The following is a 64,607-nucleotide window of genomic DNA, read 5'->3' as shown; positions in this document are numbered from 1 at the left end:
ATCGTGGAGACAAAAAGGATTTGCCCCAAATTAATGTGTAAAATCACTTTGCACCCTTTTGCTCATCCATCTGTAGCATGTGTAACTTTCCCAGTGAGCTTCTGGATTCTGTTAGAAATCACAATGTACTCTTAACCCTTCTGCTGTGTTACTAAAATGGACAGGGTCCCGCAGCACTCTCCTGCTCTGTTACTGTTACAAATATTATTATTGTTTCAGATTGAAGAAAAATATGAAGAGTGGAGAAATGAATTAAATCCCAGATCAGAACCACATTCAGATTGAGTCCAATTTTATTCTGAATTATTTAACAGAAGCTAGAATTACATTCTCTACACGAAATGGCTAATTGGTCCTTTCCTCCATATGTCTGGCCTCTCCTTCTCTGTCACCATTACTTCCAAATAACCAAATGTTAATCCACTTTTTTGCAGAAGTTCACATTTTTGTGTTTAATTCCCTCACTGCACGCTGTCTTTGTGTTAAACACCAGCTAGTACCAGTCTCACTCAGTTTGTATCTTTAACTATAGTGCAACTGTGATTTAACAAGTACACGAAATAAACCCTTTCCGTATCTCTCACCAGAACAAGCTCCACCTTGCCCCTCAGTAAGATGGATGCCTTACTGGTGGCCATTTAGCTTCAGGCTTAGAACGGCCATTTTGATTAAAATTCATCGCCGCCTTGCCCCTCAGTCAGATGGCTGCCTTATTGATGGCCATTCAGTTTCAGGATCAGCGCGGCCATTTTCTTTAAGCTTCATGGCGACGAATTTGTTCAATATGACCATCTTGCACCCCCAGTAAGTTGGCCGCCTTACCCCTCAGTAAAATTGCCGCCTTAATCATGTCCATTTTGTTTCACGTTCACGGCGTTGAAATTATTGTTCATCGATTCATGGTTTCATTATGGGTACAATGCAAGAGGGAGTCCATTCAGCCCACCATGCTTTTGCGAGCTCTTTGAAAGCGCTATCCAATTAGTCCCATTTCCCGTTCTGCTTTTCCCCCACAGCCCTTTTGGAGGCTTTGTAATAGTAGGTGTATAATGGAAATACATATATATGTGTATGTGCAAATTTAGTTGCAAATGATTGTCTCTCAATCTTTTACTCTTTAGATTCTTCTCCTTTATAAACTGGGCTTTGCTTGTGCGTACATGAATGTTGCTGAGAGATTGTCCCTGTAACTGAGTGAGGGATCATGCTGTGTATTAGTTTTTTTTAAAAACACTTTTTTGCTTTGGCTCTTTTATACGTCATGAATTTGTTTGAACTCTTTGGCAGATTGGAAAAAGCCACTAACTGTAAGTTGACCACAAACTGCAGGCTTTTTGTCTATTGCTAATTAAAACAAGAGAAAAGAACAAAGGTAAAGTTCGTTCACCTTTGCAAACTGCAACATAAAGGGTGAATTAGCAAAAAATGACCAGGGTTTTGTCGCCTGCTCCAGGAACAGAAGAGAAAATGAGCACAGGGGTAATGTGGACCATGCAGAAAACACTAACCAGGGCAGACAGACAGACCAGAACCTTTTAGGGGAGAGGTGAGAGGGAGTGGGTGAGTGAGGGAGTGAATTTCAAAGCAGTAGAGAAAACCCTGAGAGAGAGACAAGCAACTTGTGCTCTTCAGCCTGCCCTGAGTGTCTTTCTGTCTCTCTCTCTCCCAACTTTTCTCTCTTTTCTTTAGATTCTCTGATTTGTAACTGGGGAGTTTCTTTGTCAGTGGTGTTTGGTGAGAGATTGCCTGCCTATGCAATGGAGTGAGTGAGTGAGTGAGTGAGTGTGAATGTGTGTGAGTGAGTGAATGTGAGGGAGCTCTGGGCTCTTGCTGTGCCTTTTCAATCACTTGCTTTGTTTTCAATTAATTCCTGTTCAGCACCTCTCTCTCCCTCAGAGGATTTTTTTTTGTGGAAATGCTGTAACATGAAGATGTGGAAAGAGAATTTTTGGGAGGAGGAGGAATCCTTGGACATGAAGCTTTCTCTCCACAGGGAACTGACCGAGGCCTTCATCCCAGGCTGCACTCAATGTGGCTCACGTGAGTTTTGCCTGGGTCACTGTGGGATCGGTGGGAGCACTGTGGGATCACGGGTTCCTGTGGGATCACTGGGATCCTGCAGGTTCACTGGGGCACTGGCGGCCATTTTGTTTAAGATGGCTGCCTTACTGGCCGCCATTTTGTTTCAGCTTCATGGGGTGACAGGAGAAACAACTTTACCCATTCTATGTAATATAGAAATATTATACATATATCTACGTTATTTTATATACACATGAAGTCTCTCAAACTTTTAAACCAATGAAGTTTGGATACTGGGACCTCTGGGTGCACTATGGAATCACTGAGTACACTGTGGGAACACTGGGTGCTCTGTGGGATCACTGGGATCTCTTTGGGAGCACTGTGGCATTATCACTGGGTGTGCAGTAGGATCACTGGGTCACTCTGCGATCACTATGGGATCACTGGGTTCTCTGCGGATTACTCGGACAATGAGGATCACTGGGACGCTGTGCAAGACTGGGGCAGTAACACTGGGTGTACTGTGGGGTCACTGGGTCACTCTGCGATCACTGTGCAATCACTGGGTGCACTGTAGATCACTGGGACACTGTGGATCAATGGGGCACTATCACTGGGTGCACAGTGGGATCAATAATCACTGTGGGGACTCTATGGGATATTTATTTACCCAGTTGGGCCGAATGACCTCTGTTTCTCTGCTGTAAATTCGATGTAATTCTGTGTAGTATACAAATATATATAATGTTGTTATGATGTTGTGGGAAAACAGGGAATCCCGAAGAGACTTCCTTACACAGATGGGCCGAATGGCCTCTTTCTGTGCCGTGCTGTATTCAATGCTGTATATGTATGCATATATATATTTTATATACACAAGCAAATGTTGTAAAATACAAATAGAAGTCGGGCTGAATTGCCTCTGTACTATACTGTGTTGTACTGTACATTCAATTTAAAATATATGCAACTGTATAATTATATTATATACTATATCATACCATATATTCAAGAATTGTTGTTGTTGTCAAATAAGAAATTCAGGGGAACTTCTTTACCCAGAGGGGCTGAATGGCCTGTTTCTGTGCCGTGCTGTATTATATATAAAATATATATAAAGATCTGTACGGGGTTAAATTCGATAACCCCCGAATACGGGCGCAGGGGGCGATTAAACCCCACATGATTAACCTGCACCCGGTCATTGAGATGCAGACAGTCCGTGAGATTGGTGCTGCCTGGTGATTTCCCTGATTCCTGCGAGCAGTCAGGCCTGGCTGCGCTGTTGAGCGGCTTCTCACCAGCAGGGGGGGCGATATTGCGTGAGTGGTTCGCACCTCTGAAAGGCAGCTTGCTCCTCTGAAAGTCAAACATTTGATTGAGATGCAAGCCTCCGGGGTCATCTCTTTTCGTACAGTTTTGATTGGCAGCTTCTAAACTCGATCCAAACTCGCCCAAGTGACTCTTAATTCTGTCCCGGATTCTCGACTTTAAAAATTTCCCCAACCACTGAGGTGGAACTGACTGGTCTAGAGTTGTTGGGTTCATCCTTACACCCTTTTTTGAACAAGGATGTAACATTTGCTATCTCCAGTCCTTTGGCACCACCCCCGTATCTATGGGTGTTGGAAGATTATGGCCAGTCCCTCTGCAATTTCCACCCTTACTTCCCTCAGCAACGTAGGATGCATCCCATCCGGACCGGGTGACTTATCTACTTTAAGTACAGCTGGCCTTTCAAGTATTTCTTCTTTATTAATTTTTAGCCCATCCAATATCTCAACTATATCTTCCTTTACTGAGGTTGTGGCAGCATCTTCTTCCTTGGTAAAGACAGCTTCAAAGTACTCCTTTAATACCTCGGCCATCCCCTCTGCCTCCATGAGTACATCTCCTTTATGGTCACTAATCGGTGCCAACCCTCCTCTTACTACCCGTTTACTCTTTACATGCCTGTCGAAGACTTTTGGATTCCCTTTTATTTTGCCTGTCAGTCTATTCTCCTAATCTATCTTTGCCCCTCTTATTTTATTTTTCACTCCCCCTCTGAACTTTCGATATTCGGCCTGGTTCTCACTTTGGTTATCAACCTGACATCTGCCATATACCCCTTTTTACCATTTCATCTTACTCTCTATCTCCTTTGTCATCCAGGGAGCTCTGGATTTAGTTGCCCTACTTTTTGGCATCGTGGGAATGTACCTAGACTATACCCGAACCAACTCCTCCATAAAGCCTGCCCACTGTTCAATCACAGTTTTGCCTGTCAAACTTTGATTCCAATTTACCTGGGCCAGATCTGTTCTCATCCCTTTGAAATTGGCCGTCCTTCAATTGATTACTTTTACTTTAGAATGGTCCATGACCTTTTCCATAGCAATTCTAAACCTTATGATACGATGATCGCTGTTCCCTAAATCCTCCCCCACTGCAACATGCTGCAGTTGGCCCGCCTCATTCCCAAGAACCAAGCCCAGCAATGCCTCCTTCTTCTTAGGGGCGGAACGGGGGGGGGGGGGGGGGACAGCGGGAGGGGGGGGGGGGGTGCAGCTGAACGTACTAGTTACGAAAGTTATCCTGAACACATTACAAAAATTCGTCCCCCTCTGTGCCCCTTATATTGTTATCATTATCCTAGTCTACATTAGGATAGTTGAAGTCCCCAGTTATCACTACTCTATAGCTTTTGCACCTTTCTGTAATTTCCGTGCAAATTTGCTCCTTTTTATCCTTCCCACCAGTTGGTGGCCTATAGAATACAGCCAGTAATGTAATGGCACCTCTTTTATTTCTTAACTCTAACCAAATAGATTTGGTCCTTGACCCCTCCAGGAGATTCTCTCTCTCCAGCTCTGCAATATTCTACTTAATCAATACTGCTACTCCCCTCCTTCATTTCCCTCCCTATCTTTCCTGAACACCTTGCATCCTGGATCACTTGCTCCTCCTCTCCCCCTTGTTCCTGTATGCACCTCGAGTGGCTGATGCTCTTGTGGTGGACGATGGCAAACAGTTGACAATTGGGACATGTGAGGATTGCAGAGCAATGGTATTGGCTGGGAACTGCCTCAAGCAAGGAAGCTGAATGGATTATTTATCACCATCCAGTAATATGAAGGTAAACAGTTTGTTTCTTTTCGATGTGATGACCCAGTAACTTGAATCTGATCACGTTCTGGATCACATTCTTCTCCTCTCCTCCTTCGACCTGGATGACGTTTTCCTCACTTAGATATTTAGAAAACCATAATATGATGAGGCAAAGTCAAAACCGTTTTATGAAAACGAAACCGTGTTTGACAAATCTACCAGAGATTTTTGAGGAAGTAACTAACAGGGTAGAATGAAGGGGATCCAGTGGATGTGGTATATTTTGATTTTCAATAGGCATTCGATAAGGTGACACATTAATGGTTGTTACACAAGATAAGGGCTTATGTGGTAGAGCCTAATATATTAGCATGGATAGAGGATTTGTTAACAGACAGAAAGCGGAGAGGAGAGATAAACGGTCATTTTCAGGCAGGTTGTTACTAGTGCGGTGCCGCAAGGATCAGTTCTTGGGCTTCAGCTAATTACAATCTATATCAATGACTTAGATGAAGGGACCGAGTGTAATGTATCCGAGTTTGCTGATGATACAAAGTAGATGGGAAAATAAACTGTGAGGACGCAAAGAGTCTGCAAAGGGATATAGACAGGTTAAGTGAGTGGGCAAGAAGGTGTCAGATGGAGTATAATATGGTGAAATGTGAGGTTATTCACTTTGGTAGGATGAATAGAAAAACAGATTATTATTCAAATGGTTAGAAACTATTAAATGTTGGTGTTCAAAAGGATTTGGGTGTCCTTGTGCACGAAACACAGAAAGTTAACAAGCAGGTACAGCAAGCAATTAGGAAGGGAAATGGTATGTTGGCCTTTTTTGCAAGGCTGTTGGAGTTAAAGAGTAATAAACTCTTGCTGTAATTGTACAGATCTTTGTGAGACCGCATTTGGAGTAATGTGTGCAGTTTTGGTCTCCTTACTTAAGGAAGGGTATACTTGCCTTAGAGGCGGTGCCACGATGGTTCACTGGAGTAATTCCAATGAAGAAAGGGTTGTCCTGTGAGGAGAGATTGAGTAGAATGGGCCTATGCTCTCTGGACTTTTGAAAATGAAAGGTGTTCACATTGAAACATATAAGATTCTGAGAAGGCTTGAAAGAGTAGATGCTGAGATGTTTCGCATGGCTGGAGAGTCTAGAACTAGAGGGAAATAGTCTCAGGATAAGGGGTCGGCCATTTAAGACTGAGAGTAGGAGGAGTTTCTTCACGCAGAGGGTCGTGAATATTTGGAATTCTCTAACCCATAGGGCTGTGGATACTGAGTCATTGGATATATTCAAAACAGAGATTGGTAGATATTTGGACTCGAGGGGAATCAAGGGATGTGGGGTTCGAGCAGGAAAGTGGAGTTGAGATTGAAGATCAGCCATGATCTTATTCAATGGCGGAGCAGGCTCGAGGGACCGTATGGCCTACTCCTGCTCCTATCTCTTACGTTCGTTTGTTCTTTAGTTTGATGGGAGTGATTAGTGACAGGTTTGGGCACTTCCGGTTTTCGTTCAACGCGTGACGTCCCATGCGCCGGGCCATTCGATGACATCACTCTCAGCGCATGTTAAAAAGCTACGGCTCCCTGAGCGACACCGCCTCCAATGACGTCACTCTCACGCGTTCTCGTTGAATGAAATGCGCTCTCACTAAACCAACCTTACAGCTCAAATTATGTAAAATAGTCAATGCTGAAGATTTATCAAATTCAGCCTCAGAAAAATGGTTATAGCTCCCCGCATGATCTTGCAGAGCCCGTTCATGGGGCAACATATTTGAAGGAGCCCACAAGTCAATTGCCGGGTTGGCCTGGCTTGGAGAGTTTTCAGAAAAAAAGCGAGGTGGGAGGCTGCTCAATGTGGAGGCCTCACTCCCCCAGCAGACAGGAGTTTGGTGGGAGTTTTTACAGATCATGCTGATAACATTCGACAAGGTTCCATATAAGGGACTGTTAAATGATGGCACATGGAATTGGAGGCATCCTATTGGATTGAATGGGGAATTGATTAGTAGGTCGGAGACAGAGAATAGGAATAATGGATATATACTCAAATTGGCAGGATGTGACGAGTGGTGCCCCCCACTGAGCTGTAATGCGACCACGGCTTTTCACTATATTTATAAATGACTTGGATGAAGGAATCGCTGTATATCTAAGTTTGCTGATGACACTAAGTTAGGTGGCACAGTAAATAGTGTAGATGGGAGCAGAAAGTTGCAAAGGGCCATAGATAGATTAAGTGAGTGGGCAAAACTGTGGCAGATAGAGTTCAATGTGGGAAAGTGTGAGGTTATCCCCTATGGACCTAAGGAAGATAGATCAGAAAATGTTCCAAATGGTGAGAAGATCGGAACTGTGGATGAGCAGGGAGATTTACGGTCCAAGTGCAGAAATCACTAAAAGCGAGTGGACAGTTACAAAAAATGATTTGAAAGGATATTGGAATAACGGCCTTTATCTCTGTGGCTGGAATATAAAGAGATAGAAGTTATGTTACAGCTTGACAGAGCTCTGGTTAAGCACCATCTGGAGTACTGCGTTCAGTTCTGGGCATCGCACCTCAGGAAGGATATATTGGTCTTGGAGGGGGTGAAGCACAGATTCACCAGAATGATACCTGGACTAAAAGGTTTAAATTGTAAGGACAGGTTGCATAGACTCGTCTTGTATTCACGTGAGTGTAGGAGATTAAGGGGTGATCTAATTGAGGTGTTTAAGATGATTAAAGGATTTGATTGGGGTAGAGAGAGAGCCCAGAACAAGGGGCCATGACCTTAAAATTAGAGCTGAACCGGTCAGGGATGATGTCAGGAAGCACTTCTTCACACAAAGAGTAGAGGGAATCGAGGAAAGCTGTTGAGGCTGGGGGTCAATTGATAATTTCAACACTGAGAACGATAGAGTTTTGTTAGGCAAGGTGATTAAAGGGCCTGGAACCAAGGCAGGTAGATAGAATTAAGATACAGATCAGCCATGGTCAACAACAACACCTTGCATTTATATCGCGCCTTGAACGTAGTAAAAGGTCCAAAGGTGCTTCATAGGAGCGATTATCAAACAATAGTTGACATAGAGCCACATAAGGAGATATTAGGGCAGCTGACCAAAAGCTTGTTCAAAGAGGTAGATTCTAAGGAGCGTCTTAAAGGAGGAGAGAGGCGGCGAAGTTTAGCGAGGGAATTGCAGTTTAGGGCCTAGGCAGCTAAAGGCACGGCCTCCAATGGTGGAGTGATTAAAACCAGGGATGCACAAGAGGCCAGAATTGGAGGAGCGCCGAGATCTCTGAGGGTTGCAGGGCTGGAGGAAGTTACAGAGATAGAGAGGGGCGAGGGCATAGAGGGATTTGCAAAGAAGGAGCCAATGTAAGTTAGTGAGCACAGGGGTGCTGGGTGAAAGGGACTTGGTGCGAGTTAGGATACGGGCAGCAGGGTTTTGGATGAGGTAAAGTATATTGAGGGTGGAAGCTAGGAGACCGGCAAGGAGGGCATTGGAATAGTCAAATCTAGAGGTAACAAGGGCATGGATGAGGGTTTAAGGAGCTGGTGAGCTGAGGTAGGAGCGGAGACGGGCGATGTTACGGAGGTGGAAACAGGCCGTCTTGGTGATGGAGCAGAAATGTGGTCAGAAACTCATCTCAGGTCGCCGAGGTTGTGAGCAGACCGGTTCATCCTCAGACAGTGGCCAGGGAGAGGGATGGAGTCGGTGGCTAGGGAATGGAGTTTGCAGCGGGGACCAAACACAATGGCTTTGGTCTTCGGAGGAAACTTTTGCTCATCCAGTCCTGGATGTCAGACAAGCAATGTGATAAATGAGAGACAGTGGAGGGGACGAGGGAGGTGGGTGTGAGGTAGAGCTGGGTGTCGTCAGTGTACATGTGGAATCTGACATTGTGGTATCGGATGATGTCGCCGAGGGGCAGCGTGTAGATGAGAAAAAGGAGGGGGTCAAGGATGGATCCTTCGGGGACTCCAGAGATAACGGTGCCGGAGTGGGAAGAGAAGCCATTGCAGGTGATAGTCTGGCTATAATTTGATAGATAAGAATGGGACCAGGAGAGAGCAGTCCCACCCAGCTGGACGATGGAGGAGAGGCGTTGGAGGAGGATGGTGTGGTCAACCGTGTCAAAGGCTGCAGACAGGTCTAGAAGGGTGAGGAGAGATAGTTTACCATCGTCACCGTCACATAGGATGTCATTTGTGACTTTGATAAGGGCCGTTTCAGTACTGCGGCAGGGGAGGAAACCTGATTGGAGGGATTCAAACATGAGGTTGCGGGAAAGATAGGCACGGATTTGAGAGGCTACAACACGTTCAAGGACTTTGGAGAGGAAACCGAGTTTGGAGATGGGACGGTAATTTGCAAGGACAGAGGGTCAAGGTTGGGTTTTTTGAGGAGGATTTGATGACGGCGGATTTGAAGGGGAGGAGGACAGTACCTGAAGAGAGGGAACCGTAAACAATATCAGCTAAAATGGGGCCCAGGAAGGGAAGTTGGGTGGTGAGCAGTTTATTGGGAATCGAGTCGAGGGAGCAGGAGGTGGGTCTTATGTTCAAGACGAGCTTGGAAAGGCTGTGAGGGGAGACAGGAGAGAAACAAGAGTAAGATGTGAATTCAGGGCTATGGCATGGGGGAGTCGTAAGGGAAGTTTGGCTTGGTGGGCTAGAGGAAGGGAGGCAGCTGAACGGATGGTCTCAATCCTCGCACTTTTCGTTGGAGGTGAGGGTGGAGGTGGCTGAGGAGAGGGGTTTCTGAAGATGGTTTGTCTTGGAGAAGAGAAGACGGGGATTATCTTTGCATTCCAGGAATAGGAATAGTGAGCAGTTTTGGCAGAGGAGAGTAGGACCCGATAGTGCCCGAAAGAAGGCCCAAAATAAAGAGATATTCGGAGGGATGACAAAAGCTTGGAGCAAGAGATGGGTTTCATGGGAGGTCTGAAAGAAGGAAGTAACTTGCATTTATATAGCGTCTTTCAAGACCTCAGGACATCCCAAAACAGTCAATGAAGTACACTGTGAAGTATAGTCACTGTGGTAATGTAGGAAACGCGACAGCCAATTTGCACATAGCAAGATCCCACACACTTCACTGAGATAAATGACCAGAAAATCAATTTCAGTAATGTTAGTTGAGGGACAATCATTGGCCAGGACAACAGGGAGAACTCCCCTGCAATTTTTTGAATATTGCTGGGGGATTTTTACATCTACCTGAGAGGGCAGATGGGCCCTCGGTTTAACATATCCAAAAAAAGTCAGCACCTCTGACACTACTGTGCTCCTTCAGGACTGACCCTCCAACAGCACAGCGCTCCCTCATTACTGCCCGTCTGACATTGCAACACGCCCTCATTATTGGCCCTCCGAAAGCACTGCACTCTCTCAAAACTGACCCTCTGACAGTGCAGCACACCCTCACTATTGCCCCTCCGACAGTACTGCGCTCTCTCAGTACTGCACTGCAACATCAGCCTGTATTATGTTTTCAAGTTTCTGGAGTGAGACTTGAAATCACAACATTCATATTCTCAGAGGCGAGACTACTACCACTGAGCAACGGCTGACACTTGAAAGAGGAAGAGGGAGATGGATGGGCTTAGGCAGGGCATTCAGGTGTGCGGATATGGCTGAAAGCACGAATGCCTAAAGTTGGGCAAATGGACTACGCATGCACAAGCGACCAGAGGTGGAAGAGAAGAGTGTTTAGGAGCGGCTATGGGACTGGAGGAGGTTACAGAGATAAGGAGGGGTGAGGCCCTGATGGATTTAATTTTAAGGAAGAATAAAAATAAACTACACAATTATGAGACCGGAATCCAGAGCAGGTCAGCAAGGACTTCAGTAATTGGTGAGCGACTCACCATTCAAAAAACCAGGGGTGGGGATGGAATCCGTGGCAAGCATGTGGAGATTGTGGGACCAAAGGTCATGAGTTCACAATTTTTAACTTGACGAAATTGTGCTCATCTCAAAAAGAATGTGGGTCTGACAACAAAAAGATATTGGAAGGATCAAGAGAGGCGGTGGTTTTATCAGCGTCCATCTGAAAGCTGCTCCATGTCATAGAGTCATAGAGTCATAGAGTTATACAGCCCGGATAGAGGCCCTTCGGCCCATCGTGTCCGCGCCGGCCATCAAGCCCTGTCTAATCTAATCCCATATTCCAGCATTTGGTCCGTAGCCTTGTATGCTATGGCATTTCAAGTGCTCATCCAAATGCTTCTTGAATGTTGTGAGGGTTCCTGCCTCCACAACCCTTTCAGGCAGTGAGTTCCAGACTCCAACCACACTCTGGGTGAAAAAGTTATTTCTCAAATCCCCTCTAAACCTTCCGCCTTTTACCTTGAATCTATGTCCCCTTGTTATAGAACCCTCAACGAAGGGAAAAAGCTCCTTAGTATCCATCCTATCTGTGCCCCTCATAATTTTGTACACCTCAATCATGTCCCCCCTCAGCCTCCTCTGCTCCAAGGAAAACAAACCCAATCTTCCCAGTCTCTCTTCATAGCTGAAGCGCTCCAGCCCTGGTAACATCCTGGTGAATCTCCTCTGCACCCTCTCCAAAGCGATCACATCCTTCCTGCAGTGTGGCGACCAGAACTGCACACAGTACTCCAGCTGTGGCCTAACCAGTGTTTTATACAGCTCCATCATAACCTCCTTGCTCTTATATTCTATGCCTCGGCGAATAAAGGCAAGTACCCCATATGCCTTCTTTACCACCTTATCTACCTGTTCCGCAGCCTTCAGGGATCTGTGAACTTGCACACCAAGATCCCTCTGACCCCCTGTCTTGCCTAGGGTCCGCCCATTCATTGTGTATTCCCTTGCCTTGTTAGTCCCTCCAAAGTGCATCACCTCGCACTTTTCCGGGTTAAATTCCATTTGCCACTGTTCCGCCCATCTGACCAACCCAACTATATCGTCCTGCAGACTGAGGCTATCCTCCTCGCTATTTACCACCCTACCAATTTTTGTATCATCAGCGAACTTACTGATCATACCTTTTACATTCATATCCAAGTCGTTAATGTAGACCACAAACAGCAAGGGACCCAGTACCGATCCCTGTGGTACCCCACTGGCCACAGGCTTCCAGTCACAAAAACAACCTTCGACCATCACCCTCTGCCTTCTGCCACTAAGCCAGTTTTGTATCCAAAGTGCCAAGGCATGCCTGGATTCTATGGGCTCGTACCTTCTTGGCCAGTCTCCTGTGCGGGACTTTATCGAAGGCCTTACTGAAATCCATGTATACCACATCCACTGCGTTACCCTCATCCACACGCCTAGTCACCCCCTCAAAAAATTCAATCAAATTAGTCAGACATGATCTTCCCTTGACAAAGCCATGTTGACTATCCCTGATTAATCCTTGCTTCTCCAAGTGGAGACTAATTTTGTCCTTCAGAATTTGTTCCAATAATTTTCCTACCACTGATGTTAGGCTCACTGGCCTGCAGTTCCCCGGTTTTTCCCTACTCCCCTTAGAGTCATAGAGTTATACAGCACGGAGAGAGGCCCTTCGACCCATCGTGTCCGCGCCGGCCATCAGCCCTGTCTACTCTAATCGCATATTCCAGCATTTGGTCCGTAGCCTTGTATGCTATGGCATTTCAAGTGCTCATCCAAATGCTTCTTGAATGTTGTGAGGGTTCCTGCCTCCACAACCCTTTCAGGCAGTGAGTTCCAGACTCCAACCACCCTCTGGGTGAAAAAGTTCTTTCTCAAATCCCCTCTAAACCTCCCGCCTTTTACCTTGAATCTATGTCCCCTTGTTATAGAACCCTCAACGAAGGGAAAAAGCTCCTTAGTATCCATCCTATCTGTGCCCCTCATAATTTTGTACACCTCAATCATGTCCCCCCTCAGCCTCCTCTTCTCCAAGGAAAACAAACCCAATCTTCCCAGTCTCTCTTCATAGCTGAAGCGCTCCAGCCCTGGTAACATCCTGGTGAATCTCCTCTGCACCCTCTCCAAAGCGATCACATCCTTCCTGTAGTGTGGCGACCAGAACTGCACACAGTACTCCAGCTGTGGCCTAACCAGTGTTTTATACAGCTCCATCATAACCTCCTTGCTCTTATATTCTATGCCTCGACTAATAAAGGCAAGTATCCCATATGCCTTCTTTACCACCTTATCTACCTGTTCCGCCGCCTTCAGGGATCTGTGAACTTGCACACCAAGATCCCTCTGACCCTCTGTCTTTCCTAGGGTCCTCCCATTCATTGTGTATTCCCTTGCCTTGTTAGTCCCTCCAAAGTGCATCACCTCGCACTTTTCCGGGTTAAATTCCATTTGCCACTGTTCCGCCCATCTGACCAACCAATTGAATAATGGTACTACATTAGCGGTTCTCCAGTCCTTTTGCACATCCCCTGTGGCCAGAGAGGTTCTGAATATATGTGTTAGAGCCCCCGCAATCTCCTCCTTTGCCTCACACAGCAGCCTGGGATACATTTCGTCCGGGCCTGGGGATTTATCCATTTTTAGGCCTGCTAAAACCGCCAATACCTCCTCCCGCTCGATGTTAATATGTTCGAGTATATCACAGTCCCCCTGCCGTATTTCTATGTCTACATCGTCCTTCTCCATAGTTAAAACAGATGCAAAAATTTCATTTAGAACCCCTCCTACATCTGCCGGCTCCACACACAGATTGCCATTTTTGTCCCTAATGGGCCCTATTTTTTCCCTAGTCATCCTCTTACCCTTAATATACTTATAAAACATCTTAGGATTTTCCTTTATTTTGCTCGCCAGTGTTATTTCATGGCCCCTCCTTGATCTCCTAATTTCTTTTTTAAGTATCCCCCTGCAATTTTTGTACTCCTCTAGGGCTTCCTCCGTCTTTAGCCTTTTGTATCTGCCAAAAGCCCTCCTTTTTTACCTAATCCATTCTCGTATATCCCCTGACATCCAAGGTTCCCTGGAGTTCTTGGAACCACCCTTGACCTATACGGGAACATGTTGCCATTGTATGGTCTCAATCTCCCTTCTGAAAGACTCCCATTGCTCCGATGCGGATTTTCCTACAAGCAGCTGATCCCAGTCCATTTTGGCCAGATCCTGCCTTATCCTATTAAAATCTGCCTTCCCCCAATTTAGAACCTTTATTTCCGGCCCCTCCCTGTCCTTTTCCATGACCACCTTAAATCTCACCGAATTATGGTCACTGTCACCAAAGTGCTCACCGACGAGCACTTCTTCCACTTGGCCGGCCACATTCCCTCGAATTCGATCCAGTACCGCCCCCTCTCTTGTAGGACTTTCTACATGCTGGCTCAAAAAGCTCTCCTGGATGCACGTTAAGAATTTTGTACCCTCTATGCCTTTTACACTCTGAGTATCCCAGTTAATATGGGGAAGTTGAAATCCCCCACTATTATTACCCTATTATTTGCACAATTTTCTGAGATTTGCCTACATATCTGTTCCTCTATCTCCCCCTGACTGTTTGGGGGCCTATAGTACACTCCCATCAAAGTGCTTGCCCCCGTTTTGTTTTTAAGCTCCACCCATATGTCCTCATTACAGGAACCTGCTAATATATCATCCCTCCTTATGGCAGTAATTGATTCTTTAATTAATATTGCGACCCCCCCTCCTCTTATACCTCCCACTCTGTCTCGCCTGAAGATTCTGTACCCCGGAATATTGAGCTGCCAATCTTGCCCATCCCTCAACCATGTCTCTGTGACAGCAACAATATCATACTCCCATGTGTTTATCAACACCTTCAGTTCATCCACCTTATTCGCAAGACTCCTTGCATTAAAATAGATGCCATCCAGCCTTGCCCTTACATATTTGCCCTGTCTTCCAAGCTGACTTGTTTCTTTCTCTATATTTCGCTGCACATCTCCCCCTATTGTAGCTCCACTCTGTATCCCATCCCCCTGCCAAGTTAGTTTAACCCCCCCCCCCCCCAACAGTGCTAGCAAACCTCCCCGCAAGGATATTTGTCACGTTCTGGTTCAGGTGCAACCTGTCCGACTTGTCCAAGTCCCACCTTCTCCAGAAGCAGGCCCAGTGATCCAGGAAACTGAAACCCTCCCTCCTGCACCAACTCTTTAGCCACGCATTCATCTGTTCTATCCTCCTATTTCTATACTCACTAGCCCGTGGCACTGGGAGTAATCCAGAGATTACAACCTTTGAGGTCCTGCTCTTTAATCTGCTACCTAGCTCCCTAAATTCTTGATGCAGGACCTCATCTCCCTTCCTACCTATGTCGTTGGTCCCAATGTGGACCACGACCTCTGCCTGCTCACCCTCCCCCTTGAGAATGCCCTGTAGCCGCTCAGTGACATCCATGACCCTGGCACCAGGGAGGCAACAAACCATCCTGGAGTCACGTTTACGGCCACAGAAACGCCTGTCTGTTCCCCTTACGATAGAATTCCCGACCACTATAGCTCTTCCACTATTTTTTCTCCCAGCCTGTGCAGCAGAGCTACCCCTGGTGCCAGGAAGTTGGCTGCTGCTGCCTTCCCCTGATAAGTCATCCCCATCAACAATATCCAAAGCGGTTTATTTGTTTGAGAGGGGGACGGCCACAGGGGACCCCTGCACTGCCTGCCTGCTCCTCTTACTCTGCCTGGTGGTCACCCAATTACTTCCTGCCTGTACAACCTTTACCTGCGGTGTGACCATCTCACGAAACGTGCTAAGCACGACGTTCTCAGCATCGGGAATGCTCCATAATGAATCCATCCGCAGCTCCAGTGCCGCAATGCGGTTTGTCAGTAGCTGCAGCTGGATACATTTCCCACATACATGGTCGTCAGGGACACCGGAAGGGTCCCTGATTTCCCACATAGAGCAGGAAGAGCATAACACGGTGCTGGGCTGTCCTGACATGACTTACCCTTTAACTGATTAATTCAAATTAAATGAATCCCACCAATTTCACTTCAATTAAAAGGTATACTCAAGTGCACTTGCTGAACAGCAGTCCCCCACTACACAACAGAGACCCGAGAATCCACAAACTCTAACCTTGGACAAATTCAGTCTGTGGACTATGTCACCAAAGGGCAGCATGTAGATGAGGAAGAGGAGGGAGTCAAGGATTGAACCGTTACAAACATCAGAGATATCGGTGATAGGGTGGGAAGAGAAGCTTCTCCTGGCTATGATCAGATAGGTGAGTGGAACCAAGTGAGGGCAGTCCCACCAAAAGAGGCCAGTGTCTGATGAATGAAGAGGTGACGGGTGGGTTGTCTGTAGGTATAGAGATGGGGAGGGGTGGGCCATGGAGGGATTTAAACCCAAGGATGAGAATTTTAAGTTTAAGGGATATGGAACTGGGAGCCAGTGAGGGTCAGTGAGGCCGAGCAGGACCTGGTGCTGGTTGGACACGGACAACAGAGCCTTGGACGAGCTCACGTTTATGGAAGGTGGAGGTTGGTGGCCGGCCAGGAGTGCATTAGAGGAATGGAGTCTGGAGGGGACAGAGGAATTGATTAGGGTTTCAATGAAAATGGGCTGAGGAAGGAATGGAGGCGGTGAGGGAATCATGGGGCCTTTGTGATGGAGGTCAAATCGGGTCATGAGTTCAGCTCGGTTTTACACGGGACCAATTTTCCTGGAGCCGTTAACCAATGTAGGATAACCGGGGGAAAATCTGCAGTAAAATAGCGGAGAGAGGAATGTCAATGGGACACGTTCAGTGTCCGTCCCCTAATATCACCCACATTCATTTCTAGGCTGCAATCCTCAACCTGCCCTTTAACTGTCCTCGTGTCAGAGACTCACAATTCATATTTTAACTGGGAAACTGCAGGAACAGAGTCAAACGGGTCTGCCTGTATCCCTGGATTCAGTCTGCACTGCGGAGAATCGGTAACATTTATAAATGAATCACCAGGAGTGAACATGGTCAATACAATTATATAAAAACTATAAATGTAGCCGCTCATTATTGTTGGATCAGTCCTGTATGAGAACAGATATAAACTTTATTCCAGAGAGAGGTCTGATTATGATAATGACCTGGACTTTGAGATGTTTGTGTTTTATTCACCACATTATTTACATCGGAGTCAAAGCTGCTGATGTAATGTGTTTGTTAAACTGACTGTTACTAATAGCAATGGTCAGGAGTATAACCGTGTCAGTGGAGACTTCTCCACTGTATAAATCAGGGCTTGTTGGAATGGATCAGCTCAGAGTGCCTGCTGAAGTTGTGGTTTCCAGGCCAACAGAAGTCAGTGCTTCTCACAGAAATGGAATATCCAGTAATCTATCAGATAGAACGCATTTATCATCCTGTTCTTGCAGCAATTGGAGTTCCAGGTAAGCCGTTCTTCCAACTGATAATGGTCTAAATCACTGTTAACTCTGTTGCTGTACTTGGCATATTTTCTCCCTGCATATTTTACACAGTCGACTGTCCTGTTATATTGTTTGAATGATGGAATGTATTAAGTCTCTTTCGATCTTGTAGCGGCTGCAATATATTCGTAAAGTTTTTTGTGTATCCAACCCCGGCATTGTTACTGGAATGATTCTTGTACTGAATGTATTAGAATCAGGTGCTTGGGCTAATAGCTGATGTCAGACAATCAGGAGCTGTTAATAGTTCCATCGTGTGGAACTAACCTGTCCTGGAATCTGTTTTCATCAATGTGTTTTCAGTGATTGATAATGAGACAGCTCAAGGTCTCAGTGTTACATGGAGGGACCGCAGTGTCCTCCCTCCCCAATACCGAACTGAGGTTTCTGCTGATTCTTTTACATCTCCTCCTCTGCTTCACTGTGGATGAATTCACTGACTTTCACTGGACTTCACTGTAAAATGAAATGTTTTGATGTTTTGTTGTCTCAATTTGCACTGTCTCTGTTGGACTCAGCAGCCCTTCTATTTATATGTGGATTATAAGTGACATTTTGGCGTTTTGTTAATTGAACAATCCCGCCATCTATCCCGTTACTTTATAATTGCAGGAGAAGGAATCTCAATTATTTAGTGATCTGTCTGGAAGAGGCATTTGATTCTGTTTGTTCCATGATTTGTAGATGAAGTGAGCAGTATAGGTGAACAGGTGGAGAATCGGATGATCTGTAGAAACATCAAACTATTGCACAGAGGCTTCATTATTTAACAAACTGACACTGAGAATAGGATCGGTGGAACACGGGGCTGGTGAACAGAATGCAGGCTCAGGATGATAGGATTTAATCGGATATGAAAATGGACTTGAGAAAGAGAGTAGAGTGAGTGATAGAGAGGGCGACTGAGAGGGAAAGCGAGAGGCTGTGGTGTGAATAATTCGTCAGAATGAACTGCTGAAACTTCCAGTACAATTAAACATAGAAAATGTGATTTGAAGGTGTTATTATGATGTGGTCAGATTGGGTGAGTTTTTATTGTGGGACTCGCTCCTCATGTTTATATCCCTGTCAGGTCCTTAGTCTGTTTTTGTGAATGTTCCTTGTTTTCCAACTTAACAGTAAACATAATTAAAAATTTACTTCAAGAATAGAATCAGAAATTTCTTGATCATAATGAATTATTCGGATTCTGTATTTTCAAAGCTCGGCTGAATTCAATAACAACGTGGTTGATTTTATTAATAATTTTCAATTTAAGTTTAATTGAATGTGCAAATTAAATTTATTGAACACATTTTATACCCAACATAGTTTCCGTGACAACAATAACCATAGAAATGAACTGTTGAATATTTTATTTGCATTGTGTTAGTGGGACCTACAGATTAGATTTCCTCTAACACTCCGCTGCAGTCTCTCCCTGTGAATCCCAGCCTCTCCTCACTCTGCATTGAATCCTCTGCCTCCTCGTCGGTTCCTTCAGTTTGTCCGTTTTCCCAAATCATCTGCTCCTCACTCGCCTCCAGCTCCTCAATGTTCATGTACACTACTCTTTTCCCTGACTCCGTCACAATCTCACTCACTGTCGGCTCGCTTAACCCAAAGCAACACACAAGCTGCACCTCCCCCTGTCCTCTCACCTTCCCGACCTTTCGCTCTCTTTCCCCGTTCATCTGGAGGCCAAACGCGGCTTTAATCTGTTGGATTCCAGGTGTGTAAAACCCTTTCTCCCTCCCTGACAGGCACCGAGCCCTCACTCAGCCCTTCCAGTGGATCCGGTGCTCACTTTATTCACTTTCTGTATCCATCTCCCAATTCATTATTGATCATCGTGTTTAAAAACATCTCTCTGCTCAAAAGCGATGCCCAGGTCGACGAATCACTTTCCACCCTTCGATGCAGCAACAAAGCTGGAAATTTTACCCCAGTTCCTGTCAAACTGTTGCTTTGGCTCCAGGGCTGATCAGTAATTTCTCTGCTTCATTTTCTCTCTCTTACAGTTAACTTGGTGGCGATTGTGATCCTGTCCCGAGGAAAGTGCGGTCTCTCCAAATGTATCAGTCGCTATCTGATGGGAATGGCAGTGGCCGATCTCATGGTCGTTATCATTCGTGTGATTTTGGTGGTAATTAATTCGATTTATAGCCCATGGCCATTCCTGCACATTACTCCTGTGTGTAGTTCTATTATCTTCTTGAGTGCTGCAGCCATCGTGGTTTCTGTCTGGTTCACGGTCGCTTTCACCTTTGATCGATTTGTGGCCATTTGTTGTGAGAAGCTGAAAACTAAATATTGCACCGAGAGAACGGCGGCTGTGGTTCTGGGAACAGTGAGTGTGCTGGGCTGTTTGGTGACTGTCCCCTGGAGCTTTACATATGAACCTTACGTTATAATTGATAATGTTCCCTGGGGTTGTGAGACTATACCGAGCTTCCGTTCATCCCCCGCATGGGCCGCATTTGACATGTTTGATCTGATTTTAACACCATTTATCCCTGATTTTACTGCTCAATGTTGTGACGGTCAGGCGCATTTTAGCGTCCAGTCGAGTCCGCAGGGGACTCCGGGGCCGCAGCAATGGAGAGAATCAGAGTGATCCAGAGATGGAGAACCGAAAGAAATCCATCATTTTACTCTTAAGTATATCGGGCAGTTTTATACTGTTGCTTATGACAAAGGTTGTCTTTTCCATTTACGTGCGAATCGCAGACATTCGGTTTTATTACTCCTACACTGACCCTGTTTATCTCACAGATCATACAGCAAAGATGCTGCAGCTCCTCAGTTCCTGTACAAACACGTGTATTTATTTCCTGACCCAGACTAAATTCAGAGAGGAGCTGAAGAACGCGGTGAAATACCCACTTAATCTAATTGTTAAATTAGTGAAATCATAGAAAGAGGTGAAGGGTTTCAAGCACTAGAACTAAATCTTATTTCATACTCTATCCCCTACACTTCCCAGGGGATGCAAAATACATTTTATATTAGCACAGAGCCCTGAAATGATCTTAAATCTGATTCTGATGTTATATTTTATTGATTATCTAACCTATTGAGGCAGGGTTTATTCTGCAGACGACAGATGAATTGTTGCTCAAAATGGCGGCACTGAAGAGCTCAGCTGGACTTCATCGAAATTGCAATCAAAATAGCTGCTGTGAGCCTGATGAGAATGGGCGCACTCCACATAAATGGAAAGGGGGAGAGAGAGGTGGAGAGGTGGAGAGAGAGATAAAGAGGGAGAGAGAGACAGGGAGAGTGTGGGAGATTGAGTGAGGGAGAGGGAATGTGAGGTAGGGAGGGAGACACCACGCACACCCACAGATATCCAGAGAGTTAGAGAGTGAGGGAGAGCGAGATAGTGATACAGCGAGCGAGAGTGATACAGAGGGCGAGAGAGAGTGACACAGAGAGAGAAAGATAGAGAGAGAGAGAGACCGAGAGAGAAAAACAAAGAAAGAGAGAGAGAGAGACTGACAGTGATAGAGAGCGAGATAGAGAGAGAGAGAGGGAGAGAGAGAGAGAAACAGAGAGAGAGAGGCAGGGAAAGAGAGGAACAGAGTGAGAGTGGGAGAGAGAGAGACAGAGGGACAAAATAAATATATTGACGATAAAGCGCAGAAAATTAAGAGGATTCACATATAAGGGAGAGAGTGTGTGTGAGAGAGCTAGAAACAGAGGGGCAGAAACACAGTTACGCGGAGAAGGAGAGAAACAACAAGAGTTTTTAAGGCAGGGGAGAAAAAGAAAGAAAGAAAGCGTGCAAGAAAGCATATATATGTGTGTATATATATATATATATATATATATATATATAATGAGAAAGAGCAAGCAGACATGGATGGAACGAGAGAGGGAGACTGACAATGAATTACAAAGTGATGGAAGTAGAAGTGGAAATAACAAGATAGAAAAACACAGAAAATAAATGGAAACAAACGATATAAACAGAGAACAGAGACAATGAAAGACGGACAAACATATAACATGACAGGAGGGTAGAGACAGGAGTGAGAATAGAACACAGAAAGCATTAAATAACCAAACAAACTGTGTAATCAGCCTGGAGTGTGTCAGAGTGCTGACCAGCAGAACAGCAGCAGATGAAGCAGGTCAGAGAGTTCATGTTTGTTCTGTGGTAACACTCTTGTGGATTTAATTTAGACAATTCCGCAGGAGATGCCTGGAGGCTGCACAATAATGTCCCTCAGTCTTGTGCACCTGACCCTGACCATTACTTACTGCAGCGATTCCCAGCTGCTCTGTGCTGCAAACATTCATCTGATAAACGAAAGCCGGAGACTAAATCGGCTTCAGCATGTCTGAAGGAAATAGATGATTAAAAGGAGGAAGAACTATTAAAAGGATTGTTAATGACATATTTTAAATGATCACAAGTCAGAGGGTAGATCACCATAGCAACAAGAACGATTCCAGGAGGGCTAGAGGTAGTTTAAACTCCTGCCGACTTAACTTGGTGACGTTGTGGACACTGAGAGAAAACAAGTGAAGTGTCAATCAATCGTGGGTTGTGTTTGTAGGAACCTGTTGTTCAGAAGCTACCGTCCCAGAGCTGTTTTTGTCTCGAGAAAAGGTCTTTAAAATCTGGGCAGAAGTTGAGTTGGGAGAGACACAGATCCACCATAACTGCTCCAACCTCACCTTTTGCTTCCTGGCAGCACCACCTAACTTGGAATCTTCATGACTGCACGCTACCTCCCAGCTTGATGCCTCGATACTGGTTTACAGATTGCCTGTTAAGCAGATGACTTGGATACAAGAGAAAGTCACGCTACACTACAACATTATCCACAAAAATACCTGGAATCTTCCCGGCAAGACTGTGCAAACCATAAGGATGTACCTTTCGTTATGGGCTTAGTCTAAGATAGACATTGGATTTCTAAACGGTTATACATTTTAGGAATTCAGAATGTGTTGTTTTATTGTGGTTAACGCAATTCCAAATCGGGCATAAACCCAAGGTGTTGTTTAAATTGTAATGTCAATTTTTCCAGTATTAATAATAATAAATTATTTTTTCCTTTATAACGCCATAGTTTGTGCCTGAAGTTTCTTTAGGAAAAAGAGCTCATCAAGTTCAATGTAAAATTAGACCTCGTGAAAAGAAAAGGCCATTGCCCCAAATTAAAGTGTAAAATCACTTTGCACATTTTTGCCTCTCCATCTGGACCATGTGTAACTTTCCCAGTGAGCTACTGGATTCTGTAATAAATCACAATGTACTCTTACCCCTTCTGCTGTCTTACTAAACTGGGCAGGGTCCCTCAGCACTCTCCTGCTCTGTTACTGTTACAAATACTGTTATTGTTTCAGATTAAAGAAAAATATGAATAATGGAGAAATAACCAAAATCCCAGATCAGAACAACATTCCGATTGAGTCCAATTTTACTCTGATTTATTCAACAGAAGCTAGAATTACATTCTCTACACAAAATGACTAATTGGACCTTTCCTCCGAATGTCTGGTCTCTCCTTCCCCTTAAACATTACGACCAAATAATCAAATGTTAATCCTTTTTTCTTGCAGAAGTTCACATTTTGGTGTTTAATTCCTTCACTGCACCGCTGTCTTTGTGTTAAACACCAGCTAGTGAAATTTTCACACAGTTTGTATCTTTAACTATCGTGCAACGGTAATTTAACAGTAACAGCAAATGAACCCTCTCCGTCTCTTTCACCATAACAAGCTTCTCCTTGCCCCTCACCCTTACTGGTGCCCATTTTGCTTCGGGTTCAATGCGGCTATTTTGATTAAACTTCATGGCCGCCATTTTGTTTAAGATGCCCGCCTTGCCCTTCAGTAAGATGACGACCTTACTGGCGGCCATTTCGTTTCCGCTTCAGGGCAGCCATTTTGTTTAAGCTTCAGGGCAGCCATTTTGTTTAAGCTTCAGGGCAGCCATTTTGTTTAACATGGCCACCTTGACCCCAAGTGTGATATCCAGTTTGCCCCTCAGTAAGATGGCTGCCGCAGAGTCGGCTATTTAGTTTCCTGTCCCAGACTTTGAAGTTGTTGTTCATGGTATCATAGTGGGTACAACACAGGAGGAGGCCATTCGGCCCACCGTGCCTGCGCTGGCTCTTTGAAAGGGCGATCCTGTTTCCCTCTCAGCTCTCTCCCCACAACCCTTATCTGGGCCATGTAGTGGTTGTAATGTGCAAATATTTATATATATTTCTACACAAGTTGTTGTTGTAGTAATTGCTGTAATATATAAATACAACTTGTTATGTCTATAAAGATTGCCTCTCAATCTTTACATTTATCTCCTTTATAAACTGGGCTTTGTTTCTGTGTAAATGAATGTTGCTGAGAGATTGTCCCTGCAACTGAGTGAGGGATCTTGCTGTGTATTTGTTTTTTTTAAGTGCTTTGCTTTAGCTCTTTTAAATGACATGAATTTATTTGAAATCTTTGGCTGATTGGAAAAAGCCACAAACTGTAAGTTGACCACAAACTACAGGCTTTTTATCCACTGCTAATTAAAACAAGAGTAAAGAGCAAAGGTAAAGTTCGTTCACCTTTTTGTCCCCTGTTCCAGGAACTGAAGAGAAAACGAACTCGGGGCAGTTTGGATCCTGCAGCAAACATTGACCAGGACAGAGAGTCAGACCGGCACCTTTTAGGGGGAATGAGTGAGTGGCAAAGCAGGAGAGAAAACCCTGAAAACTTGTATTAGAGAAAGAGTGAAACAACATGCGCTCTTCAGTCTGTCCCGAGTCTCTCTCTCTCTCTCTCTCCCAACTTTCCTCTCTTCCCTTTAGATTCTCTGCTTTGTAACTGGGGATTTTATCAATGGTGTTTGCTGAGAGATTGCCTGTGTAACGGAATGAATGTGAGTGAGTGAGTGTGAGAGAGCTCTTGCTGTCCTTTATTCAAATCTTGCTTTGATTGTAATCAACTTCTTATTTCTCTCTCTCTCCAGTGGACGATTTTTGTGGAAATGCTGTGACATAAAGATGTGGAAAGAGAAATTTTGGGAGGAGGAGGAATCCTTTGAAAAGAAGCTTTCTCTCCAGAGGGGACTGACCGAGGCCTTCACCACAGGCTGCACACAATGGGACTCACGTGACCTGTGTATTGGTTACTGCTGGATCACCGGGAGCACTGTGGGATCACTGGGTTACTGTCGATCTCTGTGGGGCATTGAGGGATTACTTGGTCTCGGTGATCACTGGGTCACTGTGGGATCACTGTGCGACACTGTGGGACACTGTGAGATCATTGCGATCACTGTGGGTTCACAGAGGAATCACTGAGTCACTGTGGGATCACTGTGTCATTGTGTCATCACTGTGTAACACTGTGGGATCACTGTGTGACTGTGGGATCACTGTGGCACAGTGGGATCACTGGATCACTGTGGGATACTGTGGGATCAGTGGGGCACAGTGGGGCACTGTGGGTCCACTGGGAGTCTGTGGGATCACTGGGACAATGCGAGATCACTGGGACATTGTGGGATCACTGGGTCACTGTGGGATCTCTGTGCAGCATTGAGGGATCACTTGGTCACGGTAATCATTGGGTCACTGTGGCCTCTTCCTGTTCCTGTATAAAAGTCTTGATGGGCGGAACGGCCTACTAATGTGACAGTATTTACAGGGGTCTGTGGGAGTGAGCCTATATGTAAAGGGATACCAAGTACTGTATTTTTTCGGACAGTTGCCAGATTGTGTCATTATTTACAGGCGTCTGTGAGAGTGAGTCAATATATAAAAGGGAAATCAGGACTGAAGGTATTGAGACAGTCCCGAGAATGTGTCAGTATTTACAGGGGTCTGTGTGAGTGAGTCAATATGTAAAAGGGAAATCAGGACTGCAGATATTCAGGAAGTTCCCAGACTCTGACAGTATTTACAGGGGTCTGTGAGAGTGAGTCAATGTATAAAAGGTTACCAAGGACTGTCGATCTCCAGACAGTTTCCAGATTGTGTCATAATATAGAGGGATCTCTAAGAGTGATTTCGTGTGTGAAAGGGTACCAATGATTGTATATATTCAGGAAGTCCCCAGACTGTGTCAGTATTTACAGGATTCTGTGACAGTGAGTCAATAAATAAAGGGGTACCAAGGACTGTAGATATTTTTGACAGTCCCTAGTTTGTATCATGATTTAGAGGGGTCTGTGGGAGTGAGTCACTATATGAAGGGTTACCAAGGATTTTAGATATTCAGGGAGTCCGCAGATTGTTTCATTATTTACAGTTGTCTTTGAGAGTGAGTCGATATTTACAGGGAGACCAAGGACTGTAGGTATTCAGGAAGTCCTAATAATGAGACAGCATTTACAGGGGTCTGTGAGAGTGAGTCAATATGTAAAGTGGTAGCAAGGACTGTAGATATTCAGATAGTTCACAGATTGTGTCAATATGAAGACGGATCTCTGAGAGTGAGTCAATATGTTGAAGGCTACCAAGGAAATGGATATTCCGGAAATCCCGGGTTTGTGTCAGTACTTACAGGGGTCTGTGAGAGTGATCAATAAATAAAAGGGTACCAAGGACTGTAGATGTTCAGGGATTCCCCAGATGGGTGTCATCATTTACAGCCGTCTGTGAGAGTGATCAATATAGAAGAGGCTATCAAGGCCAGTAGATAATCAGGAAGTCCCCGGATTGTGTCATTATTTACATGGGTCTGTGAGAGTGAGTCAATATATGAAGGGTGCCAAGGACTATAGATATTCAGACAGTTCCAAGATTGTATCAACATTTACAGGGGTCTGTGAGAGCGGGTCGATTATTAAAGGGGTACCAAGGACTGCAGACTTTCAGGAAGTCCCCAGCCGCTGTATTGTTATTTACAGGTGTCTGTGAGAGAGAGTCGATATTTGTAGTGGCACCAAGGACTGCAGAAATTCAGGGAGTCCCCAGACTGTGTCAGTATTTACAAGGTTGTGTGAGAGTTGATCAATATATAAAGGGGTAACAAGGACTGTAGATATTCAGACAGCTCCCAGGTTGCGTAATTATTTACAGTGGTCTGTGAGAGTGAGTCAATATTTATAGGGATACCAAGGACTACAGATATTCAGGAAGTCCCCAGAATGTGATATTATTTACAGGAGTCTGTAAGTGTGATTAACATATAAATAGGTACCAAGGACTATAGATATTCAGACAGTTTCCAGATTGAGTCAGCATTCAAAGGGAGAGTTAGTCAATATATAAAGGGGACACCAAGGACTGTAAATATCCAGATAGTTCCCAGATTGTGTGATTATTTACAGGGGTCTGTGAGAGTTAGACGATATTTACAGTGGTACCAAGGATTGGAGATATTCAGGAAGTCCCCCGACTGTGTCAATATTTAGATGGGTCTGTGAGAGCCAGTCAATATATAAAGGCGTACCAAGAACTATAAATATTCAGACAGTTCCCAGATTGTGTCAGCATTTACAGGGGTCTATGAGAGTGAGTCGATAATTACAGGGGCGCCAAGGACTGTACACATTCTGGAGTCCCCAGACTGTGTCAGTATCTAATGGTGTCTGTGGGAGAGAGTCGATATTTACAGGGATACCAAGGACTGTAGACATTCAGGGAGTTCCCAGACTATATCATGGTTCTGTGCGAGTTAGTCGATAAATAAAGGGGTACCAAGGACTGTAGATATTTAGGCAGTCACTAGATTGTACCATTATTTACAGGGGTCTGTGAGAGTGAGTCAATAATTACAGGGATACCAAGGACTGTAAACTTTCAGGGGTCCCCAGAATGTGTCAGTATTTACAGGGGGCTGTGAGAGTGAGTCAATATATAAAGGGGTACCAAGGACTGTAGATAATCAGACTGTTCCTAGATTGTGTCAGTATGTAGAGGGATGTCTGAGAGTGAGACAATATGTAAAAGGGTGCCAAGGACCGTAGACATTCAGGGAGTCCCCAGACTGTGTCAGTATTTACAGGGGGCTGTGAGAGTGAGTCAATATTAACAGGGTTACCAAGGACTGGAGATATTCAGGAAGTCCCCAGATTGTGTCAGTATGCAGAGGGATGTCTGAGAGTGAGACAATATGTAAAAGGATGCCACGGACGGTAGATATTCAGACAGTTCTCAGATTGTGTCAGTCTTTACAAGGTTCTGTGAGAGTGAGTCAATATATAAAGGGGTACCAAGGACTGTAGATATTCAGGAAGTCCCCGGATTCTGACAGTATTTACAAAGTTCTGCGAGATTGAATCAATACAGAAGCATAGGACCATTGAAAAGCTGCAGCATAGAAGGTGGCCATTCGGCCCATCGTGTCCGCGCCGACTCGAAGATCAACCAGGTGCCCATTCTAATCCCACCTTCCAGCATCCGGTCCGTAGCCCTGCAGCTTACAACACGTTAGGTGCAGGTCCAGGTACTTTTTTAAAGAGTTGGAGGTCCATGCCTCTACCACCAATTCGGGCAGCGAATTCCAAACATCCACCACCCTCTGGGTATTTTTTTTTTCCTCATTTCCCCTCTAATCCTTAAATCTTTATCCTCGAGTTCTTGAACTCTCCGCGAGGGGAAACAGATACTTCCTGTCTTCTCTATCTCGGCCCCTCATAATTTTGTACAGCTCAATCAAGTCTCCCCTCAGCCTCCTCTACTCCAAGGAAAGCAACGCCAGCCTATCCAATCTCTTCTCGTAGCTGCAAGTTTCAAGACTTGGCAACATTCTTGTAAATCTTCTTTGCACTCTGTTCAGAGCAATTACGTCCTTCCTGTAATATATAAAGGGATACAAAGGACTGTATCTATTCAGACAGTGCCAGATTGTGTCAGTATTTACAGGGGTCTGTGAGAGTGAGTCAACATATAAAATTATGCCAAGGACTGCAGATATTCAGGGAGTTCCCAGATTGTGTCAGTACTTACAGGGGTCTGTGGGAGTGAGTCAATATATAAAAGGGTATCAAGGACTGTAGATATTCAGACAGTTCCCAGATTGTATGTGTATGTAGAGGGATCTCTGAGAGTGAGTCAATATGCAAAGGTGCACCAAGGACTGCAGATATTCAGGAAGTCCCCACATTGTGTCATTATTTAGAGGGGTATAAGAGAGTGAGTCGATATTTACAGGGGTAACAAGGACTGGAGACATTCAGGAAGTCCCCAGAATGTGTCAGTATTTACAGGGGTCTGTGCGAGTGATTCAGTATATAAACGAGTACAACGGACTATAGATATTCAGACAGTTCGCGGATTGTATCATTATTTACAGGGGTCTGTGCAAGTGAGTCGATATTGACAGGGGTACCAAGGGTTGGAGATTTTCAGGAAGTCCCCCGACTGTGTCAGTATTTACAGGGGCCGGTGAGAGTGAGTCAATATATAAATGGGCACCAAGGACTAAAGATATTCAGAGAGTTCCCAGATTGTGTCATTAAGTAGAGGGATCTCTGAGAGTGAGTCAATATGTAACAAGGTACCAAGGATTGGAAATATTCAGAAATACTCCAGAATGTGACAGTATTTACAGGGGTTTGTGAGAGTGAGTTCATGTATAAAGGGGTGCCAAGGACGGGTGATATTCAGACAGTTCCCAGCTTGTGTCAGTAATTACAGCGGTCTTTGAGAGTGAGTCAGTATATAAAAGGGTACCAAGGACTGTAGATATTCAGACAGCAACGAGATGGTGTCACGATTTACAGGGGTCTTTGAGAGTGAGTCAGTAAATAAAAGGATACCAAGGACTGTAGATATTCAGTAAGTCCCCAGACTATGACAGTATTTACAGGGGTCTGCGAGATTGAGTCAATATATAAAGGGGTACCAAGGACTGTAGATATTCAGACAGTTCACAGTTTGTGTCAGTATTTACAGGGGTTTGGGAGAGAGAGTCGAGAATTACAGAGGTAGTAAGGACTGTATACATTGAGGGAGTCCCCAGACTGTATCAATATTTACAGGGTTCTTTGAGAGTGAGTCAATAAATAAAGGGGTATCAAGGACTGTTGATATTCAGGATGTCCCCAAACTGTGATAGTATTTGCACGGGTCTGCGAGATTGAGTCAATGTATAAAGGGGACCAAGGACTGTAGATATTCAGACAGTTGCCGTGTTGTATCAGTGTTTACTATGGTCTGTGAGAGTGAGTCGATATTTACAGGGGTAGCAAGGACTGAAGATATTCAGGATGTCCCTAGAATGCGACAGTATTTATAGTTGTCTGTGATATTGAGACAATATATAAATGAGTACCAAGGATTGTGGAGGTTCAGACAGTTTGCAGATTGTGTCCTCATTTACATGGGTCTGTGAGAGCGAGTCAATATATAAAGGTGTACCAAGGAGTGTAGATATTCAGATAGTCCCCAGATTGTGTCAGTATTTACTATGGTCTGTAAGAGTGAGTCGATAATTATAGGGGTACCAAGGACGGTAGACATTCAGGGAGTCCCCAGACTGTATCAGTATTTATAGGGTTCTTTGAGAGTGAGTCAATAATTAAAGGGGTACCAAGGACTGTAGATAGTATGACAATTCCTAGATTGTATAAGTAGTTACAGAGGTCTGTGGGAGTGAGTCAATAGTTACGGGGATACCAAGGACTGCAGACACTCAGGGAGTCGCCAAAATGTGTCAGTATTTACAGGGGCCTGTGAGAGTGAGTCAATATATAAAGTGCTAACAGGGATTGTATCCATGCACGCTGTACTCAGCCTATGTCAATATTTAGAGGGGTCTGTGGGACTGATTCAATATTTACAGTGTTACTAGGCAGTGTACGCATTTAGACAGTCCACAGATTGTGTCAGGAAATCCGGAAGCGGATCAATATTTTAAAGTATCCAGAGCCTTTCTCATAATCTGTATGAATAATTGAAGGGAAATCCATAGACTGTGTTAATATTTACAGTAGAATCCAAAGACTGTGCCGTTATTTACAGGTAGATCCAGAGACTGCCCCCAATATTTACAAGAGGATCCATAGACTTGCCAATATTGACAGGATATCCAGAGATTGTACCAATATTCGCAGAATGGTCTCCAAACTGACCAGTAGAATGGTTCAGTTCCCATCTCTGAGTTTAAACCCAACCCTTGAGAAGTGGGTAGAAACTCTCTGAAATTAAAGGATTTCACTCAGAAATAATCTGCAATCTGTAAATGGAGCTGCTCTCCCTTCACATCAGTGCTGTCAGACTGTGGGACTCATAAATTCTCTTCGTCCAAATATTTATTAAAATAATGTACTGGGCTTTGGGCTTTCCATCTGTGTAATATTTGGTAAAATATTTGTTGTGATATACACATTGTTGGATTTAAAGTTGTTAATTGAATCTGTTTGTTCAGTGACTATAATTAATGTCAGCCTCCATGGGCCCTATTTGTTGTCAGTGGAGTGTTTCTCCCTGCTATTAATAAGCGACTTCTTTCAACATGTCGTCCCATAGTGTCAGTGGGAGCATCACCTCCAAGGTGGCTTACGGAGCACGTCACGCTGGATTTATGTGCGGGCATTCCGGACGCCATCTGGGCACATTGGAAGGCCGCATAGCGCCGATACAACGGGCGTTACACGACCCAATTGATAGCCCAGTGAGCTGACACGTCGGGGGAGGCCTCACGGTGTTGGAAATGCAGTGAAATACATTGAAGTGTTTATAAATACAGAGATCTGACATACTAGGGGAGGCCTCACAGTGTTGGACACGGAGTGAAATACAGTGAAGTGTTTATAAACACTGAAAGCTGATACACCAGGGGAGGCCTCAAATTGTTGTACAAGGAGTGAAATAAACCATAGTGTTTATAAACACAGAAATCTGACACACCAGGGGAGGCCTCACAGTGTTGGAAACTGAGTGAAATACACCGTAGTGTTTATGAACACGGAAAACTGACACATAGGTACATTGGAAGATCGGAACAGGATTAGGCCATTTAGCCCCTCGAGCCTGTTCCGCCTTTCAATGAGATCATGGTTGATCTGTGACCTAACTTCATATATGCGCCTTCGCCCCATATTTCTTAATACACTTGGTTCACAAAAATCTTTCAATATCAGATTTAAAATCAACAATTGAGCGAGCATCAACTGCCGTTTGAGGAAGAGAGTTCCAAACTTCTCCCACTCTTTCCCTGTAGAAGTGTTTCCTAATTTCACTCCTGAAAGTCCTGGCTCTAACTTTCAGGCTATGTCCCCTAGTCCTAGGCTCCACAAACAGCGGAAATAATTTCCCTCGATCTAACCGATCAGTTCCCTTTAATACCTTGAAAACTGCGATCAAATCATCCCTTCATCTTCTAAATTCCAGGGAATACAAGCCTGGTTTGTGAACTCTCTCCTCGTAATTTAACCCTTAGTGTCCAGGTATCATTCCAGTAAATCTACGCTGCACTCCCAAGTCCAATATGTCCTTCCTGAGGTGTGGTAACCAGAACTGAACACAGTAATCCAGGTGTGGTCTAACCAGAGCTTTGCATAGCTGTAGCATAACTTCTGCCCACGTATTCTCGTCTTCTAGATATAAAAGCCAGCATTCCATTAGCCTTTATTGATTATTTTCTGTATCTGTCCATGATATGTTAATGATCTATATATATGGACCTCTAAGTCTCTTGTGATGTTATGATTTCCGTTCCCACTGCTGTTTCCCTGCACCAGTTACAAAGTACAGTCCTGGTCCCACTGCTGCTGAGACCCTGTGCTTCTGCCATCTCAGGCCTTCATTTCTTCAACACTCTCGCCACCTCACATATTTAAATTAGCCGAGTGAGGAAATTCCACCTGGAATCACAGAGCCTTCGCCTCAGCTCTCTCGGTGTGACCCGTCCAGTTAAAGGGGCTTCACCCTGTGGTCTCACGGTGTGACCCGTCCAGTTAAAGGGGCCTCACCCTCTGATCTCACGGTTTGACCTGTCCAGTTAAAGGGGCCTCACCCTCTGATCTCACGGTTTGACCCGTCCAGTTAAGGGGACGAGAGAGAGAGACAGAGGAAATTGTCCCAGCTCCAGAAATGCATGCAGGATCTGCTCCAGCTGCAGTCGATGTGGATGAATGTCGGGGAGGAACTCAGGGAGTTGAAGGGCCAGAAAGTCTCACTCTTCGCCTCCAAAGCCTCGAAGATCACCTTTCTGTCCAGAGCCCGCTCCGTGGAGCAGGACGAGAAATGCTCGCGTTTCTTCTTCCAGAAGCTGCACGGAGAGACCTCTGGTGATCAGCAGCCTGAAGGAGGAAGAGTGCTCGGTGACGTCTTCACAGACCGACATACTGAGGATCAGCAAGTCCTTTTATGCCGAACTGTATGACGCCAAGCCCAGAGACAGCACGGCCTCCCAGTCCCTCGTGTCCTCTGTCACGGATGTCTTAGAGGACAGCGAGCGGAAGAGCATGGATCGGCCACTGACCTTGGACGAGCTGACAAAGGTCGCCTGGTCCTTCGAGAGGAGTAGATCTACAGGGAGCGATGGATTACCGGTTGAGTTCTACTCGGCGCTGTGGGACTGGATAGACCCATAACTACTGGATCTGTACGGAGTATGCATCTAGCAGGCAACATGTCAGAGTCCATGAGGAAAGGCATCATCACCCTCATCTACAAGCAGAAGGGGGAGAGGGAAGAAATCAAAAATTGATGCCACATTTCCTTGCTAAATGCCGACTACAAGATTCTGTCGAAGGCCATCGCCAACAGGTTCATGTCTGCTCTGGAGCTAGTGATCCGCCCCGATCAGACCTGTACTGTACCCGGCAGAAAGTTCTCTGATAGCCTTGCGCTGCTCAGGGATTCGATCACCTACATACAGGACAGGGGGTTGAACACCTGCCTCATCAGCCTGGACCAGAAGAAGGCCTTTGATAGAATATCCCACACGTACGTGATCGACGTGCTCTCCAAAATGGGGTTTGAGGAGGGAATCCGCGATTTGATCCGACTGCTCTATGTGGACATCCACAGCACATTCCTAATCAATGGGCGGGAGTCGGAGAGTTTTCCAATCAGATCTGGAGTCAGGCAGGGCTGTCCTCTCTCTGCGGTCTTGTTCATGTGTTGTATCGAGCCGTTTGGGGTGTCCATCAGGAAGGACACAGATATCAGGGGGATGACGATCCCAGGTGGAGGCTCTCAGGTTAAGGCCTCCCTCTACATGGAAAATGTCATCATCTTTTGCTCTGATCAGCAGTCGGTCCACAGACTGATGGGCATCTGCGATCGTTTCAAGCTGGCCTAGGGGTCCAGAGTGAACCGCAGTAAGAGTGAGGCCATGTTCTATGGCAGGTGGGAGACCCGATCCTTTGTCCCTTTCACCGTCAGGTCCGACTACCTGATGGTGTTGGGGATCGGGTTCGCGGCATCTCGTCTGCACCAATAAATGGGAGGTGCGGGTCGCCATGGCCAAACAGAAGCTTGGTATGTTGGGGGGTCGCTCTCTCTCCGTAACAAACAAGAACCTGGTGATAAGGTCAGAGGTACTCGCGGTGTTGTTCGACATGGCCCAGTCTGGCCCATTCCCCACAGCTCCGTCACCACAGTCACCCGAGCTATCTTCCACTTTGTCTGGAGGTCTAAAGCAGAACGCTTCCAAAGGGACACCATGTACAAACCTCCAGACAAAGGGGGCAGAAGTGTCTCCAATGCTGCCCTGATCCTGATGGCCACCTTTGTGTGTAGCTGCCTCAGGAAGTGTGTAGAGCCCCGGTACACAAACACCAAGTGTCACTACGTGCTGAGTTTCTACCTGTCCAATACACTGAGAAAACTGGGTCCGGTCATGCTGGCCGACCCCACCCTACCTGTCCCAGGTGGAGAACTTCCTGAGGAGGAACCACTTCGACCACAAGGCCGTCAGACAGTGGAACGTTCTGGGGGTCCTGCAGGAAAAGGAGAAGGTGGATGCAATCGGGCAGTTCCCCGACCAGACGGTCTATGCCAACATGCACCAGGATGTGGGCTGGATTGTGGTGAGAAGAGCGCTCCCAGTGCAGTCCTTCCAACATGCACGGAATCTCAGCACCACTGCGAGCTGCCGTCAAGTCTGCAACGGGGATGACACCGTTGTCCGTCTCCTGGTGGACTGGACCTTCATGCAGAATGTGTGGAGAGAGATGCGTTGGTATCTGTCCCAGTTCATCCCCAACACCTCGGTAACACAGGACGCTGTGCTCTACGGGCAGTTTCCCAGAAGGCACACCGAGACAGATATCAACTGCTGCTGGAAGACAATCAAATCTGTGAAGGAGGCTCTTTGGTCAACCCAAAACCTACTGGTTTTCCAGCTGAAGGAGCTGACAACGACCGAGTGTTGCCGACTGGCACACTCCAAGGTCCAAGGATAGGTGCTGCAGGACGCACTGAGGCGCGGTGCGGCTAGCACAAAGGCTCGATGTGGAAAGGATACTGTGTGAAACCATCCCACCTTTTATTATACAGAATGTATTGTGAGATATGTACTGTGTTTTCTATTGAAGTAATGGGATCATAGTGTGTGCGATCTGTTTTGTATTGTTTTGAATTGAAATTGCGACTTTTACACTGAACTGTATGTATACTTAAATTTTATGAAATAAAGTATATTTTGAAAATAAAAAGAATTGATGCACAAAGGCACTCCTCTGAGCAGCGAGAGACCTGTCCGACTGACTGAAAGAAGTCTTTTTTTGCCTGAAAATTTGTGCGGTTTGACGTGTTGTTGCACAAAGGCGCTCCCTGCTGGTGAGCAGTGGCAAATGTTCGAGCAAAACAGCTTTAAAATTGTAAACAATTTTACAACACCAAGTTATAGTCCAGCAATTTTATTTTAAATTCACAAGCTTTCGGAGGCTTCCTCCTTCCTCAGGTAAATGTTCAGGAGCTCCTCGAAGCCTACGCATTTATACATATAGAACAATACATGGTGTTTACAGAATGCCCCTGCAACTGCCCGTTGCCAAGGCAATCACCGTGTTCAGACAGAGAGGTGTCACCTGCAGAACCCCCGAATACACATTCAACAAAAAAACAAACAGGAAAAAAAAAGAGAGAGGCAGAAACATCCGGAAGGCAGAGAAAGCCAGCAAATGACCCATTATATTAAAAACAGATAACATTTGTTCGCTGGTGGGGTAACGTGTAGCGTGACATGAACCCAAGATCCCGGTTGAGGCCGTCCTCATGGGTGCGGAACTTGGCTATCAATTTCTGCTCGACGATTTTGCGTTGTCGTGTGTCTCGAAGGCCGCCTTGGAGTACGCTTACCCGAAGGTCGGTGGATGAATGTCCATGACTGCTGAAGTGTTCCCCGACTGGGAGGGAACCCTCCTGTTTGGCGATTGTTGCGCGGTGTCCGTTCATCCGTTGTCGCAGTGTCTGCATGGTCTCGCCAATGTACCATGCTCTGGGGCATCCTTTCCTGCAACGTATGAGGTAAACAACGTTGGCCGAGTCACAGGAGTATGAACCATGCACCTGGTGGGTGGTGTCCTCTCGTGTGATGGTGGTATCTGTGTCGATGATCTGGCATGTCTTGCAGAGGTTACCGTGGCAGGGTTGTGTGGTGTCGCGGATGCTGTTCTCTTGAAAGCTGGGTAATTTGCTGCGAACGATGGTCTGTTTGAGGTTGGGTGGCTGTTTAAAGGCGAGTAGTGGAGGTGTGGGCTTGGCCATAGCGAGGTGTTTGTCCTCATTGATGACATGTTGAAGGCTGCGGAGAACAGCTTTAAGGTTTAAGAAAGGAAAAGCGCCAACATTTGTAGCAGTAAGCAGTCTGTCACGTTAAGAAAGCGGCCTTGAGCTCAATTCTGCTTACTCCAAAAGCACATTCGTTATTTTGAGCCAGAATTAAACCAACGATTTAAGAGTGATTTTGCTTCCAAGTTTTCATTTCTACAAGTTTTCCGCACTGCCAGCTGAGCTATCGAAGGGAAGTAGCAAAGGTCCCTCTCTTTGATGATTGTTCACCGTGCGCCTTTTAACACTCCCCGCCTCGTGGAATGGCGTGGGCATGACCGAGACTGACTCGGTACCTGCTCATACCGCAGCGCTGTGGGAGTGTGAGCTCCGAATTACTCTCCACTCCCTGGGACAGTGGAACAATGGAGAACGTGTCTGACCAAAATTCAGAAGATTGTTGGTTCGATTTCCACCTGGATGGAGAGTTTTTGCAAACTGCCGAATAGTTTATGATTTTACACCTTGCAAACTGCCTGGAGTGTTATGCATCAAGTGCATTCTTAGCGCAGCAGGCAGCGCCTCAGTTTCATAATCTGAAGGTCCTGAGTTCAATCCTCAGAGAAAGCATTATTAAGCTTTTTTTTCCATCTTTGCTCAAGACCAAAATCAAGAATTGTTGCTTCTTGCAGCATACCAAAAGGTTTGCTGCCACTTGACCTCTCTGTACCGTAGCACGCAGTGAAGCTTAAGAAGTACATGGACCATTGGCTCGCTGAAACCTGACGCCACGTTTGTTTCTGGACAATTGACCCAAGTCAAAAGGTGAGTGGAGAATGCAACAATCGATCCTGCTATCTCTCACATGCTCAGCTGGCACTCGACTGGAATCAGAGAAAGGTTACAGCATGGAAGGAGGCCATTCGGCCCATCGAGACCACACCAGCTCTCTGCAAGAGCAATCCAGATCGTCCCACTGCACCGTCCCATCGTTTTTCCTGATGTCATCTTTGGTGCTTTTGCCAATCACATTAAATCTATGTCCTCTGGTCCTTCACCCTTCTGCAAATGGGAACGATTTCTCTCAATATACTCTGTCTAAACCCTTCATGGTTTTGAAAATCTCTATCAAATCTCCAGCATCTCCAGTCTATCAACGTAACTAAAGTCCATCGTCCCTGGAATCATTCTAGTAAATCTCTTCTGCACCCACTTTAACGCCTTCATATCTTTCCTAAAGTGCGGCGCCCAGAAGTGGACACAATACTCCAGTTGTGGCTGAACCAGTGTTTTCTAAAGGTTCATCATGACTTCCATACTTTAGTACTCTATGCCTCTATTTATAAAGCGCAGGATCCCGTATGGTTTTTTAACCGCTTTCTCAACCTGCCCTGCCACTTTCAATGATATGTGCACATATACACCCAGATCTCTCTTTTCCTGTATCACTGTTAGAATTGTGCCCTCTTGTTTATATTGCCTCTCCTCGTTCTTCCTACCGAAATGCATCAATTCGCATTTTTCGTCGTTATATTTCATTTGCCATGTGTCCACCCATGCAACCAGTCTGTATATATTCGACTGAAGTCTATCACTATCCTCATCACTGTTCTTAACCCTTACAAGTTTGGTGTCATCTGCAAATTTGGAAATTGTGCCCTGTACACCCAAGTTCAAGTCATTAATATATGTCAAGGAAAGCAGTGGTCACAGCAACGACCCCTGGGGAAAACCACTGTCCACCTCCCTCCAGTCCGAAAAACAACCGTTCACCACTACTCTGTTTCCTGTCCCTTAGCCGATTCTGTATCCATGTTGCTACTGCCCCCTTTATTCAATGCCCTTCACAGTAGTTGTTTTGCACTCGCCTCCAAGCAGCTCCACGACCAGCAGAGAAATCTTGCCTTGGGTTGGCCCCCTCCCTGAATATATTCAATACTTTCCTCCAATTGGCGGTATCGTACATCAGCAAGTGGGCAACAGCAGAATGGGAAACCACAGTAATCGTGAATGATGCTGAGAAGAGCCCGAGGCTGCGGAAGGCAGACGAGATCTCAGGAAAGGAACAGCGGCCCCGAGCTTGAGGGAGCAGCGAGAGCCCTGTCTGACTGATCGAGGACTTTTTTGCCTGAAAGCGGTTTGACGTGTTATTACTCAAAGGCACTCCCTGCTGGTGAGCAGAGCCAAATGCTCGAGCAAAACAGCCGTGTTCTGACAGACACAGAAAGCTTTAACGTTTGACAAAGGAAAAGTGGTCTCCTGTGCCTCAGCGCCAACATGTTAAGCTGTCGGCTGCCTGTAAAATTCCAAGAATGGCCTTGAGCTACTTACTCCAAAAGCACGTTTATTACTTCGAACCAGCAAACTTTGATCTGTTAATTGTACTATAGTCCACCGCTCGACAATCTGAGCGATCGAAAGGAAGCAGCTTATGTCTCTCTCTTTGGTGATTGTTCACCGTGCACCTTTTGACACGCCCAGACTCGTGGAATCGCGTGGGCATGACCGAGACTGACTCGGTAACTGCTCATTTTCCAGCTCTGTGGGAATGTGAGGTACTGCATGCTTTTTGAAAACTGGGCCAGTGGAGCAATGGATAATTTTTGGAGGTTTGATTCGAAAGTTTCTGCGAATTTTTTTTATTACAAAACATATATTACTGCATAAAATTTAAGTATACAGAGAGTTAAAACTAATTTCACTATTTCGAAGCAATACAGTACAATACAGACCGTATCTCACGGTATGAACCGTCCAGTTAAAGGGGCCTCATGCTGTGATCTCACGGTGTGAACCGTCCAGTTCAGGGGGCCTCATCCTGTGATCTCATGCTGTGAACCGTTCTGTTAAAGGGACCTCACCTTGTGATCTCACGGTGTGATCCATCCAGTTAAAGGGGCCTCAAAGATGATCTTTCGCTCCTGAGTCCGCTCCGTGGAGCAGGACGAGAAGTGCTCGCGCTTCTTCTTCCAGAAGCTGCTCAGGGAGACTTCTGTGATCAGCAGCCTGAAGAAGGAAGAGGGCTCGGTGACGTCTTCACAGACCGACATACTGAGTCCACCCCACCTTGTCATTTGCTAATTTACGTCATGCTCATGCTTTAACATTGCATTTTTTAATAAAGATTATAAAGTTATTTGATAAACTTGAGTAATGAGGGAGGAGAGACAGAAAGAGATAGAGAAACAACAACAGAGCAATAAACAGGTGGAGGGAGAAACAGATCTCGAGAGATAGGGAGATGAAGGTAAATAGCTAGATAGATAGATAGCTATTTCGATAGATAGATGGATTGAGATAGATCGATCGGTAGATAGATATATAGATGGATGGATGGATAGATCGATAGATGGATAGAAAGATGGAGAGAGAGAGATATAGATAGAGAGAGATGGTTAGAGAAATATATAGATAGATCGATGGATGGATAGATAGATGGATAGAGAGATATATGGATAGAGAGAGATGGTTAGAGAGATATATAGATAGATCGATGGATGGATAGATAGATGGAGAGAGAGATATATAGATAGAGAGAGAGCGAGATGGATAGAGATATATATACATGGATAGTGAGATAGATGAATAGATAGATAGATATATGGAGAGATAGACAGATACATTTAAATCAGTGGAGAGACAACGATACATACGAATCGGTCGAAGGAGATTTATACTGATTTTTAATAAGGTGAAAATAACAATGGATATAGTTGAAAGAGATAAAGAAACATTAAATTAGTACAAAGAGAGCACGATAGACAGATTTATAATTCGAGACAGAGATAGAGATTGGCAGGAGGAGCAATGGAGAAGTGGAGTAAGTTGGAACATTGTGGTCGGGGGTCGGGAAGTGGGTGCAGGAATAGTCCGTCTTTTTGTGATATTTTAATTGAAATGTATTGAGTCAATTGAAGATCAATTATCAATGGGCAGCTACAAATTTCCCGGTATAAACTCATTACCCCTAACCCCAATAAAGCTATGCTGGTAAAGAAACAACTCTGTTTAAACCCAAATTGAACTGCAACAAATCAGCAAAGGTTACTTGAAAGGCATCCAGTGATGAGCTTCAGACGAAATGTACTGGGGATGTTGAACTGAATTAGGCCGACCATGGAAGGTCATGCGGTGATATTACGTACCACGTGTTTCTCTGCTCCAATGTTGAGAAAAGACTCGAAATAAATTGCATGCAACTGCAGTTCCTCAACGGGACTTTCTCCTGCAGCTTAATATCCTCTTAACAGATCCGCCGCCTGTCAAGGTCAACCTGCTTGTCCTGTTCGGACTTTGACATTTCAGTCAATGATTAGTTTTGGGGTACTGTATTAGTTTGAGGTGCTGGATTAGTTTGATGAACACGATCAGTTTGAGGTGTTGTATTTGTTTGAGGCATAGTATTAGTTTGAGGTGCTGGATTTGTTTGAGGAACACTATTAGTTTGAGGTGCTGTATTTGTTTGAGGAACACTATTAGTTTGAGGTTCTGTATTTGTTTGAGGAACACTATTAGTTTGAGGTGCTGTATTTGTTTGAGGAACACTATTAGTTTGAGGTGCTGTATTTGTTTGACGTACTGTATTAATTCGAGATACGGTATTAGCTCGAGGTACTGTATTAGTTTGAGGTGTTGTATTTGTTTGAGGTACTTTATTAAATCGAGGTACAGTATTATTTTGAGGTACTGTATTAATTCGAGATACGGTATTAGCTCGAGGTACTGTATTAGTTTGAGGTACTGTATTTGTTTGAGGTGCAGTATTAGTTTGAGGTGCTGTATTTGTTTGAGGTACTGTATTTGTTTGAGGTGCAGTATTAGTTTGAGGTGCCGTATTTGTTTGAGGTGTTGCGTTAGTTTGAGGTGCTGGATTAGTTTAAGATGCTGTACTAATTTGAGGTACTATATTAGTTTGAGGTACTGTATCACTTTGAGGTGCTGTATTAGTTTGAGGCGCAGTATTAGTTTGAGGTGTTGTATTGGCTTGAGGTGCTCTATTAGTTTGAGGCGCAGTATTAGTTTGAAGTGCTTCATTAGTTTGAGATGCTGTATTCGATTGAGATGCTGCATTAGTTTGAGGTATTATATTACTTTCAGGTTCTGTATCGGTTTGAGGTACTGCATTAGTTTAAGGTGTTATATTTGTTTGAGGTACTGTATTAGTTTGAGGTACTTTATTAGTTTCAGATGATGAATTAGCTTGCGATATTAGAGTAGTTTCAGATTCTCTATCCGTTTGATGTACTGTATCAGTTTGAGATACTGTTTTAGTTTGAGAAGCTCTATCAGTTTGAGGTGTTATATTAGTTTGGGGTATCTGTATTGTAAGGAAAGAATTAGTCTTTCTATTGAAGTAATATTAAACTTTAGCTTTTGCCTCTTAAGTATGGAACTATAAATCTCTGTTGGGAGAATGAAACTACAATCATAAGACAGATTTGATTCATTTTATATGCATGCATATGTTTAAAATAGAGACTAGTAGATTCTGAAGTCCAGAAACACTTGGATTGTAGCTGATATCATAATACTCGTCAGTTTAATTATCCTTTTGATATAAACAATTCTCTGACAATCATAACAAGGCCTTTAAATCATTCAGAGCTGGTGTGTATGTGTGTCAGACAGCATTGTGTGCTATTCGTCTTACCAGCTTCACAGGGAAGCAGGAGAGGTGTGACATCTGTATGATTGCTACGTATCATTCCAAGCTGACGCAGCGGGGAAGGGCTGTCCTGGTGAGAGATAAACCCCATTCTGCTTTCTGGTCAATGGGCGAGGCCGTATGTTTTAACTAACAAATTCAAAAGTTATAGTTATAATTAATGCCTAAAGCAGAACACCTGGCTGTGTGGAAGGAGCCTGTTTGCACCACAAGGCGACATCGAGTGGAGGAGTGTAGTTAGGTGATGAGGGAAGTGATACTCTGATAACAGAGAAAATGCTGGAATCCATCAGCAGGTCAGGCAGCATCTGTGGAGAGAAAAACAGAGTTAATGTTTCAGGTCAATGAACTTTCATCAGAACCAAGTTGGGCAGTTGTGTTAGGTAATAGTATGAAACATAGGAATTGTTTCACTCATGTGGGGTGATTTGGGTACTTTTCTGTCTTTGGAAGTTCAAGATGAAAAGTAAAATAAGGGCTCGTCCGGGATCTCTCACATATTTAAACAAACCGCCCCAAAGCGAGAATCATAGCCCGAGACCAACGAGCCCACTGACAAAGACCAGTGCACTCCAGAGCCAGCCATCGTAAAACCCTTTTTGGTGGCTATCCTTGATAAGCAATTATGAGGACAGGTTGCATGGACGACACTTCCATTCCCTTGAGAATATAATATTAAGGGGTGATCTAATTGAGGTGTTTAAGATGATGAAACGGATTCGACAGGGCAGAAAGAGACTATTTCCTCTGGTGGGGAGACTCCAGAACAAGGGGGCGTAATCTTAAAATTAGAGCTGGGCCGTTCAGGGGTGATGTCAGCAAGCACTTCTTCACACAAAGGGGAGTGGAAATCTGGAACTCTCTCCCACAAAAAGCTGTTGAGGCTGGGGGTCAATTGAAAATTTCAAAACTGATATTGATAGATTTTGGGGCGAATTCGGGAGTTGAATGATTAACATTTTTTTCACTGTGACTTGTATAGTTTCGATCGATGAAATGTTCGTGAAAAGAGTCAGTGTAAAGAGAGTCAGCAGTTCATGTTTTTCCGAGACACTTCCTTCAGACCTGAGACCGAAAAGTTTGTCGTTTCCGTAGTGTAGCGGTTATCATGTTCACCAATTACACGCAGTAAATCCCCGATTTGACATTGGGGGGAAGCATTTTGTTGGGACTTGCTCCCCATAAACCTCCAGGTTCGAGTTTCCTCAAGCGTGAAAGGGGCTACAAACCCTTTTAAATTTAACAGCGGCTGCACCAGATTCCTGGTATAATAAGCATTAAACATTTTTAAGCAGACTCCTAAAATACAGTATGTAAAATGGAAGGGATAAAAGTTCATAACATGCAAAGCACAAAGATTTATTAACGTTTTAATTGTCACTTGGCAAACAAGTTAGTATTTCCTTCAGTGTGCAACAGAACGTATTAATGGTGATTAAAAAAAACATTAAGTGTCTCGCAGACTTGAATTATTTTTGTGCAATGAACTATTCCCAATCACTCGGGAATACTGCATCAAACATACATCGGCCGTTCCTTCATCATCGCTGGGTCAAAATCCTGGAACTCCCTTCCTAACAGCACTGTGGGAGAACCTTCACCACACGGACTGCAGCGTTTCAAGAAGGCGGCTCCCCACCACCTTCTCAAGGGGCAATTAGGGATGGGCAATAAATGCTGGCCCAGCCAGCGACGTCCACATCCCATGAACGAATAAAAAAATTCCCTGTGCTCCTCCAATTCTGGCCTATTGCGCATCCCCGATTTTAATTGCTCCACCATTTGCGGCTGTGCCTTCAGCTGCCTGGGCCCGAAGCTCTGGAATTCCCTCCCTAAACCTCTCCGCCTCTCTCTCCTTTAAAAATTACCTTAAAACCTAGCTCTTCGACTAAGCTTTCGGTCACTTGTCCCAATATCTCCTTATGCGGCTTAGTGTCAAGTTTTGTTTAATAACGCTCCTGTGAAGCACCTTGTGACGTTTTACCACATTAAAGGCGCTATATAAATGCAGGTTGTGTCCTGTGGTTATCGACCCTCCTGCCAATGGAAACACCTTCTCCCAATTCATTCTATCTAAATCCGCTCATAATTTTGAACACCTCGATTAAATCTCCTCACAACATTTTTTTGCTCGAAGGAGAACAATCCCAGCTTCTCCAGTCTCTCCAAAGACCCATCCCTGGACACGATGCAAGGTGGAGGTTTGCAACCAGATTTGCAAATTATTGCCAGTCGGGAGCTGGACAAATCGAACGGAACCGAAATGACAAACAGCTTTGTGAATCTTTCGATACGCTTTGGGAAACGGAATTGGAGGCGAATAAAGGACTGACCAGACAGGCGGCCAAGACGCAGCTAAGTCGGCATGTCCCCCTGGAACAGTTACTCTGATGTTGTGGGTGAAATTAAGAGGTCGGAGCCATTTAAAGCGCTCCCAGTTACTGCAGATCAGGCATCAAAACCTGACATCAGCGTCCGGACGCTCAGAATACTTTTTCTTCATTCGTTCATGGGATGTGGGCGTCACTGGCGAGGCCGGCATTTTCTTGCCCATCCCTGATTGCCCTTGAGAAGGTGGTGGTGAGCCGTCTTCTCGAATCGCTGGAGTCCGTGTGGTGAAGGTTCTCCCACAGTCCGACTCAATAACAGACAAAGCACCGGTGGGCGCGCCGGTTGCAGGAGAGCTGGTTGGCGGTGATATCGACGCTGTGAGCGAGACCAGACCGTTTCCATGTTTCCATAAACAATGTCCCATCCTTTATTTCTGGAAAAGGAACACTGATAGTGGACAATTGCATTTCTGTGGCTGCAACATGTAACTTTGGGTAGGTGACACGCTGCTTTAGTGTATCTTGGAACAAAAAGGACCAGACGGTTTCTGTGGCGCAATGGGTTAGCGCGCTCGGCTATTAACCGAAAGGTTGGTGGCTCGAGTCCACCCAGGGACGAAAATTGCACCTTTTTCTTCCCACTTTTGGATTCATTGCCTCATTCTGATCGCCCTGAAGCCGGTGCCATGTTTTAATTCCTGATATGCAGGAACTGGGAGCACTTTCAATGGCTCCGATCTCTTAATCTCATTTCAAGTTTTCCAATGTGTGATTTGGCTGCAAGAAAACACTCTGTGAACAATGTCATCTGAGCATGCCTGATTCGCCATAATTTACACTGCGGTCGGATATCAGGCACATGCAAAAAAAACAGTGAAATGTTTGTGTGGGCGCGATGCTCTGGGATTCCCTGCCTGACCATCGCCACCGATCCTTCTCTGCAGCCTTCCGAAATACAGCGCAGTAAATGTATCCCTGTGAAATGAGCTCCTGGACAGTAATACGGAAATTAGTTTGGCTGAGGGGTTATATCCCTATCACGAGGTTGGCGGTGTCAGGTTTCCGGAGTGTAGAAGTTATCACGTTCGCCGAACACGCAAAAAGTCCCCCGTTCGAAACCGGGCGAAAATATTTTGAAACCTTGTCCCCATTAAAAATGATTAAACACTGAACGATTCACATTGCTGATTAAATGTGAACAAAGTCCATATCTCCCAGCCGTGTTAGTGCGGTCCGCTGAGAGCAGGCGATGAATGCCAGCGTGATATTGGGGGTGAAGGCTGCTTCCAATACTGTCTCATTACCGGTGGGATCAGGCGGAGATTTGATAAGCCTCATCCATTCAACCAATATATGAAGCGGTGTTTGAGAAACATTCAAAAAATATAATAACATCCAGGATCCTGCCTTCAGAGTGCGTGGCGCAAAGGTCTGACTCCGGATTAAAAGGCTGGTGAACTTGCTTCAGCTTTCTGAAATGTACTTGTCCATCCTTCAGAGGTCATGGGAAATATGTTTTTTGCCTTTCGAAAAAAGACGCGAAAGTTAGACATGTTTTGTTTTCAACGCGCTGGTGAAATGGCCGAACGATCATAAATTAGGAGTCGCCTTTGAAACATTTCAAGGCGACGAACTAAAAATCACTTAGTGCAAATTTAAAATCACGGTTCCTATTTATTTCGGTCTGAAAGAAATAACGATAAACATGTCAGTCAGTGCCCGCGGTGAGACGGTGATGAACTTGTTTGCTGCGAAGTTCACCGCTGGGCTAAAGTTGACGCCGTTTAAAGGACGCGAACCCACTCAATGTAAAGGATGAGCTCATAACCAACAGGTCCCGTCAACGGCAAACACCTTCTTTCTTGTTCAATAGAGGGAGCAGAGGCGTGTACATCATCAGACGCCAGCAACTTTAAGAAATGGTACAGATAAAGGCACAGACGCAAGTTCCAAATCTTTTCAATGTCAAGTTATTTCACTTTATTTGAAGTGCCATGAGGCTAAAAACGGGTCCCAGATGATTTGCGTTCACTCGTTACTTATTTTCCAGTGTTGGTCCGTCAGGTTTGCAATTCAATTTGTATTGGATATTGAAGATATTTCAGGATGATTGCACAATATACCATGTGTAAAGCAACCATCTTGATAACTTCAATCATCACACACTCTACATCGACGCTGCAGAGGCCCCAGCACCCCTTTCAATATTGTTTTTCTTAACTCACAGTTTTCAAAAGGGAATTGGATAAACGCTTGGATGGAAACATTTTCAGGGCTATGGGGAAACAGCAGGCGAGTGGGACTAACTGGACAGCTCGTTCAGAGAGCTGGTACTGGCACGATGGGCCGAATGGCGCTATGATTCTATTAATGGATCAATTTCCGCCTTTCACTGAGCCTCCCTAAATGGAGCGCAGTAATCGTGTCCCTGTGAAATGAGCTCCTGAACAGTAATATGGAAATTGGCGTGGCTGAGCGGTTTGAAACTCTGGTTAGGCTCCTAACAGGAAATTTCCTCTCTAAGATTGATTCGTTTATCAATTATCTCCCCCCTTTCGATCTTAAATGTCTTTACATATTTTTTTGATCTATTCTTGTACTGTCATGCCCACAATACGAGTCTCCCTGGTAAATACTGAAGCAAAGTGATTATTTAATATTTCTGCCATTTCGCTGTCATTGCCTGTGAGTTTGTCGTGTGTATCCCTTAGTGGCCCTATTCCTATCCGAAACTATCTTTGGCTGTTGATGTGTCTGGAATACTTTGCTTTTTTTGATATTCCTTTTTGCCTTTCTAATAGTTCTTTAGACTTCTTTCCCAGTCTTTTCACATTCCCCTCTCTCCTTTATTGTCCAGTGTGTGCCTTTTTCTTCAGTTTCAATTTTGCCCTTATTTCTTTATTCATTCCTGGTGTGTCATTTCTGGCTGGTTTGTTCTTGCTTTTTAGTGGGATATATTTCTCCTGGACTCCATTGATCACCGTTTTAAATGTTTCCCACTGCTGTTCTATTTCTTTGTCCAGGTCATTAATATGTCAAACATTTCACCGTTTGAAACTTCTCAAGTCACATTTCCATCACAAAGCCAGTTGCTTTTGTGGGAGGAGCAAATCAACTTGGTCGAAAAATCAGCTGCAACCCAATCCACAAATAAAATATTTTCAGATCTTCGTAAAAATAAGCAATGTCAGAAGTGAGATTCGAACCCACGCCTCCAGAAGAGACTGCGACCTGAACGCAGCGCCTTAGACCGCTCGGCCATCCTGACTGCAACTTTAACGAATTATTCTGCATCAATTCTGCACCGTTGCCAGTGAACGCAACATAAAAGTTTATAATGATACTCACCCAACGTGGGGCTTGAACCCACGACGCTGAAATTAAGAGTGTCATGCTCTACGGACTGAGCTAGCCGGGCTGGCGTACCAAAACCACCTTATCTATTATTGCAGCAAGCAGGAGAAAGACTCCATTTCAAATTATTGGAATCAATTCTGAGGGACAGGATGAACTATCACTTCGAAAGGCACGGACCAATCAAGGACAGTAAGCATGGATTTGTTAAGGGGAAGTTGTGTCTGACTAACCTGATTGAATTTTTCGAGGAGGTGATGAGAAGGATCGATGAGGGTAGCGCAATTGATGTCGTCTGCATGGATTTTAGCAATGCTTTTGAAAAGTTCCCACATGGCAGATTGGTCAAAAAAGGAAAGGACCATGGGATCCAAGGGAATGTGGCTTGTTGGATCCAAAATTAGCTCAGTGGCAGGAAGGAAAGTGTAATGGTCGACGGGTGTTTTTGTGGCTGGAAGGCTGTTTCCAGTGGGGTGCCGCAGGGCTCGGTATTTGGTCTTTTGACTTTTGTGCTCCACTTTAACGATTTGGACCGAAACTTAGGGGACATGATTAAGAAATTTGCGGATGACACAAAAATAGGCCGTGTGGTTGATAGCGAGGAGGAAAGCTGCAGACTGTGGGGGTTCAGGCAATTTTCTGATAACAAGGCACTCAATCCATCTCTGAACGAATTTTGAACGAATACGTGTGTTTGACCCAGCACAGGCACGATGGGCCGAATGATCTCCTCTTGTGGACTAACATAATACGATGATACTAAGTGTTATCAGTCAGAAAAGCAACACATTGCAAATAAGAGCAGAGAGAGGAAACTCGTCTAACAGCATAACAGCACGGTGAGATATTGTATTTGAGAAGGATGAGGAGGGATAGTTTATCATGGTGGTAGTCACATAGGGTATCATTTGTGACTTTGATAAGGACCATTTCATGTTGCGACTGGGGCGGAAACCTAATTGGAGAGATTCAACACGGGCGCGGCTCCATCGTGCGCGGTGAGACGGAGGGGGGCGAGGGTAAGTGTCAGAGCTGGGGCTCACCGGTGGAAGCAGCATAAAAGTTTAAAACGGTACTCGCCCAACGTGGGGCTCAAACCCACTACCCTGAGAGTTTTTAAAGAAAAGGTGGAGCAGCCACTGTCTGAATCTCTTGCTGGACTTGAAAGAACACAGTCCAAGTACGAGCAGAGAGAGGCCACCATTCAGTTGCCCATTGTGTTGAGCAAGATGCCATCGGTTTCTGCAGTGTGGTGGTTATCACATTTGCTTAACACGCGAAAAGTTCCCGGTTCTATCCTGGGCGGAAACATTATGTTGGAACTTGGTCTCCATGAACATCCAGATCTGTTTTCTTTTCCTGCCAAAAAGGGAGACAGTGGCTGCTCCCTTATTCTTTGTAAGCTGCATCTTTTACTTCATTAAATAGATAACTTTGAGTGATAGAAAACTGATCCTCAGTGACGCTCATTTTAAATTTTATTCCCTTTTACTCTCAAAGGGTACATTGGCCTTGGAAGGAGCGCAGCCCAGAATTACCAGAATGTTAGCAGGGCTCGAAGGGTTAAATTATGAGGAGCGGTTACATACTTGTATTCCCTGGAATATAGAAGGCTTTTTAGGATTTTGAAAGGGAGATAGGCAAACCCTTTCCGCTGGTGAGGGAGTCAAAGACAATATCACAATATCACAAAAGCTGTTTTACGAGTGAAAACAGCACAACGCATCACTGTGAGTGTCAGAGACGAGACTCTGGGTGCCGCGTCCTGTACAGTGAATGCCAAAACTTTTAAAAGTTGCAGAAAGTGTTCGGGGTTCAGATACACAAGCCTCTAATGGGAATGAGATTTTGTCAGAGATTGCAGCCTTCCCTACTTCTCTTGCCCTTTGCGAGACACCTGTTCCGGTTTAAATTCACAAACTGGATGAGTTGGTGATCACAGTACATCAGACTCAGCGGTCCCGGGTGAGAGAGAGAGAAATCAGCCCGGGCGCGGCCACAATGTGCGCGGTGACACTGCACGGGATGTCGGGGGGAATCAGAGCTTGGGTTCACCCCTGAAAGCAACATAAAAAAGTTTGAACCACAATGTGCCTAACATGAGGCTTGAGCTCATGCCCCTGGGATTTAGAGTCTCACACTCTATCGACTGAGCTAACCGGGCCTGAAAAATTCAGCCGCTCTTGTCTATCATTGCAGTAAACTCGCCCCTGGGTCTGCATGTGCAGCAATCCCAACATAACGACCAGATCATTGGCTGTGTTTATCTCTGTGTGTGTGTCCACCTTCAGGTTGATTTTGAACGAATACGAGTGTTTGTCTTCTGTTTCTAACATCAAATAAAAGAGGGCATCAGACACTTCCCTCCCTGACACTGGGGAACCAGTGAGACAGACCTGTTATTGTGAAAACGCAAATGAAACATTAATTGAGGAATTATATGGACTCTTATCAGCGCCAGAAGTAGATTTAGAATCGATACACCCCAATAAATAAATAAATAATACAGATTCATGTAAATACATTTGCAACTAACAGTCACTAAAGCATAAATATTATTTGTACCTAATACAAACACTCCCAGATATATTTAGAAACGTTCCACACATTCCCTCGTGGTCTAGTGGTTAGGATTCGGCGCTTTTAAAGCTGCGACCCGGGTTCGATTCCCGGTCAGGGAATTTGCTCTCACAAAAAACACTTGCCACTTTTGCAGAATCATCGCAAATTGACGGCACAGAAGGAGGACATTCGGCCCATCGCCGGCCGAAAATGAGCCACCCAGCCGAATCCCACTTTCCAGCAATCGGTCCGTCGCCTTGCAGGTTACACAACTTGAGCTGCAAATCCAAGTATTTTTTTTTAAATGTAACGAGGGATTCTGCCTCTACCACCCTTTGAGGCAGTGAGTTCCAGACCCCTACCACCCACTGGGTGAAAAAAATTCTCCGCAGCTCCCCTCTAATCCTTCTACCAATCACTTTAAATCTATGTCCCCTCGTTATTGACCTCCCTGCTATGGTAAATAGGTCCTTCCCATCCACTCTATCTAGGCCCTTCATAATTTTGTACACCTCAATTAAATCACTCCTCAGATTCCTCTGTTCCAAAGAAAACAACCCCAGCCTCTCCAATCTTTCCTCACAGCCAAAAATCTCCAGCCCTGGCAACCTCCTCGTAAATCTCCTCTGTACCCTCTCTAGTGCAATCACATCTTTTTTGACCAGTCTGCCAATTGGGACCTTGTCAAAAACCTTGCTAAAATCTATGTAGACTACATCAAAGTACTCCAGGTGTGTTCTTACCAAAGCCCTATTTAATTGCATCAAGACTTCCTTACTCTTATACTCCAACCTCCTTGCAAAAAGGCCAACATACCATTTTTCTTCCTAATTGATTGCTGTACCTGCATGATAACTTTCTGTGATTTGTTTACAAGTGCACCCAACTCCCTCTGAATACCAACATTTATTGGACTCTCACCTTTTAAAAAATATTCTGCTTTTCGATTCTTCCTACTAAAGTGGACAATTTCACATTTTCCCACCTTATACTCCAACTCTTACCCAATCACTCAACCTGTCCACCTCCCTTTGCGTCCTCCTCACGGCTTACTTTCCCACCTACCTTTGTACCATCAGCAAACTTGGATACATTACACTCGGTCCCCTCACCTAAGTCATTAATATAGAATGTAAACAGCAATTGCAACACAAATTGTCCGCCCAGGATCGAAAGCAGGGCCCTTCGCGTGTTAAGTGAACTTTTAACCACTACCCCACAAAAAACCGTTGGTGCCTTATACTGGACAGAGGGGAACTGACCAGTCACCTCTCTCTGCTCTGATTGGGACAGTTTTACTTCTCTTCAAACAACATCTCTCCTGTCCCACACTAAAATCATGGAATAGAATCATAGAATATTACAGCACAGAAGGAGGCCATTCGGCCGTGTTGCCCTGCCTACTCTTTGAAAGAGCTGTCCAATTTAGTCCAAAAAACCCAGCCTTTTCCCGTAACCTTGCAAATCAGTCCTCTTCAAGTACCTGTCCAATTGCCTTTTGAAAGTTCCTATGAAAGCTGCTTCCACCGCCCTTTCAGGGAGTGGCTACCAGATCGGAACAACCATCTGTGTGAAAAAAAATCTCCTCATTTCCCCTCTGGTCCTAAAAAGCTTTCAATCCTTTTCCATGGATGCCTTTTTACAAACATTTCATTCATCAAAACCACACAAGTTACACAGGAAAAAGTCTTCATTTTCAAGTAATTAACGTTCCGAAGGAGCTCCTTAATTTCCCTCCCCTAACCGAATGAATCAGATCATTCTCGACCGGATCCTTTTCCACTTGAACCGGCCTCCCCTCCCTCAGGAAGTAGCCATTCTGATTCTGTGACTGTGGCCAGCTTTGTTCGGGCAGTTGGTTTGACATGGATGTCACACCGCACCCTCCTCCCGTGTTTTCTTCCACATCCGCAGATTAGGGCCGGGCCTGGACTGATTTTTTTCTCTCTCTTACCCGGGGCCGATGAGTCTCCGACTCAGATCACAAACCAGCTCTCCTACACCCGATCACCAACTCACCCAGTTTGGAAATTGAAACCAGAGCAAGTGCCTCGTAAGAGGGCAAGAGATGTCGGGGAGACAGCAACCTCTGACAAAATCTCAGGCTCATCAGAGAGGTTTGTGTATCTGAACCCCGAATAACCTTCTGCTCCTCATAAATTTTTAGACCATTGCACAGGACGCGGCACTTGCAGACTCGTCTCTTGCACTGACAGTCAAGCAAGTGGAGGGTTCACTTGCGAAAGCAGCGTAAAAGTTTAAAACAGAATTCGCCCAACGTGGGGCTTAAACCCACGACCTTGAGATTAAGCGTCTCATGCTCTACCGACTGAGCAATCCGGGTCTGCTGAATTATCTCCAATTGGTCTGTTATTGCAGTGAGGCAGCTGCTGGCTCCGCCCCAGGGGCTGAGTTTAGAATCGTGGAAGGATACAGCTCAGAAGCAGGCCATTCGGGCCATTGCGCCCATGCCTTGTCCGATAAACCACGCACCAGATTATCCTGAATTCCAAGGTGTGGAACGAAAGCGAACAACAAAAGCCCTTACATTCGACCGTGGAGGTACAGGCAATTCTCTGAGAAACCGGTTTGTCTATTTCCGGTTGTTGGCCTGTCTCTCTGGCTGTGCTTATCTCTGTGCGTGTGCAGCTGCAGGCTGATTTTGAATTAATATGTGTGCTTGTGTATGTTTCTTGCAATAAATCAATGAGTGAATCAGACGTTTCTCTCCCTGACACTGGGGAACCAGTGGGGCAGAATTTAGAGCAGGGTTCTGTTTATTGTGAAAAAGGGAATACAATGCGAACTCCGGAATTATTCAGAGTCCGACCAGCGCGAAATAAGAGTGTGATCTCGACGTGATTTGAACACGCAACCGCTTGATCTGAAATCAGACACGCTACCGTTGCGCCACGAGATCCAATAGCAGGAACTTGCATGTTTACCTTTAGATAAGTTTCTCATACACCGTTTCATTTATTTCAGATTACCAAATCCCCGCCCACTCCCACCGGGTGTCAGGCAGCCTCAGAAGCAGCCTTCACCTGTCCGCGGCAGCATGACTGCAGCAAATCCAATTGCACACACCCGGCACCCAGAATCATCACATCACAGGAAAGGAACTGTTAAAAATGCATAACAGGTCGGGCAGCATCTGAAAAAACGCTGAGACTTTCGGTGTGTGGACTTTGTTCAGGTTTGCTCACAGGTGTGAAAATTTAAATTATGGATGTGTATAAATGGATGTCATGCTTCTTTGCTTCTTTATAAAGTGAGTGTTTATGTTACGTGTGCCATTTATAAATTTATTTGGATTATTTTTTACAATATGATATATCTTGTTATAAATATATATGATTGCATCTTTGACACTTATAAATACATGTGGGTGTAACTGTGTGGTGGTTATCATTATATCTCTGTATCTGTGTTATGTATTTGTGTGTAATGAAAAATAAGAGATAGAGAAATAAATATCCAGAAAATACATTTACAATATATACACCCCAATAAATGAATAAATAATACAGATACATCTAAATCCATTTACAATATGTACACACCAATAAGTGAATAAATAATACAGATACATGTAGGTGCATTTTGTAATTAGCAGTCATGAAATGCATTTACATCTAACAAATCAGAAATATATTTTTATATACTTTTTTTATCGAGCTACTTAGTCGTCTAATGGTTACGATTTTGCGCTCTTACTACCACGGCCCGCGTTCGATTTCCAGTTAGGGCATTTGTATTTACAAAACAGTTCACTTAATTACACAGAATAATTCAAGTCTCTGAGATAATTATTTTAATAACCATTAATAAACCCACAACTTTCTGTTTCGCACTGAACGAAATGCTAACAAGTTTGCCGAGTGACTATCGAAACTATGCTAACTTTTCTGACTTTCATCCCTTCTGATTTTTTGCACTTTATTTTAGGAGTCTGCTTAAAAATGTTCAGTGTTTATGAGACCAGGAATCTGGTGCAGCCGTTGTTGAATGTGAAAGGATTGCAGCCCAATTTACACGAGGGAAAGCTCGCGCCTGGAAGTTTGTGAGGAGCAAGTTCCAGCAAATTGTTTCTGACCCGGGATTAAACCGGGAGTTTTTCGTGTGTGAGGTCAACATGATAACCATTACACCACGAAAACATCTGTTTAGTCCAGCCAAGGTTAGATGATAGTGTTAAGTGAGAAAGTGAACTGGTGACTCCCACTTCTGGGGGATATCCCAAAGCGCTTCATAGAGGTGTCATCAAAAACATAGAATCATAGAATCACAGGAGGCCATTCGGCCCATCGCGTCTGTGCCAGCTCTTTAAAATAAATGGTGCAATTTTAAAGGGGGTGCAGGAACAGAGAGACCTGGGGCTATACGTACACAAATCTTTGAAGGTGGCAGGACAAGTTGAATAGATTGCAAAAAAAAAAGTGTTCGGAATCTTTGACTTTATTAATAGAGGCATCGAGTACAAAAGCAATGAACTTATGCTAAACCTTTATAAATCACTGGTTAGGCCCCAGCTGGCCACCACACAATTCTGCCCACCACACTTTAGGAAGGATGTCAAGGCCTTGGAGAGGGTGCAGAGGTGATTTACTAGAATGGTGCCAGGGATGAGGGACTTCAGTGAGGTGGAGAGACTGGACAAGCTGGGGTTGTTCTCCTTTGAGCAGAGACGGTTGAGGGGAGATTTAACAGAGGTGTTTAAAATCATGAACGGTTTTGATAGAATAAATCAGGAGAAACTATTTCCAGTGCCAGAAAGGATGGTAACCAGAGGACACAGATTTAAGGTAATTGGCAACAGAGGTGAGATGAGGAGATTTTTTTTTTACGCAGCGAGTTGACATGATCTGGAATGCGCTGCCTGAAACGGTGGTGGAAACAGATTCAAAAATAACATTCAAAGGGGAACTGGATAAATACTTGAAGGGGAAAATTTTGCAGGGCTATGGGGAAAGGGAAGGGAAGTAGGTCCAATTGGATAGCTCTTTCAAAGAGTTGGCACAGGCACGATGGGCCGAATGGCCTCCTTCTGTGATGTTTCCATGCTGTGATTCGATGTTATGGAGGATTTTCTGATGCAGTGGATATTCGGGGCAAAGGACCAAGTGGGGATTGAGCTCGACGGCAAGTGTATACAGTTCGTTCAAAGGACTGAAGCCGATGGTTTCATTCTTCCCGTCGTTTAGCAGCAGGAAATTAGTCGGCCATGCAGGCGACTTTTTTTTGTCTTCAATCATGGGATGTGGGTGTCAATGACAAGGTCAGCATTTATTGCCGATAACCTAATTGCTCTTGAGAAGGTGCTGGTGAGCCGCCTTCGTGAACTGCACCTTTCGTTGACTGTGTCATTGACATTTTCTGGATAGAGAGAAACTATTTCCGCTGGTTGGGGATTCTAGGACTTGGGGGCACAGTCTAAAAATTAGAGCCAGACCTTTCAGGAGTGAGATTAGATAACACTTCGACACACAAAGGGTGGAAGAAGTTTGGAACATTTTTCCCCTAACGGCAATTGATGTTTGCTTAATTGCAATTTTTAAATCTGAGATCGATAGCTTTTTGCCAACGGAAGGTATTAAGGGATATGAGCCAAAGGCAGGTATATGGAGTGAGATCACAGGTCAACTACGATCTTATCAAATGGCGGAGCGGACTCGAGGGGCTGAATGGCCGACTCCTGTTCCTGTGGTACATTTCCCCGAGTGTCTGTTCTCTCCATAGTTGTTTGCCTTGTGTTTAAAGCATATTTTCGTTTAAAGCTCGGTTTCGGGATGAGCCGGTGGGCGGCAATACGTGCCGTGGATCGAGACCTTGTTGCTTTTTGCGGGAAGAGCAAATCAACTGGGCCGAAAAATCAACCGCAGCTCCAGCAACAAATAAAATAGGAGTCAAAATAACTGATGTCAGAAGTGGGATTCGAACCCACGCCTCCAAAGGAGACTGCGACCTGAACGCAGCGCCTTAGACCGCTCGGCCATCCTGACTTACAAATGGCTTTTTCACTCGCCACCCTTTCCACATTGAGACCCCCCCGGAGAAAGTTTCATTCACTCCAGTGCTTGGTAAGATAAGTGCTGCTGGAAAGGCTCGGTGAGCGGGATGCCACCTCCCCGGGTTTTCCTGAGCCTATTGTACTTTATTCCTATTTAATCACGGGAATATCCGCAATCAGGAGCTAAAAAGAATTAAAAGCTGAATCACAGAGAAAGGGAAATCCATATTACATCTGATAAACCAACCAACAGCGCTCCCTGGTGGTCTAGTGGTTAGGATTCAGCGCTTTCACCGCTGCCGCCCGGGTTCGATTCCCGGTCAGGGAAGCAACTTTTGAACACTTGTTGTATTCATCGCATGAACTCACTCAAAGTCTGTGGGAAGAAAAAAAAACAATCATTGTTTTCATCACTATTAATTAACCGATAACGTTATTTTGCAGAATGAAAGGCGACTGAGGGAAGTTGGAAAACTTTAATAATTTCTTTTGTGCGATGAACTTTTTATCCCTTCTCATTTTACACACTGTATTTTTAAGGGCTCGGTTTAAAATGTTCAATGCTCGTGAGACCACGAATTTGTGTGAAATTTAACAGACTGGCTATTTCACAGAGAAAAAATAAATTTGCCCCAACATAATGTTTCTGCTCAGGATTGAACCAGGGACTTTCCACGTATAAAGCAAACGTGATAACTGCTACACTGCAGAAACCTTTGTTTGGATTATCAGCCAGAAGTTCGAATGACTGCATTGATTCTCTTTCATAACTATTCAATTGATCGAAGTTGCACAAGTCACAAAAGAAAAATGTTCATTTCAAAGTTATTAAACTCCCAAATGTGGCCTGCCTTGTTTGGACAGGGGTTGACCCAGACGTCACAGCCTCAACAAAGCATATTCTCAACATTTCCATTGGGAACAGGAGGAGGCCATTCAGCCCCTTGAACCTGTTCCGCCCTTCAATTCGATCAGAGATGATCTGTAACTGAAATCCATTAACCTGCCTTTGCTCCCTGTCCCTCGATACCCTGACCCAACAAAACTCTATCGATCTCAGTCTTGAAAGCTTCAATTGACTCCCAGCATCCACAGCCTTTTGGGGGACAGCGTTCCAGACTTCTACTGCCCTTTGTGTAAAAAAGTGCTTCCTGTTTTCGAACCTGAATGGCATGGTTCGAATTTTTTAAGGTTATGTCCCCCTCGTTCTTGATTCTCCAGAGGAAATTGATTCTCTCTCTCTATTCTATCGAATCATTTGAACATGTTAAACACCTCGCTCAGACCGCCCTTCAATCTTCCATAATTGATGGAATACGAGCTCAGTCTATGCAGCCTGTCCTCATAATTTAACGTTTTTAGCCCCGGTAACATTCTGGTGAATCTGCTCTGCACCCCCTCCAAGGCCAATCTATCCTTCCTGAGGTGCAGTGTCCAAAACTGAACGCAGTTACTCCAGACGCAGTCTAACCAGAGCTTTATATAACTGGAACATAACTTCCACTTCTTTATATTCCAGCCCCCTCAGATAAAGGCTAACATTCCGTTCGCCTTTTAAATTATTTTTGGACCTGTCCGTTAGCTTTTACTGATTTATGGAAATGAACCGTTAATTCTCTCTGCTTCTCCACAGTTCCGAGCTTCTTACCATTTGGAAAATACCTTGACCATCGTTCCAAAGTGGATTACCCCACATTGAACTCCATCTGCCATAGCTTTGCCCACTCACTTAATCTATCAATGTCCCTTTGCAACTTTACAGTCGCATCCACATTACTTACTGCACCACCTAACTTAGTGTCATCAGCAAACTTGGATATACGACTCCCTGTTCCTTCATCTAAGTCATTGATAAATATGGTGAGAAGCTGAGACCCCAGTTACAGATCCCTGGGGGACACCACTAGTCCCATCCTGCCAATTGGAGTATGTACCCATTATCCCTACTCTCTGTCTCCCATCTCCGAACCAATTCTCTACCCATGTCAATACATTGCCTCAAGTTCCATGCGCTTTCATTTTTGCCAACAGTCTCTTGTGTGGAACCTGATTAAATGCCTGTCGGAATTCCATATAAATAATATCATAGGAACATAGGAACAGGAGTAGGCCATTCAGCCCCTCTTGCCTGCTCCGCCATTTGATAAGATCATGGCTGATCTGTGATCTAACTCCATGCACCCGCCTTTGGCCCATATCCCTTAACACCTTTGGTTGCCAAAAGCTATCTGTCTCAGCTCTAAATTTAGCAATTGAGCTAGCATTAATTGACGTTTGCAGAAGGGAATTCAAAACTTCTACCACCCTTTGTGTGCAGAAATGTTTTCTAATCTTGCTCCTGGAAGGTCCGGCTCTAATTTTTAGACAAAATGGTGGCAAGTTCGCCGGACATCTTGGACAAAATGGCTGTAAGTACGGTGGCCATCTTGGACAAAATGGCGGCAAGTCCTTCACGGCTGTTCGACAGGAACAGAAGGAGGCCATTAAGCTCTTCAAGCCTCTTATATGGGAACTGAAGGTCATTCAGCCTCTGAAGGATGTTACACAGGAAAAGGAGGAGGCCATTCAGCCCCTCAAGCCCGTTCATCGTTACTGGAGGCCGATCATCCCCTCAAGCCTGTTATATAGAATCAGGAGGAGGTCATTCAGCACTTCGAGCCTGTTATACAGCAACTTGAGGCCAATCAGCCCCTCAAGCCTGTCAAATAGCAAATTGAGGAGGCCATTCAGCCCCTCGAGCCTGTTATTTGGGTACTGAAGGCCATTCAGCCGTTCGAGCCTGATATACAGGAACTAGACGCCAATCAACCCTTCAAGCCTGTCAGATAGCAACAGGAGGAGGCCATTCAGCCCCTCGAGCCCCTTACACCAGATCCGGTGACAAATCAGCCCCTCAAGCTTGTTACATAGGAACAGGAGGAGGCCACTCCGCCCCTCGAGCGTGTTATATGGGAACTGAAGGCCATTCAGCCCCTCGTGCCCATTACACCGGAACTGGAGGCCAGTCAGACCCTCAAGCCTGTTACATAGGAACAGGAGGAGGCCATTCAGCCCTTCGAGCCTTTTATACAGGAACTCGACTTCAATCAACCCTTCAAGCCTGTCAGATAGCAACAGGAGGAGGCCATTCAGCCCCGAGCCCGTTACACCAGACCTGGAGGCCAATCAGCCCCTCAAGCCTGTTACATAGGAATAGCAGCAGGCCCTTCAGCCCCTCGAACGTGTTATACGGGAACTGAAGGCCATTCAGCAGCGCGAGCCTATAACACTGTAATAGGATTCGGTAATTAAGCCCCTCGAGCTTGTTGCACTGGAACAGGAGGGGGCCATTCAGCCCTTCGAGACTGTTATACAGGATCGGGACGCCATTCAGCCCCTCGCACATGTTACAAAGGAACAAGATGAGTCCATTCAGCCCCTCGAGCATGTTACATGGGAAAAAGAGAAGTCCATTCAGCCACACGAGCCTGTTACATAGGAACAGGAGGAGACAATTCAGCTCCTCAACTGTTCCGCCATTCAATTAGATCATGGCTGATCTGTATCTTAACTCCATCTACCCGCCTTGGTTCCAGAATCCTTCATACCCTTGCCGAACAAAAGTCTATCAAACTCCGTTTTGAAATTTCGTATTGAGCCCCAGCCTCAACAGACTTTTGTGGGAGAGAGTTCCAGATTTCCACGGCCCTTTTGTGAAGAAGTGCTTCCTGACGTCACCCCTGGACGGCCTAGCTCTAATTTTAAGGTTATGCCCCTTTGTTCTAGACTCCCCCAACAGAGGAAGTAGTTTCTCTCGATCTGCCCTATCAAATCCTTTCATCATCTGAAACACCTCAATGCAGTCACGTCTTAATCATCTATATTCAAGCCTCGCCTATCCAACCTGTCCTCATAATTTAAACCTATTAGCCCCGATATCATTCTGGTAAATCTGTGCTGCAGCCCTTCCAAGGCCAATGTATCCTTCCTGAGGGTCAGTGCCCAGAACTGAATGCAGTCCTCCAGATGGGCTCTAACCAGAGCTCTGTACAGCCGGAACATAACTTCCACCCCTTTATATTCCAGCCCTCTTGAAGTAAAGGCCGACATTCTATTAGCCTTTTTAATTATTTTTGTAACTGTCCACGATCTTTTAATGATTTCTGTACTTGGACCCCTAAATCTCTTTGCTCCTCCACAGTTCCGAGCTCCTCACCATTTAGAAAATTCTCTGATCTATCTTTCTTAGATCCGAAGTGGATGACCTCACATTTCCCGACATTGAACTTCATTTGCCACAGTTTTGCCCACTCACATAATCTCTCAATGTCCTGGGAATGTTTGGTGCCTTTGTTTGGTTGGAGAATGCTTTACATCAGATCGTTATTTTAAAAAGATTACAACTGATTTTCATTTTGTACTTTTTGAACAAGATCATTATTCCCCGATCAGTAAAATGTCTGTGTTTTTCATATAGTGGTGACAGTTCAGAGATAGTTCTTTTTTTGCCAAATTGAATGAAGTGAAATTTTGCTGATTTAAAATTAGCTGTCCTTCAAAGCTTGAAAAAGCAGCTCCTCTGTTAGGTGAGGCTGCACTCCCAATGTCTCAGTGTTTCCACTTGTCCTGATATCAATGTAACATTTGAAGGGCTCCAGGTAATGAACAGTGAAACCCCTTCAGATTATCTCAGCCCACTCGTTCTATCCAGTGCCTCATAGTGCCTGCTCTTCAGATGGTGACAGATTCACATTACACTAGATCTTGTTTTAGACTTTAACTGCCAAACAAATTGATGAAACAATAAGAGAATAAAGAAATAGTCGCAGTAAGGCAACAGTTTTACTGTAAAGCTCAACCAGATCCTGATTGGAAAAAAAAATAATAAATAATTCACAAATACTATACGAAACTGTGACCGAACTTTCGAACATCCTGGTCCTTTGTTGTCTTTTTCTCACAAACTATGGAAACTGTCGACTTGATTAACATTCTCAGAGATTCCAAACAGACTCACCAGTTTGAAAAAGACAGGCTGATAAATGCCTTCAAAACAGTGACTGGGAGCCAGTCATTTTAAGCAATGGTCTGTTTAATTCAAAAGAAGCTGCCAATCAAAAGTGTACGAGAAGAAATGACCCCGGAGGTTTGTATCTGAATCAAGTATTTGACTTTGTGAATTGCAGCCTGACTTTAAGAGGTGCAGGCTGGCTTTAAGATGTGCAGCCTGCCTTTGAGAGGTGCTGACCACTCACGCTATATCGGGGACCCCCTGCTGGTGAGAAGCCGCTGAACAGGAATCAGGTAAATCACCAGGCAGCACCAATCTCACGGGCTGTCTGCATCTCAACGAACGGGTGCAGGTTAATCACGTGGGGGTTAATCGTTCCCGCCCCCAGATTCGGGCGTTATCGAATTTAACCCCGTGCATATCTTTATATATATTTTACATAGATTATAGCACGGCACAGAAACAGGCCATTCAGCCCATCTGGGTAAAGAAATTCCTCTGAATTTCTTATTTGTCAACAACAACTTCTGGAGTAGAAGATATGATAAAATATATAATCTAATAATATATTTATATATATTTAACATCGAATGCACAGCACAGTAGAGAGGCCATTCGGCCCGACTGCTATTTCTATTTTACAACAACTACTTCTTGTATGTATAATACAATGTAATATATCTTTACATATATATTACATAAAATGCACCACGTCACAGAAACAGGCCACTCGGCCCATCTGGGTAAAGATTTTCCCCTGAATTCCTCAATTGACAACAACAACAAAATCTTGAATATGTTTTATAATATAATATATTTATATCTTTTACTTTGAATGTACAGTACAGCGCATATATCACAGAAGCCATTCGGCCCAACAGCTATTTCGATTTTACAACATCTTCTTGTATATATAATATATTTATGTATATACATATACTGCATAGAATGCAGCACGGCACAGAATGAGGTCATTCGGCCCATCTGGGTAAAGAAGTCTCTCCGGGATTCCCTGTTTTACGACAACAACAACGGCATTATATCTATTTTTATATGCATAGAATTACATCGAATAAACTGCAGGGAAAAAGGTGCCTTTCGGCCCAACTGGGTAAATAAATATCCCACAGTGTTCCCGCTGTGACCAAGTGATCATCGAGTGCACCCAGTGTTAGTGCCCCATTAATCAACAGTGTCCCAGTGATCTTACAGTGCACCCAGTGATTCCACAGTGATCGCAGAGTGACCCAGTGATCTTACAGTGCACCCAGTGATTCCACAGTGATCGCAGAGTGACCCAGTGATATTGCAGTGCACCCAGGGACAGGGCCCCAGTCATGCACAGTGTCCCAGTGATTCACAGTGCACCCAGTGACAGTGCCCCATTGATCCACAGTGTCCCAGTGATTCACAGTGCACCCAGTGATCCCACAGTGATCGCAGAGTGACCCAGTGATCTTACAGTGCACCCAGGGACAGGGCCCCAGTCATGCACAGTGTCCCAGTGATTCACAGTGCACCCAGTGACAGTGCCCCATTGATCCACAGTGTCCCAGTGATTCACAGTGCACCCAGTGATCCCACAGTGATCGCAGAGTGACCCAGTGATCTTACAGTGCACCCAGTGACAGGGCCCCACTCATGCACAGTGTCCCAATGATCTACAGTTCACCCAGTGATTCCACAGTGATCGCAGAGTAACCCAGTGATCACACAGGAAACCAGTGATCCCACAGTGGTTCCAGTGATCCCAGAGTTCCACTGATCCCACAGTGTTCCAGTGACCCCACGTTGTTCCAGTGATCCCACGTTGTTCCAGTGATCCCACAGTGTCCCAGTGAACCTGCAGTGACCAAGTGATCCCAGAGTAACCTAATGGTCCCAGTGTCCCACTGATCACACAGTGTCCCAGTGGTCCCACAATGTCCCAGTGAACCTGCAGTACCTTATTGATGCCACAGCAACCCGTGATCCCACAGTGCTCCTAGTTATCCAACAGTGACCCAGACACAACTCACGTGAGCCCCATTGCGTGCAGCCTGTGGTGAAGGCCTCGACCAGTCCCCTGTGGAGAGCAAACTTCTTCCCAAAGAATTCTCCTCCTCCCAAAAATTCACTTTCCATATCTTCATGTTACAGCATTTCTACAAAAAATATCCTCTGGAGGGAGAGAGAGAGAGTGAAAATGAATTGATTAAAAACAAAGTAAGCGATTAAAAAGGCACAGCAAGAGCCCAGAGCTCCCTCACACTCACTCACTCACTCACTCACACACATTCACACTCACTCACTCACTCATTCCATTACACAGGCAGGCAATCTCTCAGCAAACACCACTGACAAACAAAATCCTTAGTTAGAAAGCAGAGAATCGAAAGAAAAGTGAGAAAAGTTGGGCGAGAGAGAGAGACAGAAAGGCACTCAGGGCAGACTGAAGAGCACAAGTTGCTTCTCTCTCTCTAATACAAGTAGCAGGGTTTTCTCTCCTGTTTTGCCACTCAATCCCTCACCCACCAACTCCCCCCTCCCCACCCCGCCCCTAAAATGTGCTGGTCAGTCTGCCTGTTCCAGTTAGTGTTTGCTGCGTGGTCCAAATTGCCCCTGTGCTCATTTTCTCTTCTGTTCCGGGAGCAGGGGACGCAAACCCTGGCCATTTTTTGCTACTTCACCCTTTATGTTGCAGTTTGCTAAGGTGAACGAACTTTACCTTTGCTCTTTTCTCTTGTTTTAATGAGCAGTGGACAAAAAGCCTGTAGTTTGTGGTCAACTTACAGTTTGTGGCTTTTTCCAATTAGCCAAAGAGTTCAAACAAATTCATGACGTTTAAAACAGCTAAGGTAATTTTTTTTTTCAAAAACTTAATACATAGCATGATCCCTCACTCAGTTGCAGGGACAATCTCTCAGAAACATTCATTTACACAGAAACAAAGAAGAATCTAAAGAGTAAAAGATTGAGAGACAATCTTTATCGACAACAACAACTTGTATTTATATATTACAGCAACTACTTCAGCATCAATTTGCATATATACATATATATGTATTTCCATAATACAACTGCTATTACAAAGCCTCCATAAAGGCTGTGGGGAAAGAGCAGAGGGGGAAATGGGATTAATTCGACATCCCTTTCAAAGAGCAGGCAAATGCACAGTGGGCTGAATGGCCTCCTCTTCTCCCATACTTTCCATGGAACTATGAATTTATGAACAACAACTTCAATGCCATGAACCTGAAACAAAATGGACACCAGTAAGGCAGTCATCTTACTGAGGGGCAAGCTGGACACCTTACTGAGGGGCAAGGCAGATATTTAAGTGAGGGGCAAGGCGGACAACTTACTGGGGGGCAAGATGGATATTTTGAACAAATTAGCCGCCATGAAGCTTAAACAAAATGGCCGCCATGATCCTGAAATCTAATGGCCGCCAATAAGGCAGCCATCTTACTGAGGGGCAAGGTGGAGCTTGTTATGGTGAGAGACACGGAGAGGGTTCATTTGGTGTTCCTGTTGAATCACAGCTGCACTATAGTGAACAATACAAACTGAGTGAGACTGGCACTAGCTGGTGTTTAACACAAAGACATCGGTGCAGTGAGGGAAATAAAGACCAAAATGTGAACTTCTGCAAA

General features: G+C 44.8%; 6 non-coding genes across 6 annotated transcripts; 2 read left to right on the top strand and 4 right to left on the bottom strand.

Moving 5' to 3' along the window:
• Positions 1 to 44,600: 44,600 nt before the first annotated feature.
• trnan-auu (transfer RNA asparagine (anticodon AUU)) lies at positions 44,601 to 44,674 on the top strand. Its single transcript has one exon. It is a non-coding gene; the product is annotated as a tRNA-Asn (tRNA).
• Positions 44,675 to 47,241: 2,567 nt separating this feature from the next.
• Positions 47,242 to 47,324, bottom strand: trnal-cag (transfer RNA leucine (anticodon CAG)). Its single transcript has one exon. It is a non-coding gene; the product is annotated as a tRNA-Leu (tRNA).
• A 77-nt stretch (positions 47,325 to 47,401) lies between these two features.
• On the bottom strand, positions 47,402 to 47,474 carry trnak-cuu (transfer RNA lysine (anticodon CUU)). The gene has a single exon. It is a non-coding gene; the product is annotated as a tRNA-Lys (tRNA).
• A 4,769-nt stretch (positions 47,475 to 52,243) lies between these two features.
• Positions 52,244 to 52,316, bottom strand: trnak-cuu (transfer RNA lysine (anticodon CUU)). The gene has a single exon. It is a non-coding gene; the product is annotated as a tRNA-Lys (tRNA).
• A 3,575-nt stretch (positions 52,317 to 55,891) lies between these two features.
• On the bottom strand, positions 55,892 to 55,974 carry trnal-cag (transfer RNA leucine (anticodon CAG)). The gene has a single exon. It is a non-coding gene; the product is annotated as a tRNA-Leu (tRNA).
• A 264-nt stretch (positions 55,975 to 56,238) lies between these two features.
• Positions 56,239 to 56,310, top strand: trnae-uuc (transfer RNA glutamic acid (anticodon UUC)). The gene has a single exon. It is a non-coding gene; the product is annotated as a tRNA-Glu (tRNA).
• The last annotated feature ends 8,297 nt before the right edge of the window (positions 56,311 to 64,607 follow it).

This window comes from Heptranchias perlo, unplaced genomic scaffold (genome assembly GCF_035084215.1).
Source record: "Heptranchias perlo isolate sHepPer1 unplaced genomic scaffold, sHepPer1.hap1 HAP1_SCAFFOLD_62, whole genome shotgun sequence".
NCBI classification, from domain to species: domain Eukaryota; kingdom Metazoa; phylum Chordata; class Chondrichthyes; order Hexanchiformes; family Hexanchidae; genus Heptranchias; species Heptranchias perlo.
Note: the sequence above shows the minus strand (reverse complement) of the source record. Positions and strands in the feature narration are given on the sequence as shown.